The 60,299-nt window shown below is 45.0% G+C and overlaps 3 protein-coding genes across 5 annotated transcripts; 1 reads left to right on the forward strand and 2 right to left on the reverse strand.

Annotated features, from left to right (window-relative positions):
• Positions 1-10,805: 10,805 nt before the first annotated feature.
• On the reverse strand, positions 10,806-24,170 carry LOC109904201 (calmodulin). The gene is made up of 6 exons (XM_020501410.2): positions 23,999-24,170; positions 18,065-18,095; positions 15,545-15,688; positions 12,848-12,954; positions 12,509-12,644; positions 10,806-11,955 (listed from the first exon to the last, which is right to left on the reverse strand). Exons 1-6 carry the CDS (start codon positions 23,999-24,001, stop codon positions 11,927-11,929), a joined length of 450 nt encoding a protein of 149 aa, XP_020356999.1. The 5' UTR covers positions 24,002-24,170; the 3' UTR covers positions 10,806-11,926.
• Positions 24,171-26,351: 2,181 nt separating this feature from the next.
• On the forward strand, positions 26,352-45,016 carry nrde2 (NRDE-2, necessary for RNA interference, domain containing). Of its 3 annotated transcripts, XM_020501407.2 has the most exons (15): positions 26,352-26,471; positions 26,973-27,089; positions 27,685-27,787; positions 28,104-28,304; positions 29,262-29,399; positions 32,879-33,368; positions 33,554-33,962; positions 37,233-37,366; positions 38,841-38,964; positions 41,862-42,034; positions 42,158-42,547; positions 42,786-43,759; positions 43,925-44,066; positions 44,356-44,427; positions 44,551-45,016. In XM_020501407.2, exons 2-15 carry the CDS (start codon positions 26,984-26,986, stop codon positions 44,674-44,676), a joined length of 3,582 nt encoding a protein of 1,193 aa, XP_020356996.1. In that variant the 5' UTR covers positions 26,352-26,471; positions 26,973-26,983; the 3' UTR covers positions 44,677-45,016. The 3 variants fall into 3 exon arrangements, with proteins under 3 accessions (XP_020356996.1, XP_031643861.1, XP_031643860.1); XM_031788001.1 differs by having other exon boundaries at positions 26,423-27,089; positions 28,107-28,304; XM_031788000.1 differs by having other exon boundaries at positions 26,426-27,089.
• Positions 45,017-48,293: 3,277 nt separating this feature from the next.
• Positions 48,294-53,569, reverse strand: LOC109904197 (26S proteasome regulatory subunit 4). The gene is made up of 11 exons (XM_020501404.2): positions 53,344-53,569; positions 52,992-53,045; positions 52,724-52,820; positions 52,409-52,533; positions 51,798-51,983; positions 51,284-51,412; positions 50,816-50,912; positions 50,392-50,581; positions 49,461-49,612; positions 49,142-49,296; positions 48,294-48,694 (listed from the first exon to the last, which is right to left on the reverse strand). The coding sequence occupies exons 1-11, from the start codon at positions 53,344-53,346 to the stop codon at positions 48,560-48,562; spliced, it is 1,323 nt and encodes a 440-aa protein (XP_020356993.1). The 5' UTR covers positions 53,347-53,569; the 3' UTR covers positions 48,294-48,559.
• Between the last annotated feature and the right edge of the window lie 6,730 nt (positions 53,570-60,299).

Raw genomic sequence — 60,299 nt, forward strand, 5'->3', positions numbered from 1 at the left:
GGATCCCTTTAATTTCCCATGAGCCTCTTCAATCCTTCTTATTGTTAGAAATTAAATAATGTATCTGCTGCTCTCCACTGAGGATCACTAATTTAACGTACTCTGCAACCCCAGCAAACTCATGCCCCCTCTCAAGTCGGCACAGAGTAGCTCATTTGTTAATCAAATACATCATTCAGTATGAGGGAGACTGATGAACTAGAGAGTTTACGAGATAGAAAAGGAGAATGACTTTACCCATTTTGCCCCTCGCAGCTCGGCTCAGGCTAACTACATGCAATTTGTTAATCAGAGATGCAGGAAGGAAGACTTGAGTGTACCCTGTTTGTCCTAGTTTTCATGGTGTTAATAATGGATGATACAGTTAGGCCTGGTGTATGGCCCTAAGGAATGGGTTTCTGCATGTAAAACTCAAGAGGTTTTGTTCTACCACGTGTTGATAGCTTGCACTTATTATGTGGTCAACATATGAACTGAAGTTGCTCAGTAAATGTGCTGTGTCTATAAAATAGCTTGCAGTTGTTTTAGCCACTGCATGTGTGCAGTAAAGGTCCTGTATAGAACAGCCTGCAGGTGTTTTGTTGCAATATGTACAGTAAAATCTTGCTGTGTTTTGCGGTGTTAAATATTTGTCCGACAGCTGGCATTTTGTGTCTTTGGTGTGAGTGTGGCTGTGTGTTGTAGCTCTTATAACATCTCCTGCAGCTGTGATACAAAAAGAATCCCTGACTGTAATCTGATTACAAAAAAAACTGTAACAGTAATCAGTTCCGTAACCAGGATTACAGATACTTTTGAAAAACTAGATTATTTATAGGACGTTTGCAAAAAAACACATTATGGCAACTTTCTGTATTCTCAATTACATTAAATTCAGCATTGATAAAAGGCTCAAATGTAGGTTTGTTCCACCTGAGCGAGTCTGACCACAAGTCAGAGAGCACTATGATGACACACCAAATGCGTTTGATGGATCCTTTTTGTCTTCTTCTAATGCATGTTAAGTGGAAAGTAATCCAAAAGTAACAGAAAGTAATCAGATTACGTTTCTGAGTTTTGGTCATTCCAAAAAATGTGGACAGGTTACTAGTAACTGAAACGGATTACATTTCGAAAGTCCCCTACCCAACCCTGTATGGCAGCCAGGTCACTCGAGATCCAAGACGCTATTCATCGTTCATCCAGGTCCCCAGGACGTCGGGAAATGCATTCAAGGGGCAATGTTGAGCGCTATTACCTGTCAAGTAGGCCCTGTCGGCTTGCTAGGGTGTTGTGGATGGGTGTAAACCACAAGCTCCAGCTCCAAGGGTTGTGTGTTCAATTCCTGTGTTAGGCACTTGTTTATATTTTGGGTGGTTTTAACCCTATCCAGAACAAATAACCCTTACCTTAACCACTCAGAATGAATGCCTAAACTTAACCATCGAAATTTGACATTTATCCCCCCACCACCAGACAAACGTTGAATACTGAAGTCAAACCGTGAGATCTTGTTGACTATGCACTGCTGCTCACACACACCTCTTCCCTTACTGCCCCCACTCCACTGTGCACCTCTACCCTACATGTAAAATATCTCTCCACCAGGCTTAATTTAACCCTGGGAGGGAGGTGGGCTGTCACTCATCCAACAGGCCCCTCCTCCTTCCACTGGAATCTAAGCAGCAGCCTTTCCTGGACTGACTGACTGACTGACTGACTACACGTAACTCCAAGAAATTGACAGGTTACTGGCCAGCTGAATTATATAGAACCTCTAAATACTCTGTCTCTGTTGGTCCTAATTACTTGGCTGTCGCTGTGTGTTTGTGCACTACACAACAACCATTGTTTTCCACTTCCCAGCTTGGCCATATAGTGGGAACCAAGTGGCTGGCTCTCTGCCACACAAGATTTATCCTTGTTTCTATGAATAATCCAGGGAGGGTTTGTCAAAACATGGAAGAGTCGGTTAGGATGTTCCTTAAGCAATCTAAACTGCCCGATTCCTATAGGTTATAGAGTCACAGACTCCTTGAGAAATTATTATAAAGGGCAGCCCAATCTGATGAGTAAAGTATTTCGCAAAACTTTTTAACGCAAACGTTTTGACCCCGGACCCCTAAAAAGGAGTGGTACAAAGCTTGAGACCCTGCGTACTCACATGCACAAACGCAAACATGCACGCAGCCATAAATGGTCATGCATTTACAAAATGCAAGATAGGCTACAGAAATAAACTGTGTTTTACACCTGGATTTGGAGCTGAAAGTCATTAATGTTAGCAGCCAATATCAACTAGCGATATATCATGTCACTTCTCTGGAGTCCAGAGGAAGCTCAATCATGTGGCCTAATTGTAGCAGAGGTTGCAGGATCGGAGGGAAGGATGTTCTGTCTGCACCTCACCATCATTTGGGAGGGCAGTGTGCCTTCATAGATGCTTGTTGCCAGCGGGGTAGCCCTGTTCTCTCATACAAATATATAAATAAATTTGCCAGAATATGTTACATCTTCATCCCATAAAATTGAAGTCAGTGTGATGTTACAGCTACTTATATTTTTAGAAATATATCCAGTAGGCACCCAAATTAGGCCTATCTGAAATGATGACAAGGATCAATCAAATCACCAGGTTGCCTATTGTTCTAGCTAAGATGAGTCAGCAGTAGAATACTAAACTGTATATGGATGATAAACGTAGCCCTACTCTGTTATTACCAGGCGAAACTGAAGGAGATGAAACAAGTTATTTCTGGTCACTAATCTGGATTTGCGCGCCAACGCTGATGACTGGTCATTGGTCAACGATCAAGACGCACAACTTCTGGCCCTGAAGCAGAACCCACAGGCAGCGGGTTCAGAACAATCACGACCAATGGGGGGGGGGGGGGGGGGGGGGGGGGGGGGGTGATACTACCAGCAAAAAGGGCACTTTGGAGACTGGAAGGGCAAAGGAATAGCTACCATTTTACAGCTCCTGACCAATTCTGCAATTTGTCTGTTTTTTTGCTCTGACTTAAACTTGTTTTTGGTACATTATGTTTCCGACATCATTTCCTATTATCGAAAAGAGCTTCTGGGCATCATAACAGCGATCACTAACCTTGATTTGGATGAAGATTTCTAGTTCAATGAGGTGGTGCACAGGGCATAGTGCTCACCCCAGAACAGCGCAGGACAATCTGCTCACCCCAGAACAGCGCAGGGCATAGTGCTCACCCAAGAACAGTGCAGGACAATCTGCTCACCCCAGAACAGCGCAGGGCATAGTGCTCACCCCAGAACAGCGCAGGGCATAGTGCTCACCCCAGAACAGCGCAGGGCATAGTGCTCACCCCAGAACAGCGCAGGGCATAGTGCTCACCCCAGAACAGCGCAGGGCATAGTGCTCACCCCAGAACAGCGCAGGGCATAGTGCTCACCCCAGAACAGCGCAGGGCATAGTGCTCACCCAAGAACAGCGCAGGGCATAGTGCTCACCCAAGAACAGTGCAGGACAATCTGCTCACCCCAGGACAGCGCAGGACAATCTGCTCACCCCAGAACAGCGCAGGACAATCTGCTCACCCAAGAACAGCGCAGGGCATAGTGCTCACCCAAGAACAGTGCAGGACAATCTGCTCACCCCAGGACAGCGCAGGACAATCTGCTCACCCCAGAACAGCGCAGGACAATCTGCTCACCCCAGAACAGCGCAGGACAATCTGCTCACCCCAGAACAGCGCAGGACAATCTGCTCACCCCGGAACAGCGCAGGACAATCTGGTCACCCCGGAACAGCGCAGGACAATCTGCTCACCCCAGAACAGCGCAGGACAATCTGCTCACCCCAGAACAGCGCAGGACAATCTGCTCACCCCAGAACAGCGCAGGACAATCTGCTCACCCCAGAACAGCGCAGGACAATCTGCTCCCCCCTGAACAGCGCAGGACAATCTGCTCCCCCCTGAACAGCGCAGGACAATCTGCTCCCCCCTGAACAGCGCAGGACAATCTGCTCCCCCCTGAACAGCGCAGGACAATCTGCTCCCCCCTGAACAGCGCAGGACAATCTGCTCCCCCCTGAACAGCGCAGGACAATCTGCTCCCCCCTGAACAGCGCAGGACAATCTGCTCACCCCAGAACAGCGCAGGACAATCTGCTCACCCCAGAACAGCGCAGGGTATATTGCTCACCCCAAACCAGGTCCTATCCCTGACTCTTGGAAGAGAAAGAGATAGCACTATAGAGGCCGAAGTGCGTGTACCCCGATTAAACTATAGTGGCGAGTAAATAAACTGCCTCTACCCTCTGTTCTATTGGTGAATGAACAATCACTGGAGAACAAATTGGACTAGCTCCATTCGAGATCTTATCAACGGGACCTGAAGAACTGTTATGTACTATGTTTCTCAGAAACTTGTCTGAATAAGGATATGGATAATATTCTAGCTTGTTTTTCTATGTGACTGCAGGACAGAACAGGCAGCTTTGGTTAAGCTCCTGGGGGGTGGTGTGTGTCTCTTTAATAACAACAGCTGGTGCGCAGACTCTAATATTAAGTCTCTAAGTTCTGCTCACCTGTGTTAGAATACCTCATGATAAGCTGTAGACCATACTATTTACAAACAATTCTCAGCTATATTTTTCGTTGCTATCTATTTACCACCACAAACCGAGGCTGGCACTAAGAACGCACTCAATGAGCTGTACAGGGCCATAAGCAAACAGGAAAGTGCTCATTCAGAGGCAGCGCTCCTAGTGGCCGGTGATTTAAATGCAGGAAAACGGAAATCCATTTTACCTCATTTCTACCAGCATGTCACCTGTGCAACTAGAGGCAAAAAAAACTCTAGATCACTTTTACTCCTCAAACAGAGACACAAAGGCTAGAGCTGCCGCTTTCAAGGAGGACACTAACCCAGACGCTTATAAGAAATCCCACTATACCCTCCGAACAACCATCAAACAGGCACAGCGTCAAAACATGACTAAGATCGAATCTCACTACATCGGCTCTGACACTCGTCAGATGTGGCAGGGCTTGCAAACTATAACGGATTACAAAGGGAAACCCAGCCACGAGCTGCCCAATGACTTGAGGCTACCAGATGAGCTAAATGCCTTCTATTCTCGTTTCGAGGCAAGCAACACTGAACAATGCATAAGAGCACCAACTGTTCCGGATGACTGTGTGATCACGCTCTCCGTAGCCGATGTGAGTAAGACCTTTAAACAGGTTAACATTCACAAGGCCGCAGGGCCAGACGGATTACCAGGACGTGTACTCAGAGCATGTGCTAACCAGCTGGCAAGTGTCTTCACTGATATTTTCAACTTCTGCCTGACCCAGTCTGTAATATCTACATGTTTCAAGCAGACTAGCAAAGTCTCTGTGCCCAAGAACTCCATGGTAACATGTCTAAATGACTATCGCCCCGTAGCACTCACATCTGTAGCCATGAAATGCTATGAAAGGCTGGTCATAGCTCACATCAACACCATCATTACAGGCACACTCCAATTCGCATACTGACCGAACAGATCCACAGATGATGCAATCTCTATTTCACTCCACACTGCCCTTTTGCACTTGAACAAAAGGAACACCTATGTGAGAATGCTGTTCATTCCTCTGCAACTGGATCCTGGACTTCCTGACGGGACAACCCCAGATGTGTGGGTAGGCAACAACACATCTGCCACACTGACCCTGAACACCGGGGCCCTCTGGAGTGTGTCCCCTCTTGTGCTCCCTGTTCACCCACGACTGCATGGCCAAGCACAACTCCAACACCATCATTAAGTTTCCTAACGACGCGATGGTGGTTGGCCTGATCCCCGACGACGAGGAGGCTGCCTACAGGGAGGAAGTCAGAGCTCTGGCAGTGTGGTGCCCGGACAACAACCTCTTGCTCAAAGTCAGCAAGACAATGGAGCTGATCGTGGACTACAGGAAACGGAGGGCAGAGCACATCCCCATTCACATCAACGGGGCTGTAGTGGATCGGGTCGAGAGCTTCAAGTTCTTCAGTGTCCACACCACTAAGGATCTATCATGGTCCAAAGACTCCCAGGAGGCTGAAAAGATTTGGCTTGGGCCCTCAGATCCTCAAAAAGTTATACAGCTGCACCATTGAGAGCATCTTGACTGGCTGCATCAACACTTGGTATGGCAACTACTTGGCATCCATACATCACTGGGGCTGAGCTCCCTGCCACCCAGGACCTTTATACCAGGCGGTGTCAGAGGAAGGCCCTAAAACTTGTCAGAGACTCCAGCCACCCAAGTCATAGACTGTTATCTCTGCTACCACATGGCAAGAAGTACAGATGCAACAAGTCTGGAACCAACAGGACCCTGATCAGCTTCTACTCCCAAGCCAAAAGACTGCTAAATAGTAAAATAGTTAACCAAATAGCTACCCAGACTATCTGCATTGACCCCTGCATTGGTACTTTTTTGATTCATCACATATGCAGCTATTGTTTACGTTCTGTCACTTTATTATACATGTCTACCTCAATTACCTTTGACCCCTGCACATCGACTCGCTACTGTTATCCCTTGCATATAGCAATAGTTCTAGTTACTCATTGTGTATTTATTATTACTTTTATTAAGTGTTTTACTTTTGTATTATTTCTCTATTTTCTTTCTCTCTGCATTGTTGGGAAGGGCCCATAAGTAAGCATTCCACTATTAGTTCACACCTGTTGTTTACGAAGCATGTGACAAACACATTTTATTTTATTTGAAAATAAACCCTCCTACCACAAGCACTCATACACACTGCATATACAGTATAGGCCTAGTCTATATACTGTATGTATCGTCATTAGCAGAATTGGCAAGGTGTAAAGCGGCAGAGAGATGGTTATTCAATCCCCCACCATGCACCATGTTCTTCCGCTCCGATGGACACCAACACACAGAGATCTTTACATAATGATTTAGCATGGGCCACTGCCTGCGCCTCGCCTCACATCCAGGAGAGAGGAGATAGAAAAGAGAACAACAGAGAGAGGGAGACATAGACAAAGAGAGAGAGAGAGCTTTAATTGTCCAGTGCGCTCCATCGGCTCGGATATGAGAGGGGTGTTAAGGGATCGCAACCTTCAATCATTTATGAATTAAATAGGCCCTCGAAGCACACTGTCACACGCACACACACAGAGTTCATTCAGGAGCCAATTGTATCAAGTGCCATATTTCAGCATTGTGGTGTTAGGGAGAGAAACAGTGACAGGGTCATTCACCCATAACCACCGAGGTGACACACCCAGGAGCTGCATCCCAAATGGCACCTTATTCCCTTTATAGTGTGTTACTTTTCACCAGGGCTCTGGTAAACATTACTTCTCTTTATAGGGATTAGGGTGCCATTTAAGTCACTGCCCACATCTTAGGGAGGTCTGGTCAACAATAAGCTTCCCTACCTCTACCAGGCCAGAACAAGAACTAAACCCTCTCAAACATTTCATTTCTCTGACTGCATCATTCACTGTGTTTGGTGCCTATTTTTTTTTTTTTTTTAAACAAAGCGCCTCTGTCATTGTGGATGAAGGTGTCATCTCCTTGGCTGGGTTAATGCAGAGGGGGGGGGGGGGGTGAAAGGATGGAGAGAGGCAGCAAAGAGAGAGAGAGGGAACAGATGAGGGAGGCAGTAGTCCGTGAAGTCTCCTCCAGCGCTGAAAGCCAACTCGGGCGCATCTGATTGGTGCAATCACAGTCAGTCTCAGCTAGGCTCAGCTCCAGGTTCTGCTGTCTGCTGAGCATGCTGTCACCCAAGCACCATACACTGGCTGGGTATAGGGGATGAGATCATGTGGGGGGTGGGATTGAGTTGGAAGATAGAAGTGGGAGGCCTACAGGTCCCGTGAAATGGGGCAGTTCCCTTCCTAGCTCCCAGTAAATTAAATGTCCCCTTTAACCCTTTAGGGTTACCTTTGGGTCAAAACCTTGCACAAATAACTACGGGAGCATATCTGCTTGTCAGTTCTGAATTCGTTCCCTGGGTTTGGTTTGTGAGTGCTAGTGTGCCTTAAAACAGGGAAGCTGAAATTATCAGTTGATACATACACACAGCGGGCAACGTGTAGCTTGTCTGCCAGCGAGGCGTGGGCTGCTGGCACACCACGCTACGCTGAGCCTCTCTCCTCCCCTCTCTTCTTCCCACGCGCCTGTCACTGCGCTCTGTTCCCCACCACTCTACAGCACAGCTACAGTGAACACACGCACGGCAGAGAAATGCTCATCCATGGTTGTCTACAGCTTCCCTAATTGTCCAACCGTGTGTAGCCATCTTGAAGCTTTTGCAGCATGTTGAGGAATGATGACTGGGGTTTAGCATATTAAAACAAGTCCCATTGCATAAGCATCACTTCTGAAAAGGAGGAAGTCAAGTCGGTCTGACTCTACAACACTAGAAGCTGAAACACACCTCCCTACATCACTTTGAGGGGGTGGGGTGAGAAATCAACTGATGCTGTGGCTTTGTGAGCGGAGGGCCCTGCAGAACAGCAGATAGATATTCTCCCGCTCCCTTTACCTCCCGTCATTCCAGCATGCGGTTGCATGGCAACCCGTCGCTCTGTGAAAGCAGACATTCGACGACCAATCGCTCAGCTTGTGAGAGAAGTCCTCATGAAACATAACACACATAATCACATTGAGTAACACGGTTCCCAAAAAAGACATGTTGCTATGGTGATCCTAGTCTCTCTGCTGTAAGTGGTTCCTAGAGTGCAGGCAGCAGTGGGCGGTAGAGAGGGTTGGCCAGGAAGGGAAGCATGCTCCACTCAGGATCGTTGGGTTGACTGCGAAGGGAAGCATGCTCCACTCAGGATCGTTGGGTTGACTGCGAAGGGAAGCATGCTCCACTCAGGATCGTTGGGTTGACTGCGAAGGGAAGCATGCTCCACTCAGGATCGTTGGGTTGACTGCGAAGGGAAGCATGCTCCACTCAGGATCGTTGGGTTGACTGCGAAGGGAAGCATGCTCCACTCAGGATCGTTGGGTTGACTGCGAAGGGAAGCATGCTCCACTCAGGATCGTTGGGTTGACTGCGAAGGGAAGCATGCTCCACTCAGGATCGTTGGGTTGACTGCGAAGGGAAGCATGCTCCACTCAGGATCGTTGGGTTGACTGCGAAGGGAAGCATGCTCCACTCAGGATCGTTGGGTTGACTGCGAAGGGAAGCATGCTCCACTCAGGATCGTTGGGTTGACTGCGAAGGGAAGCATGCTCCACTCAGGATCGTTGGGTTGACTGCGAAGGGAAGCATGCTCCGCTCAGGATCGTTGGGTTGACTGCGAAGGGAAGCATGCTCCGCTCAGGATCGTTGGGTTGACTGCGAAGGGAAGCATGCTCCGCTCAGGATCGTTGGGTTGACTGCGAAAGGGAAGCATGCTCCGCTCAGGATCGTTGGGTTGACTGCGAAAGGGAAGCATGCTCCGCTCAGGATCGTTGGGTTGACTGAGAAAGGGAAGCATGCTCCGCTCAGGATCGTTGGGTTGACTGGAAAGGGAAGCATGCTCCGCTCAGGATCGTTGGGTGACTGGAAAGGGAAGCATGCTCCGCTCAGGATCGTTGGGTTGACTGGAAAGGGAAGCATGCTCCGCTCAGGATCGTTGGGTTGACTGGAAAGGGAAGCATGCTCCGCTCAGGATCGTTGCTAGACTTTGAGGACAGCCATTACTTTCAAGCTAACGTGTCACCATCTGGTATAGGATGGAGGGGGTTCACACCAATCCATTCAGCCACTGTTAACTGCCTGGATAGTGATCTCCTTCTGGTGTAACACGATGGGCTGTATATTTTGTATCTAAAATGAGATGAGTCATCAAATCATAGGCCTGGCAATTATCCGAATGGGGTAATTAAATGTCAGTGAATAGGCAGGGTGAGGGTGTGCATTAATCCCGAGTGGTTCAGCGTTCTAAGGCACTGCATCTCAATGCTAGAGGAGTCACTACAGACCCTGGTTTGATCTCGGGCTGTATCACACCTGGCCATGATCAGGAGTCGCATAGGGCGGCGCACAATTCGCCCAGCGTCGTCTGGGTTAGGGGAGGGTTTGGCAGTCATCGTAAAATAAGAATTTGTTCTTAACGGACTTGCCTAGTTAAATAAAAGGTTCAATAAAAATAAATCCCAAAGAGTCTAAGTAACATATACAAAAAATCTGCAGTTTAAGCTAGAGATGTTTTTTGTTGCATCTCAATCCACCGCATCTGCCCATGTCGGCCTTCCGCATCTGCAGTGGAAGGTGGCCGAGCGGTCCCACTGGACTCGTCTGAAGTCCGTAACGCTGATGTACCAACTGTCTGTAGCATCCGAATCGTTTGGGCTACAAACTAATATCACCCCACTCAGTTTCTCTTCGACCCCCACAAGTGTCACGGGACTCACCTGAAGGTAACCGATACAAAACGAATGGAATAATGGAGGTAGGTTTGTCCCAACAAAAATAAGGGTTAAATAGGTGTCAAACAAAAAATTCTTATATCGCCTAGATATAGGCCAGATACCTCAAAACCTTGATACATTTTTGACATTTAAGAATCTGTTATTCAATGCGTTTCTATGGGCTATAGTAGTAATGGCCAAATTCAATATTTTAGCTTGGGTCCTAAAATTCCAAATTAAATAGCTAAATGATCCCTGGTATGACAATCTTAAAACAATTCATGGTTTAAGACTGAGGTTAATAAGTTAAAGGACAGAATCTTCAAGGAGAGACATTTGGGTTATCAAACCTGTCCTATTCTAATGTAATACAAGATCACTCAGTGTCACAACCAACAGATGTGCACAAAGGAAAGGGTGGGAGAGTTAAGGTTAAAGTTCATGGTATTTTATTGAAAAAAAAATTATAATCAAAGACTAGCATGTACAACTTGGAATGAAGGTAAACTGAACTCAAGATGGACAGTCTAGAGAAGACTCTGGTCTTGAAGACCCTATGATGCGCTGTAGGTCACTCAAAACCCACACGCAACCATGGTCAGAGTCGAGAAACAGAAGGTAGAAACATTGACGGTACATCCGCATTCCCTTGCCAAAATAAACAAAGACTTCCCCTAGCAGGTAAAAAGATCTCCAGCCCACCTCCTACCCTTGAATCCTACCCTAAGTTTCACACACAACAAGGAAACAGAACTCCAAATATTCCCAACATGCCAAACATAGTTCTAAATGTATTTATTTTGTAAATGTTCATCATCTTAAAAATATTAATTTTTGTAATGAATTAAGCAAACTGCAAAAGGTCCCATTAATTCCATCTCTATGTGAGTTTAGTACAGTGGAGGCTGCTGAGGGGAGGACAGCCCATAATGGCTGGAATGGAGTGAATGGAATGGCATCAAAGACATGGAAACCATGCGTTTGAGCCATTTGATACCATTCACCACATCCCGGTCCAGCCATTATCACAAGCCCATCCTCCCCAATTAAGGTGCACCAACCTCCGGTGGTTTAGTAGGACTCCCCATCCCCATCTCGTGAGCTCGTCTCTCAATATAGACTGCACCAAAACCCACCAACGGTACCCATGGCACCGCTGTGGAATCAGAGTGAGCCCATTGGCCAGACTGCAGCACCAGTCTCAAGCTGCATGCATAAAGAACAGAAACAGATATAAAACGGTCAGCCCAAACATTACCACTAGCAACTGGAACCAATAGGCAGTTCACCAAGTGCTTTCTTTAGGTATTATTTTATCTTATTACTGATGTCTAAACTCATCTTTGGGGACAGGACCACTAACCAGTACATGCAGATAATTTATTTTTGCTTAATTTTTTAAACTTATTTTATGTGGACAGATTTGTCATTTTTCAACATTCAGTTATGTTTTCTATACAGAAACAGTATGATTTTTGCAAGAGGTAAGTAAAACATGTGACTGATTTTTTTTTTTTGTCTTCTAAGGAGGCCAGGAGAAGGGTAGGAGAGCTTCATTTTGCTGTCATCATTTGTACAAATTCTGTGGACAAAAGAGCAAAGCAAAAACAAAGACATGAGAACAAACAGAAACCAACCAACCACTGATCAAACCAGCAATTACACTTCACAGATCCAGACATAATTAAATAAAACATGTCCGTCACAGACAAATCAAGACATACAGCTTATAAAACAAATTAAACTGTTATCGGTCATCGTCATAGAGACTGTTTACATAAGTCCAATATCCCATTACAGAGAGATGGACCAATTATATAAGAAAGAACAGGGGGCTCAGTATGGTAGAAAGGGATGAGAGAAGAGAGGGATGAGAGTGGTAGAGAGTGAAGAGGGGGATCGGGCAGTACAAAGGGATGAGAGAAGAGGGGGATTAGAGCTGTAGAGAAGGGATGCGGGGAGCAGTAGAAACAAAAGACTGGCTCTACTGTACAGTAGCATGGTGAAGATGACTGAGTGGGTGACAGCTGTCCTGACTCAAGGCCCCCCATAGGGACACTGCTGAGAACTACTGTACACTCCCTCGCAGCAGAACAAGATAAGGAGAGAGAAAAGTTCCATTGTCCTCTTCTTACCTTCATAGTTGACCTGTCCGTCTCCGTCGATGTCGGCTTCTCTGATCATCTCATCGACCTCCTCGTCTGTTAACTTCTCTCCCAGGTTTGTCATGACATGACGGAGCTCTGCTGCACTAATGTAACCATTCCCATCCTGCAGGGGAGACGATGTGAGGAGTGTGTGACCTCACAGTAAACACACCTGCCTTTTACAAAGGCACTTTAACATACCAATGTAATTTATGTATGCAGTAAGAGCAACCATACAGGATATCACTGACCATATACTGCTTGACAAACAAAGGCAATGTATACATGAGGTGAATAAATAAAATCAGTCACACAAACAATTCTTACCTTGTCGAATACCCGGAACGCCTCGCGAATCTCCTCCTCGCTGTCTGTGTCCTTCATTTTCCTGGCCATCATTGTAAGGAACTCTGGGAAATCAATGGTTCCATTGCCTGGGAGATGGAGAGAGGGAGAGAGGAAGTGGAGAGAGAGTTTGGCTTGCTTTTTGTAGACCGTTGGAAAGGGGGAGACCAGTAGAAGTGGATAGGCAGAATTGATAGTTACTTATCTGGGATTAAAACCCCAGTTGCAACAGGCCATGCGTTGTCTAGAGTGGGCTGTGTACGGTAGACCACGACAGTGTAATAGGAGGTACAGGTACAAGGGGGGGGACTTAGGAAGGTTTTTTTTATTGATCAAAAAGGGGCTTAGGTGGTGGGTGTGGCAGGGGGCATGCCAATGGGCACAGTCAGCGCAGCCAAATTTGAGAGAACATTTGAGGCCCCCCATCTTGGTAGTGTAGACATTTAGCCATGTTTAACCAAATTTCATGCAATTCTATGCATTTTGCCATGGCTAATGCAGTGTTATTTTGCTCAAACAAAAATCAATACTTTAAATTAATAGTTTTTGAAATGTTTCAAATTCTCACTGATTCTAGATTTTATTGAAGTGATTTAAAGGTTCTATTATAAAAAACTATAAGTCCATTATCTTTTCTACATACTTTATATCTGGTTTTAGCCGTTTACATTGAAAACGTTTTCTACCCTACATTGTTTCGACTTAAGCGGCCCCAAAACAAAACTAAAAATTAGGCCCAAGTATTTAAATGGCTGAAAAATTCCAGCAGCCCTCAGCTGTTTAAGTGTGTGATCATGTGTGATTCCTGGGGAAGACTGTTCTCCTGAGCACACAGCTGTCCCCTCCCCTGGTGGTACATGGCTGACATACAGTACCCCAGTGAATCAATGCACATCTGTTCTCCACTCTGCATGTCCCTAGTGTGTGTGTGTGTGAGAGATAGAGATAGAGATATATACACACACACGTGTGTGACTGTTCCATGACATATACAGGACAGTAGGCTTGGGCGGTGTAAATACCCCAGTATACGCTATTTACACATACCGACAGTGATTTTCAATATCATAAAAATAACTTAAAAAAACGATAATAATTTGAGTTGGGGGGGGGGGGGGGGCTCCCTCGCCTTGTGGAGGCTGCGGGATGCGTGCGAAGCCACTGCTTATAACGCTAAGTTAACTATCTTAAGATGTGCCAAATAACATACTCAGCTCAGGGCACTAGCTGTGCAGTTGGTTTGCTAACTTGGCAAGATCAAGCTTCTTAGTTACAGCAGTGACAGTTTCCCTCTTGCGTCGAGATCCATGCTGCCTAAATTGTTTTGTGTGAATCCCCCCCCCCCCCCACGTGTGTATTTCCAGAGTCTGGCTAAACCCTTTGGAGAAGAAACTCACACTGATCATAATTAACCTGGATTAGTCTGGGCTAGTCAGGAGTGTGTGTGTGTGTGTGTGTGTAACAGATGTCTCCAGGTACAGCCCTCAGCTGTTTAAGTGTGTGATCATGTGTGATTCCTGGGAAAGACTGTTCTGAGCACACAGCTGTCCCCTCCCCTGGTGGTACATGGCTGACATACAGTTCCCCAGTGAATCAATGCACATCTGTTCTCCACAGCTGATGTGAACTATTTCCCTGGGCCGTGGGGCCTCAGAGAATGTACAGCCCAGCAGAGCAGAGCGGATTATGTCATGGATTTCACTAGGCCATTATTACCTACTGCGGTTATTTAACTGGCTTTGTTGCAGCCAGTCGCTCGGTCTGCCTGACCTAGATAGTGACAGACAGTCAGAGAGAAGACATGGTGCTCAATGAGAACACCTCCAGTCCAAGCACTAACACAAGTTAGGACGTGGATGAACGCATCAAGAACTCTATCAATAACTGGTCAATAAGAATCACTACTCATCACCATCAGATTGACTTCCAGAAGGGAGATTAGTATAGAGAGCAATAGTAATGGTGACTTTTTGTATGCACCAACTCCATGTTTCATTGGATAAAACCTATGGGAAAGTTTAGTTTTTGGATACACTGCAAAAATAAAGTGTGTGTTAAATCACAGGTTTAGGAGAGCTTATAAAATTTGATCAATGAGACAATCTTCATCGGCTAACGTAATGTAGTGAATTATGAAAGATTTATATCATTTTAAAAAGCCCATAAAAAGGTCTCATTATTCATAAAAAGGTCATGTTGACTGATATTATCTCAGAACAAAACAAATAAGATCTAAGCCTGTGTTTACCTCATACCTTATTTTCAGCGTTTATCCCAAAACCCTATTCTTTCACCATAGGAATGGCTGAACGAACCAGAGGTTACGTTTTTTTTAGGACTACATGCTGGTTAACTCTAGTGACTGAACCGACACACACACAGCCCAAGGAAATAGAGTAGTACTTCTGCCACTCCTTACTTACATTCTCAGCTTCTCCAGAAATCCCAGTTGGAGGATTCGCACCCAATTCCAGGAATCCACCACCTAGGATTTCTGGAAAACCTGGAACTTTACAACCCTAGTTGGACACAATCCAGGGTGAAGTTTCCCCATAGCTACATACTTAAGATCAGCTCCCCCAATCCTAACCATTACAGGTGAAAATGATCAATTGAACCAAGATCAGCATCTGGGGCAACTTCACCCTACACTGTTGGACTCCAGCAGGCAGAACTCACCATCAGCATCGACCTCATTGATCATGTCCTGCAGCTCAGCCTCTGTGGGGTTCTGTCCCAGCGACCTCATCACAGTGCCCAGCTCTTTGGTTGTGATGGTGCCATCGCCGTCCTTATCGAACAAGGAGAATGCCTCCTTGAACTCTGCAGAAAATAAGATTTGTGTGTCCAAAATAAATACAAGGAAAAATATCACATCTGAGCTACAGTAAAAACTTGAGACAATTAGTCACCGACCCGTAGCACTCACGTCTGTAGCCATTGAAGAGCTTTGAAAGGCTGGTCATTGCTCACATCAACATCATTATCCCAGAAACCCTAGACCCACTACAATTTGCATACCGCCCCCAACAGATCCACAGATGATGCAATCTTTATTGCACTCCACACTGCCCTTTCCCACCTGGACAAAAGGAACACCTACGTGAGAATACTATTCATTGACTACAGCTCAGCGTTCAACACCATAGTGCCCTCAAAGCGCATCACTAAGCTAAGGACCCTGGGACTAAACACCTCCCACTGCTACTGGATCCTGGACTTCCTGTTGGGCCGCCCCCCGGTGGTAAGGGTAGGTAACAACACATCCACCACCCTGATCCTCAACACGAGGATCCCTCAGGGGTGCGTGCTCAGTCCCCTCATGACTGCACAGCCAGGCACGACTGCAACACCATCATTAAGTTGCCGATGACAACAGTGGTAGGCCTGATCACCGACGAGACAGCTTATAGGGAGGAGGTCAGCGACCTGGCTGTGTGGTGCCAGGACAAGCAGGACAACCTCTCCCTCGATGTGATCAAGACAAAGGAGATGATTGTGGACTACAGGAAAAGGAGGACTGCGCACACCCAATTCTCATCGACGGAGCTGTACTGGAGCAAGTTGAGAGCTTCAAGTTCCTTGGTGTCCACATCAACAAACTATCATGGTCCAAACACACCAAGACAGTCATGAAGAGGGCACGACAAAACCTATTCCCCTTTAGGAGACTGAAAAGACTTGGCATGAGTCACCAGATCCTCAAAAGGTTCTACAGCTGCACCATCGAGAGCATCCTAACTGGTTGCACCACTGCCTGGTATGGCAACTGCGAGGCACTACAGAGGGTAGTGGGTACGGCATCAAAACTTGGTATGGCAACTACTTGGCATCCATACATCACTGGGACTGAGCTCCCTGCCACCCAGGACATTTATATCATGCGGTGTCAGAGGAAGGCCCAAATAATTGTCAAAGACTCCGACCACCCTAGTTCTCTCTGCTACCGCACAGCAAGTGGTATCAGAGCTCCAAGTCTAGATCCAAAAGACTTCTTAACAGCCATAAGCCAACTAATCAAATGGCTACCCAGACTATTTGCATTGCTTGGCCCCCTCTTTTATGCTGCTGCTACTCTGTTTATCATCTATGCAGTCACTTTAAAGCTACCTACATGTACATATTATCTCAATTACCTTGACTAAACAGTGCCCAGCAGTATTTTACCGCTGCTCTTTAATCATGTTACTTTAAACTGCATTGTTGGTTAAGGGCTTGTAAGCAAGCATACCTGTTTATTTTGGCGCATATGACCAATACATTTTGTCTCAATTTTGGTAGATTAACTCATGTTTTGCTACTCTAGGAGTCAGCTAGAGTTGGTACCGAGACTAACGTGGGCAATCGTTCAAACAAAGAGACGCCTCCCTGGCTACCAGTGCATATTTCCAAAGTATGTTTGCATATAATAACAAAATCTCAATTATGCTGGTCTTTTGTCCATTATTAAATTGTTTATTATATTCTTAGCTAAAATTAATACTACATAAGTAGTAGCCATAATTCATAAATTTCACCATACAGGGTTCTGTATTCCAATTTTGGTTCAGTCAAGAAGAACCCATCGGGTTCCATGTATATACACTTTTAGGGGTTCCATAGATGAAAAAACCAGAACCCTTTTTGGTTCTATAAAGGAACATTATTTTTCTAAGAGTATAGGCTACTTAATTAAGTTAAGGTTTCAACCAGTAATCACACCTAAGCTTGACCTCCTAGGCTATGGAATGACTTGAAAAGATGACATTTGTTAATTGTAAAGGTGAGCGGATAAAAGTCTTGTCAACAACAGGTATGTCTGCTAGGTCTCAGTCTGCCATTGGTGAGGTATCTGCCCATTATTAGGGCCGTATAAAATCTGAGTTGAGAACGCGGCTGGAATCACGAAATCCAGACATTAAAACGCAATTCAACAATGTTCAAAAATGTATTCAACTTGGTAGGAAATTAACTAAATGTATTGAACTTCTTACCATACGACATGAACAAAATGCATAAGTGATTTGTATATTCCTTCAACCTTTTGAAGAGGCAACAGCACAGGAATGTCCCTCTGTGTGTGCGTGTTGGTCTACCACTTTGTGTAGCCGTTAGCGATGATGCTAATGTCATGTTTTCATCAGTGATCAGGAACTAGCAGACATACCTCACTCACATTAAATATTCATTCACAGCTCAAATGTGTGCTGAACTGCTTACCGGCAATCTGCTCCTCTGTTAGTTGGTCAGCCTGAGGACAGAGAGGAGAAAAAAAGATGAATGGCATTGTATTTTGGCTAACGACTCTGAACACAAGCAGCACTACAGAAAACTGCCCAATTTCTTCCCTTTCCATCCTAGCCCACCTCTGAGCAGCAGATATTAGCCAGTGATCTCTGAGCAAGAGATCAGATGTTATGTAGCCAAGGTAACGATCCAACTAAGGCAGAGCAGAGAATACAGTAACCTGGTGGAGAAGACACCCTGTCTGTCTGTCTGTTTGTGCTGTTAAGTTACAATGCCACGGAGGAGAGGCCAGGCCAGGCCAAGCCAATCATTGCACAGCAGTTTAACATGCATGATTGGTTCCTCTGCCGCTCTGCTCATCCCTAGAAAACGACCAAGGAGGTCAAGGAGGTCCATGGACAATACTTTATGCCGATAATAAATACCATTTTTACAATAACTTTTTCCAGAGAAAACCCATTTATGCAATAACAAATAAATTGTAAAATGATACAATGCATTTGACTTTATTTTTAACAAGTTAACAGTCATCTATTTAAAATGGTCAATCTCTTGATAAACTGAGTAAATCAAGGTGGGTCAGGTGAATTCATATTGAATGGGAGTGTATGCATGCATGGAGTTATTGAGCTTGTTTTGGCTGATTCCAGTGGTCTTTGGGGCAACACATGACAATCTGATTCCCTTTCATTTGGGTCCATGTTAGGCCTACTGAACATTATACCCTGATGAAGACTGCAAGGCGGTCGAAACGTTGGTTATTCAATTATTGCTTCTGAGCTCCTACAGTGTGCGGCTCTCCTTTTCAGGTGTTCTACTCCGCTAGCCAGCACCTCGCCTAAACAGGTGTGATTTGTTTCGCCTCCAGATAGGCGTACTTGCAGGAGTTATGAGAGAACAGTGCGCTCGCGCTATAATGGGGAAATCGTCCGTGTCGATATTATCAGTTGTTCTCTACGAGTCATCACACAGTGGATCTCATATTTACATTTCAGCAACACGGCTCATCTGCTGATGAGATATGAATACAATGATCACATTGGGATGAAACGCCTCCCTCTACGGAGGTATGCAGGACACACTTCCCACTTTAATATATGCCTACAGTAAACACACACAATGCATGAGGACAGTAAAGACAGTGGTAGTCACATTTAGAGAACACTTCACACTCAACCAGCCATGTTCCCCACAAAAGACACTCTACACGTCTACTAAAGAGAACTGTCCAAAATTAGAGCCTGTTCTACTATCTCCGTTCCCACCACCACTCATACAGTAACCGGAGCACACCACAGCAGCTACCCCATCAGATCAGTCATACAGTAACCGGAGCACACCACAGCAGCTACCCCATCAGATCAGTCATACAGTAACCGGAGCACACCACAGCAGCTACCCCATCAGATCAGTCATACAGTAACCGGAGCACACCACAGCAGCTACCCCATCAGATCAGTCATACAGTAACCGGAGCACACCACAGCAGCTACCCCATCAGATCACTCATACAGTAACCGGAGCACACCACAGCAGCTACCCCATCAGATCACTCATACAGTAACCGGAGCACACCACAGCAGCTACCCCATCAGATCACTCATACAGTAACCGGAGCACACCACAGCAGCTATCCCATCAGATCACTCATACAGTATTCAACCAATTTCAGCTTCCCCATCACTCAGAGAAGGCATAGCAGAGCGTTGGGACCTGAAACTTGTCAAAATGCAGGTCGGTCAGGTCGGCTACCAGCCTCTTTGCCTTAGGCTGGTCCTGCCAGGTATCTGCTATCCTCGTTTCTGGCTTGCAGTCCAGAAGTAGATTACCCTTCTTGGGCTTCCCATTGGACCCCCCGGCCTTGGAGGGGACGACATCCATGGCCTCTCGCACCATCACCAGCCCCTCGGCCAGGCACTCCACACGTTTGGTGTTTATGTTGCCCTGGCGCCTGATGTCCCCCAGCTCGGTCTTGGTGATCTGCAAGCCATTCTTCATGTCCTGTACCTCTTTGACCACGCTTTCGATGCGACTATTGGTAGAGTCCACCAGCATCTGCAGGAAGGACTTGTAGTTCCTCTCCTGCTGCTCAATCAACTCTTTATAGAAGAACTGCTGCTGGTCTAGAAGCTCATATACCATGGACAGAGAAACCAGGTCATCGTCCTGGTAGCAGGGTGCCTTCTTGGGCAACATGGTTCGCCTCGGGATCCTCAGCCTGCCTGTCTGGATGACTGGAGCTGTGCAGGTCAGGTCTCTGGCTGCTAGCCGTGGGGAGCTGTGTCAAGTCTCGGGGAGTGGGGCTCAGCTGGCTGAACTACGCACCAGACAGAGAGGAGGACTAGACTGATAAAGAAGTAGCGTTTACCTGACCTGAAGCCTGAGGTACTGTGGCAGTGATGGAGTGATGTGACTGACTGGCTACCTCCCCTGTACTGTAGCGGCAGCCTAACATTGTGGCTGCTGTCTGTATTGTATATCTTTGAGAATCCTAACTTACACATGGGACGTTTCAACAGAAGCACTGGGGTTAATGTATCGTGTTTTGCTTTTCGGCACCCCGCCGACCACAATCCGGACTGTCAGCGCAGTGATACAGTTACAAAAACCAACGAGGGGGTCTGAAGGATAATTTCCGTGATTAGGGCCTGGTCACATGATGCTTAGGGTCCCCTGCCAGGCTAGCTGGACAGACGACAGAGCTACAGCATCCAGGGTCAGAGAGGCTAGATGCTTAAGCTGACGGCTGTCTGCCACACAAGATGAACCCATCCGCCGCATCCCCCCTTTGATGTTGAAGAAAATCCTAGTGGAAACACCGTACCTCACTGTGATATAGGCTTTAATTTAGGGCTAGACTATACAATGGCTTTGTTTTTCTCTGAACCATCCTTAGGCCCTTAGCCTCTTTCTCTCTCCCTGAACAGGCCATCTTTACTTTTGGCATTATCGGTTTGTCTTTGCATGCATGTTTGTTTCTCTGGTGTTACCTACACCCCTCTCTGTTTGTACACTCTTTCCCAGTCCTGTACTGTCCTTTACTGGCTCCCTCCGTCTCTCTCCCTCTGTTGGGTTCCTTGAGCATTGGCAGCAGCAACATTCTCTGGCAGTGTGCCCAGAAGGGAGGTCCTACTCCTCACCCTACTGGATCCTCAGGGCCAGCCCACTGTAACCCCAGCCTATAGCATGAAACACTGCTGAACCCCAGCCAGGACCTCCCGCTCTCTGGCCCCTCAGGCAGGGAACGAGACCCCAACACACACCCCCAACACACATGGCTGCCAGAAATCTGGCCTGGATTTGCAAGAAATGCACAACCTAGGTATGAGAGAGCACTGCTTGCTGCCATAGCTGCAGCTATCCAATCCTTGCCCAGAGACCTAAAAACACCATAGCTGCAGCTATCCAATCCTTGCCCAGAGACCTAAAAACACCATAGCTGCAGCTATCCAATCCTTGCCCAGAGACCTAAAATCACCATAGCTGCAGCTATCCTATCCTGGCCCAGAGACCTAAAAACACCATAGCTGCAGCTATCCAATCCTTGCCCAGAGACCTAAAATCACCATAGCTGCAGCTATCCTATCCTGGCCCAGAGACCTAAAAACACCATAGCTGCTACAGCCTGGCATAGCCACTTTCACACCGACAAGTGGTCCCTGAGGGCCATGTGGTGGTGGTAGTGTAGTGACAGACAGAAGATTGGGAGTGAGGGCTTCCTGTCACTGCTATCTCCCATCTGTGTCTGTCCGCTCACATGACTGGAGCTCCACTTTTATTTAAGTTGATTAGAACAGGGACAATGTACAACATCTCAGAAATGAGAAGGGATGCTTTGCACCAGACGCCAACATAGAGCTACAGCAGAGGGATGGCGTTAATCAGACACTACCCCTACATATGAGCATGTAACATCACGTGCAGTGATAGACGATGACTAGGCACTATAGATTCATAGCCTCCACCCAACCTCGCTCATAAATCTCTTGCAGCAATATTCAGCACATCGACATCAATTGGTTATGCTGCTTATTGTTGAATTTGTAACTTGTTACAGAATGGTAGCCCTAGACAGAAGAGCACCCCCCCCTGGCACTGCCAAGGCTGTCAGGCACCCTGCATTTAGGTTGTGGCCATTCCATGCCAGTAAAGCGAGAATCACAAGAATCCAATCAGACAGTGCAATGGCCTTTTCTACATGGAGTCACCACACTAACTCTGATAGAGCAGATCAGCTCAATACACTGTGGCTGTCTTCTAGCACGTTCATTTCCTTGTTAGGGCACACAGCAGGATCCTGTGGCGTGACCAATACATTTGAAAATGTGATTTGATTTAGAGCGGGGCAGGGTCAATGTTCCCACAACTACAGCAGAGAGCCCACCCGTCTACTGAGGCATTACTACAGACGAGAGCAGGGGAGTGGAGTCGACACAACCTTTTAGTACACGCCTTCACAGCACAGCAACACACATCTAAAAAGATTCCTTCTTACGATTGTCCACCACAACCAATCAAACATTCGAGCGAGGGCCGAAACAGTGGACACACGGATTCAGAGACTACAATCCATAGCTTTGTAATCCCCACATTGGTGGAGACAGTACTTCCATGCTTTTGGAGAAACAATGTGTGCATTGAGCACAAGAACATGACTTACTTTGAGAATCATGTTTTAACACTGTTCTCCTGCTGCTATACAACCCAATCCCTCCCATGGAGACGGGCGATAGAAAAGTATCTTGGAGGTTGAACCTCCTGTGATAATAGTAATTACTAACTGAAAAACAACATGATATATGGAACAATGTAGATCTGTGTATAAAAAGTGGTAAGACCAAGGCATAAATGAAACATGCACGGTCATGTCAGAGATAGGGCAGCTACAGTTATTCCAAGAGTACCATATCACTTTCGGCCTGACAAATAGTATACAAGAATGTCACAGATTACATTTTTGATCAAATTGAAGCCATTGGTGTTTAGAAATCGTATAACAAGTATATCAATTATTTGTAATTACCATAGAAAAAAAGAACTGACTGACAGCATGTATCAAACTTAATATTGCAAAGACGTAGACTTTAATTCTTTAGATGGAGTATCACCCTAATGTCCCCTGAGGCAGAAAGATGAAACGATGCATTCTACATCATACAACAGTAATAGAAACTGAAAAAGACTGATCATAGTACACGATCTGGTGAACTGCTGGTTCATAGTGGCAAACGCAATATCTTGTCAAATTCCTAGAACATTTTATATCATTCTGAATTACAGTGATTTTATGGGGGCGGGTGTACGATAGGTACAGCGGTAGATCGTATGCACTGCTCCCTCGAACCGCATCAGATATTTGTTCGCGGCATTGAGAGGTCCGCTTGTGCATGTGGAAAATATAAAAATCTCAATGGTTGTTCAGCTTTATATCGATCATAATTGGATAGCCCACATTCTATATTACACATATATTATGTTACAGAACCTTAACACGTTCCATTACCGGATCAGTACACGGGTTTTGTTAAACATTAAAACCGTAAAATGCTACTGTTTCACGGGCGCATGGAGTCAGGTCTGGCTCGCTGACATGAAGTAATTGCCTCGATCATCAGACAAAAATATACTTTTGAGTTATCATTCGTCTTAAATATCGCTCCATCAAAAACACAATCAGCAATGCATAGGAATTGTAGGAAGGATCCTATAATCAATAATGTAACACCCAAAAATCTGACAAGCTAGCGTCGACGCACGATCACTCCGACCGTCACTCAACGGTTCACGCGAATCTTCCTCTGCAGGAAAAGCATGCATTCATGCAACGAGGAATCCTTACCATTGCTTGCTTAAATTATATTGAATTAAAAATAATATTTCCAACGCAGCACATGACATAATACTCACCATGTCTGTCGGCGCTGAATGTGTTAGTTTTCTAAAACTAGACTACGAGATTGACCAGTTCCCGGGACCTCTACTGATGGGTTGAAGGTGTGTATCTCTCGCGATCTCTGTCTATATAGCTTGGTGTATTCCTCCGCCGCTGAAAACCCTTCTCACTCACTTCCGCATTTTCCCACTGCAGGACAGGCAGCATGTATCCCTCCCTCCCTCCCTTCTCAGAAAACTTGCCTGACAGAGTTGTTATTTGTATATATTTTTAAAACCTTTATTTAACTACGCAAGTCAGTTAAGAACACATTCTTATTAACAATGACGGCCTACCAAAAGGCAAAAGGCTTCCTGCGGGGAATTGGGTGGGATTATTATTATTTTTTAAATCTATTAAGTGGAAAAATAGGACAAAACACACATCAAGACAAGAGAAACAACACAACACTACACAAAGAGATACCTAAGACAGCAACATAGCATGACACATGACAACACAGCATGAACGCAACACAATATGACAACAACATGGTAGCAACACACAACAAGGTACACACATTTTTTGGGCACAGACAACAGCACAAAGGGATACATCACACAAAGCAGCCACAACTGTCAGTAAGTGTGTCCATGATTGAGACTTTGAATGAAGAGATTGAGATAAAACTGTCCAGTTTGAGTGTTTTTTTGCAGCTCGTTCCAGTCGCTAGCTGCAGTGAACTGAAAAGACGAGCGACCCAGAGATGTGTGTGCTTTGGGGACCTTTAACAACCAGTGGGTCTTGCGGTGGGTACACAGAGATGGCCAGTTTACAGAGGAGTATAGAGGGTCATGATGTGTCCTACAAGGAGCATTGGTGGCAAATTTGATGGCCGAATGGTAAAGAACATCTAGCCGCTCGAGAGCACCCTTACCTGCCGATCTATAAATGATGTCTCCGTAATCTAGCATGGGTAAAATGGCAATATGAATCAGGGTTACTTCAGCTTTGATATGTGCTGAGAGAAGGACAGTGTACAGTGCAGTGGCACAAAAACCTAAAGCCACACACATAGAACAACACAGACCAGTGACCAATTTGCCTTTGGTGCCAGGAAGCCTAGCGGTAAGAGCATTGGGTCAGTAACCAAAGGGTCACTAGTTTGAATCCCAGAGCTGACAATGTGAGCAATCTGCCAAGGCACTTAACCCTAATTGCTCCAGAGTAGCTGTTGATATACTCTCCAAGAGTGTCTCAGGGGAGTTGGGATATACAAAAAAAAAAAAACATTTCCAATTCACATATGCATATAATAATCACTTGTGGCCTACATATGTGAAATAGGACAAATATAAGCACTCACCAAATGTGTTTATTTATTATTTCATACAGACAGTATCTGACACTTACTGGTACAAGTACTCCTACTCATATATTAATACATTTGGATTTGACCAGCCATTCCTTGAGTTATTGTTGCATTGGAGATAAGCAACACCAGACAGAGTATTAAAAAGAAAAAGTACACATAAGATGTTGTTGGTAGAATAGCTGGCATTCCATCATCACTTCATGATAATTGAAGCTATGAAATGTGCATTACATTATTACTTTAAAAACAACATAGGCCGATGGTGATAATCAGACAATAAGAGGTTTATTTAGGCTAGCCTATTTGTCATATTGAATTAATATTCATTACCCAATATCAGTCATTGACAAAATGACAAATCATGTAGTTTTATAGTTGGCCTGTTTGGCTATAACTGATGAAAATGATATATTTATTTCCAATGTTTTTGCAAACTCAGAATCAACTTGTTTTCAGCATTTGTCATGAAATCCGAAATATATAATTTCTTCTAAAAATGAAATTACAAGGAGCATGCCTTCAGGGGATCACTACTCAATATCTATAGCCTATATTTTATTACTCTCAAATAAAGTGAACAGCATATATTCAGTTCATGCATTTGTAAATTGATCAGGGTATGAAAATAATTGCTAGGTTGATTATCCAAATCCTGCATGCTGTTTTGTGATTATAAAAAAACTAAAACCTAATAAGGTGTCATATTTACAACCAAAACAGTAAATACAAAAATCTGTAAATGATTGACATACATAGGCACAAAATAAATTGTGACATTGGCTTTGGTCATGTGGCCAACAGTGCAGCTGTAGTATAATTCGACAGATTCCGGTCTGTCCAGTGACTCCTCACTGCATCCCGTGCCTATGAATATACAGGTTTCTGATGCGCTCGAGCTGGAACATGGCGCTCTACTTTATTCTGTTTTATCTCTGCGGAAGAATACTCAAAAACAGTGGCCAGTGTCTGTTGACGCTGGAGAAATTGCAGTTATTTTTGAGACGGCGCTTCTCATTGGATACAGTGGACCTGCAATATTCTGCCCAATGTACGGGAGCCCACGATTGGCTACGTTGGATCTGCAATGCGTCAAACAATGGCGCCTAATATTACCTGAGTAGTTTAGGAAAACGGTATGGCCGGACAGTCTACTTTGTATCACAGAGCATTTTGTAATACTATAGTTATTGCTGTCGACAAGACGTTTCTTTCAGTCTGTCTAGTTCCTCAAAATCATACATCCTGATCTGGCAGGGGCTCGATTGGAGTTTTTTGGGAGGAATGGTGGGGATCGGCGATTGGTCACCGCAAGCATACACGGAACTATTTACTTTTAGTCGCGGAATTGAAAATGACAGGTGTATCAATCAGGGAATATACAATTAAAATATTAGAAATCCTGTGCTGATTGAGTCTATTTTGTGAATTAAACTACTACATTCAAACCAAGATTTACTTTTAGGCAATAATCTCGCAGTCTGCAACAATATGTCCCAGGCATAATCACGGTTTAATCAGTCTATGGAAGTGTGTTTGTGTGCTCATGCTCAATCATACAATTTGCATTCAAGAGAACAGGATTTTAGCAGCCTAAAATTATGCGATTCCTAAAATACCTCTCCAACAAACCACAGGCGCGTTCGAGATGACGTCACATTCATGCGACTGTTTACACGCAGAGGCTATCAACATGGCCCTATTTCCAGCTTTTGCAGGATTATCAAATACAAAAGCTGAGATTGCACCTAAAGGTAAGACCCACAAATTTTTATTTATGTTTAGTGGATGTGTTAGCCACCGTTCTGTGACGGCTTTTCAAAGAGAGATCTAGTGAAATTAAACGTAAGTGCAACGTTCCTGCTTGAAAGTGTCAGTGTCCTAGTTTTACTTGCTTGTTAGCTTCATTGGTCACAACACAATTATTCAACAGCTAGCTAAGTGTCTCTGCTCGTAACATAACATCCCCCAAAATATGCATCCATAGCTATAATTTGATAAACATTAACGTTAGTTACTCAGTGGTGTGGCCAGGTGAATAAGCATGATAAACAATTTACCTACACTCACTTACTGTAGGTCAGCAGTGCATTGGCCCATCGGGCCCTCACCATAACCTTAATCTAACCAAAAAGGTGTACTATATCATGTCCTTATAAAATTTAACTCTAAACCCATTGGCACAATGCGATATGACAACCCTTTGACATATAACTATCTTTAGTGCATTTACTGTATCAGTGGGCTTCCTTCTGAAAAAAGCTGTTGCCAAACCTGATGAATTCTTGTGCTTAAAAGCCCTAGAGAACTGATTGCGATTGATTTGACATTCCTCTTCTCTCTCCTCAGAACTAGAATGGCTGAGCAATCAAAGTTTCCGCACTGATGACGCTCTCTCTCTTCACCAACGAGCCACTGAGAAAGCCAACGAAACACAATCGGCAGAAACAAGGTGTTATTATCATAAGTGTTTAATCGTTATTCAATTATTTCCCTTTCACTGTGACTCAATAGTATTACATGCTCCATTGTACAGGAGACAGGATAAGGCATTCTGCCCGTTTGAGAAGCAATGGAGGTTTTATTGAGTAGCTTTGAATTTTACTACACAATCTTGTTTTTATTACACAATTATAAGAAGTTTACCTCCAAATATCTTATACTTTTGTGGGAGGATATGATCTCAGCATTGACGTGGTGGTAGTTTCACCCCAAAATCAACAGCTTGTGATATTTGTACTTAAATATATACTACTAACATTTCTCAGCAGACACGTTATACCAGAGAGGGAGGATAAGAATGATGTCCAATCCAACAAGAAGAAAAAGAAGGAGAAGAAGAAGAAGAAGAAGAAAAAGAAGAAGCACAAGAAGAAGAGTGGAGAACCCTCTCCAGCAAGCAGTGGCTCAGATTCGGATACTATCTACCCCAGTGACCTCCTAAAAAAGGCTGAGAGCACTCCTCCCAGGTATGACCTCACTCATTTTGTTCCCAGTGAGACCCAGGATACATGCTCTAATAGGAATATATATGATCAGTTTTGCAATTTATGTCATAATGAATGAGTATTTAGACAGGGGGAGGGGGGGGGGGAGTTGATCCTAGACCAGCACTCCTACCGTAAGATGCTTTTTGAATACTTGCCCATGGCTGGTATTACTGTAGTAGTTGTTCTGTTTCAGGATTGAAGTGTTTCCAGGTAGGAGGGAGATTCATTGTCCGTGGCTCAGTGCGTTAGGGGAGGTATACTCTGGGGGTCTTGGCTGACTGCCAGTTGGAGTAGCTCTTCTTGACTCAGACTCTGAATTTAACAAGCCTGGTGGTCTCTGAGCTGCCAATGAAATTACCCCCCACCCGTACTCTTACCCTAACCCTAACTTTAACCCTAAAACGAACCCTTAACATAATCCTAACACTAATTCTAACCTTAACCCTAAACCCCCTAGAAATAGTATTTGACCTCGTGGGGACTAACAAAATGTCCCCAGTTGGTCAAATTTTTGTTCGGCTTACTATTCTTGTGGAGACTTCTGGTCCCCACAAGAATAGTTAAACACGTCCACACACACACACCTGTCTCTCTTTCTCTCAATTCAAGGACTGGCTCCTCCACAGGAGACTTGTGTAACTTATCCTTCAAGCTACAGTCAAATTATCCTAATGTTGCCATTCTTTTTTATCTGTACTGTACTGGCAATATTTAACGACTAATCTGTTACTGTACTGTCAATGTTTAACGGTTATGTCTGTTTTATGAAAAGCTTTCTTATCAATTTCCATTATGGCATCATGTTTGTGATGTAGCACCACTAACCCTATATTGTCTTTTGTGCCAATCATGAAAACGCTGACTCGCTACGTCACCCACCCCTCTTTAGAGGTGTGGCCTATACTCTTCATTGATCCGGACTATTTCTGTCTGTAGTGAGAAGTTTCAGGTGGAGGGGTCTTTTGTGTGGTTGGATGACCTACAGACCCCCACCGATCAGCCCTTCTGCGTGGACAGGAGAGCAGACCGTGCCAACTGGGAGTACAAATCACTTTACAGAGGAGATATCGCTAGGTAGGTAACCTTCCTTCCCCCTCCGCTGCACCACCTTCCACCCTCTGCCTCCCCACTCTAACACCCCTCACCTCTGCACCACCACCATTACTGCCAGCTCAGCTCAGGTGTAGCTGTCCGTCAGCCATCATCAACCCACTCTTACCCTGTCCACACCACTGAGCTGGACAGAGCTGAGCTATACCTCACTGGCCTGGCTGCGCATCCATCACTGTCGCTGGACTCGCACTGGAAAGGACAATGCGAAAATAACCGTACGGTTCAGGTTGGCACGATAGTGTTGCAAGGGTATCTGTTGGCCAGCAGTGTTTAGTTTACCCCCCTGCCTGGTTCTGCTCCCAACGCAAGGTCAATCAGAGAGGGAGTCAGTCAGCTCCATTACAGTACACATCATCACACGTGAGCTTGGGTGGCCAGAGGGTGGAGTTGGGGGGGTGATAATAAAAGCTGCACAGAGTTTTGTGTCTGTAGCGCTGCAGTAATCCATCTCTCACAGATGGTTTTACTACTTCAGCCCTCTGACTGCCCTCAGCCTGCAGTCACAGTCAGGGTGCTGAAATCAAAGCTTTTAACTGCTATAAATTCCTTCCTTCCTGTCAGAGCGCACTCTATGCCCTACATACTTAGTGAATTTAATAATTACATGCCTAGGATGTACGCTCACTGTGGGGTATATATTGTTGCCATACGTACAGTGCATTCGGGAAAGCATTCAGACCCCTTTTCCACATTTTGTTACATTACAGCCTTATTCTAAAATTGATTAAATTGTTTTTCCACACAAATCCCCACAAATTATTTTGTGCAAATGTATTATAAAACCCCCCCTGGAAATATCACATTTCCATAAGTATTCAGACCCTTTGTTTGAAGCACCTTTGGCAGCGATTACAGCCTTGAGTCTTCTTGGGTATGATACTACAAGCTTGGCACACCTGTATATGTGGAGTTTCTCCCATTCTTCTCTGCAGATCTTCTCAAGCTTTGTCAGGTTGGATGGGGAGCATCGCTGCACAGCTATTTTCAGTTTGCTCTGGCTGGGACCACTCAAGGACATTTAAAGACTTGTCACGAAGCCACTCCTGCATTGTCTTGTTTGTGTGCTTAGGGTCGTTGTCTTGTTGGAAGGTGAATCTTCACCCCAGTCTGAGGTCCTGATCACTCTGGAGCAGGTTTTCATCAAGGATCTCTCTGTACTTTGCTCCGTTCAACTTTCCCTCGATCCTGACAAGTCTCCCAGTCCCTGCCGCTGAAAAACATCCCCACAGCATGATGATGCTGCCACCACCATGCTTCACCATAGGGATGGTGCCAAGTTTCCTCTAGATGTGACACTTGGCATTCAGGCCAAAGAGTTGAATCTTAGTTTCATCAGACCAGAGAATCTGGTTTCTCATGGTCTGAGAGTCCTTAAGGTGCCTTTTGCTAAACTCCAAGCAGCCTGTGACGGGCCTTTTACTGAGGAGTGTGTCTTCTGTCTGGCCACTGTACCATAAAGGCCTGATTGGTGGAGTGCTGCAGAGATGGTTGTCTTTCTGGAAGTTTCTCCCATCTCCAGAGAAGAACTCTGGAGCTCCATCAGAGTGATCATCGGGTTCAAGGCCCTTCTTCCCCGATTGCTCAGTTTGGCCAGGTGGCCAGCTCTCGGGAGAGTCTTGGTGGTTCCAAAGTTCTTCCATTTAAGAATGATGGAGGCCACTGTGTTCTTGGGAAACTTCAATGCTGCAGACATTTTTTTTGGTACCGTTCCTCAGATCTTTGCCTCAACACAATCCTGTCTTGGGAGCTCTACGGACAATTCATTCGACCTCATGGCTTGGTTTTTGCTCTGACATGCACTGTCATTTTTAGAATAATGCCTGAATAAGGTCTGAATACTTTCCGAATGCACTGTACACTATATGGACACCCCTTCATATTAGAGGATTTGGCTATTTCAGCCACACCAGGTGTATAAGTCCAGCACACAGCCATGCAATCTCCATAAACAAACATTGGCAGTAGAATGGCCTCACTGAAGAGCTCAGTGACTTTCAACGTGGCACTGTCATAGGATGCCACCTTTTCCAACAAGTCAGTCAAATTTCTGCTCTGCTAGAGCTGTCCCGGTCACCTGTAAGTGCTATTATTGTGAAATGGAAAAGTCTAGTAGCAAACACAGCTCAGCCGCAAAGTAGTAGGCCACACAAGCTCACAGAACGGCACAGGCGAGTGCTTAAGCGCGTAGCGTTTAAAAATTGTCTGTCCTCAGTTGCAACACTCACTACCGAGTTCGAAACTGCCTCTGGAAGCAACGTCAGCACAATAACTGTTTGTCGGAAGCTTGATGAAATGGGTTTCCATGGGCGAGCAGCCCAAGCGTCGGGTGGAGTGGTGTAAAGCTCGCAGCCATTGGACTCTGGAGCAGAGGAAGCGCGCTCTCTGGACTGATGAATCACGTTTCACCACGTGCCAGTCCGACTGACGAATCTGGGTTTGGAGGATGCCAGGAGAACGCAACCTGCCGACTGCATAGTGAATAATGGTTTGGGGCTGTTTTTCATGGTTCAGCCTAGGCCCCTTAGTTCCAGTGAAGGGAAATCTTGACTCTTCAGCATACATGACATTCTTGACAATTCTGTGCTTCCAATTTTGTGGCAATAGTTGGGGAAATGCCCTTTCCTGTTTCAGCATAACAATGCCCTGTGCACAAAGCGAGGTCCGTACAGAGATGGTTTGTCGAGATCGGTGTGGAAGAACTTGACTGGCCTGCACAGAGCCCTGACCTCAAGCCCATCTAACACCTTTGGAATGAATTGGAACGCCGACTACAAGCCAGGCCTAGTCGCCCAACATCAGTGCCGACCTCCCTATTGCTCTTATGGCTGAATGGAAGCAAGACCCTGCAGCAATGTTCCAACATCTAGTGGAAAGCCTTCCCAGAAGAGTGGAGGCTGTTATAGCAGCATATGGGGACCAACTCCATATTAACGCCCATGAGTTTGGAATGAGATGTTCAACGAGGAGGTGTCCACATACCTTTGGTCATGTAGTGTCTTCTTTTAACTCAGTTTGCTTCTGAGTATGGTTGTCTTCATTAGCATATTTCTAAGTGTGTGTCTATATACGTATGCATGTCCACAGAAGCGGTGTAGTAGGACCCACTGATCTTTTTATTAACTGCACAAGGGCAACAAATTAAGTTTCAGATGATGTCGGGTTTAATGTGTAGTCAATACACACACACCACAGCAAGTTAAGTGAAATGTGATCAATATAGCCATGATTTGACAGGTACTTGGTGTATTGCTGCAGAGGGACTTCCTTTTTGGAGGAGGTCAGGTGACGCAGACAATTCTGTTTATTTCTACTTTTTTCTCTCTTTCTCACCCTGCCCTTCCTTACTGAGTCGCACCCCAGTTCAAAACACTCTCAATACATTGCTATTTCTCTTTACAGGGATTCTACATATGACTGTAATGATTGTAATGTCTTTAAAGGTACAAAAGGAAAGGCTCTTCCTCTCTGGGTTTGAACCTGCGGTCTCAGGCCGTGAGCTGGGCTGAGTCTGGCCCAGAGAAGAAGAGAGTGGACAGGAGACAGAGACCCAACCGCTACTTCTCCCCCACCGTCCGCCAGCTGCTGATGTCTGATGGCAAACCCACGCTGCCCAGACCTCCACCAGAGGACACCACAACCACCACCTTACCCTTCATCCCTGTGCCCTCCTGTCTGGAAGGTGAGGCAGAGGGGGGTGGCTCTGCCAAAGGCCAGGGCTCCTGGGTCAACCCCCTGGGGGTGTATGACTCCTCCACGTCCCTGTGGCTCCAGGGGAAGGGGAAGGCGGAGCATGGCAAGGCAGAGGAACAACCTTCTACTCCCAGGGACAATGCTGCCGTCATGCTGGCTGAACGGGTGGAGGACTTCAATAGGAGGCTGAGGGAAACCCCCACAGACACACACACCTGGCTTCAGTTTGTCCTCTTCCAGGTACACTACTCGATGTTAAAACCCCATAATTACACATCACACCAATCAGTCCATTCAAATCACATGAAATTTTACTAGGGCCAAGAGTATTTCCGGGACATTTCAACATGTCAGGAAAAATTCTAGTCCCTGGCCTGTATCTTGATACAACAAATCACATAATAACTTCCAGAACTGTATTACAGGACGAGGTAGCTGGGGCGCCTGGGGTGTTTGCTGACATCTCTGAGAACGAGAGCGAGCGGCGGAAGAGGTCAGTGCGGGCCACGCTGGAGAAGAAGGTAGCCATTTTGGATCGAGCAGTGGAGAATAACCCGAGCTGCGTGGAACTGAAGCTGGAGCGACTGCGGCTCTGTAGGGAGCTGTGGGAGCCGGCAGCCCTGCTGAAGGAGTGGAAAAAGCTGGTGTTCCTGCACCCCAACAGCGCCCCCCTGTGGAGGAAGTACCTGCTGTTCATGCAGAGCCACTTCAGTACCTTCTCCGTGTCAAAGGTCAACACGGTATACGGGAAGTGTCTGAGCACGCTGGCGGCGGTGCAGGATGGGAGCATGGTTTCTCACCAGATGCTGCCGGGCACTGATGAACACATGCTGGGTAATGGTCCAAGCCCCATACTATATACTTTATATATAATAATGTTTGTATTAATAACGTATTAAGAACGAGATAGCTTCTACATTATAGACAGTACACATTTCAGTAATCCTCTAACTCACAAACTTGTTCTGTTTGGTTGTGATGGAAAGTCATTGGTTTTTGCTTTCTCGTCTTTTATTCACTGGCACATGGCTGTACTGCAGAGGGGCTGAAACTTGAGAAGCATTAGCCAATGTAAATATTTGTAGAGGCGAGCAGGTTTCCCCTTGTCATTGTGTCCTGTCCTGCTGCTGTATTGAACTGTATGTGGTTCATTGTGTATGTTTGGACTGTGTCTGTGACCATGAGAGTTGAAGAGTGGATTAGTTGTCATTCTATTGGAAGTGAAAGCTGCTGTTCTCTCTGCTGGAGTGTGTGCGTGTTTATGTACAGTGTTGTGAAAAAGTATTTGCCCCATTTCTGATTTTCCCTATTTTTGCATATTTTTCAAACTGAAATATCAGATCTTTAACCAAAACCTAATATTAGATAAAGGGAACCTGAGTTTGCAAATAACAAAAAAAGTGCTACTTATTTTATGTATCACATAACAAAGTTATGCAACACCCAATTCCCTGTGTGAAACAGTAATTGCCCCTTTACACCCAAAAAGTTACACTATTGAATCATCTGTCCATAAAATATTCTTCCAAGAGTCTTGATGATTATTCAGGTGCTTCCAGGTGTTTTTTGGCAAACTTAATTCAACATTTTGGATGAGATGGGTCCCATTGAGTCTGACGAAAACCAAACACTGCATTCCACAGTATGAACCTCATACCAACGGACAAGCATGGTGGTGGTAGTGTGATGGTTTGGGGATGCTTTGCTGCCTCAGGATCTGGACGACTTGCCTAATAGAAGGAACCATGAATTCTGCTCTGTATCAGAGAATTCTACAGGAGAATGTCAGGCAATCCGTCTGTGAGCTGAAGTGCAGCTGGGTGATGCAGCAAGACAATGATCTAAAAACACAAACTTAAGTCTACATGAAAATGGTTAAAAAGCAACAAATTTGAAGTTTTGGAATGGCCTAGTCAAAGTCCCGACCTAATCCCAATTGAGATGTTGTGGCAGGATTTGAAACGAATAGTTCATGCTTGAAAACTCACAGATGTCACTGAGTTACTGCAGTTCTGCATGCAAGAATGGGCCAAAATTCCTCCACAGCAATGAGAGAGACTGATGAACAACTACAGGAAGCATTTGGTTGCAGTCATTGCAGCTAAAGGTGGCACAACCCGTTATTGAGTGTAAGGTGGCAATTACCTTTTCACACAGGGGAATTGGGTGTTGCATAATATTGTTAATTAAATAAATAAAATAAGTACTTTTTTGGGGGTGTTATTTGTAAACTCGGTTCCCTTTTTCTAATATTAGGTTTTGTTTGAAGATAGTATTCAGTATAAAAAATATAGAAAATCAGAAAGGGGACCATACTTTTTCACGGCACTGTATCTCCTTTAAACTCCTTTCAGAAGTCTTTGGTATGGATTTGATGTGGTTATAATCTGTCATGACAGACTACATTTAATTAATGTGTATCATGATGTCATTGCCGGATGTCTGTGGATGTGGCACAGGGCCTCGTTCAGTAGACAAATGTGGAATTGTGCAGCTAGAAATGTCATAAATAGAACTGACAAGATTCCTTTTTCCCAATGACTGACAATTATATCTGTTTTATACAGTACACATCTATCTGCAATGTTCTATAACATTCTCCTGAACAGACCCCTAAACAGGTTTGTGCTGCGTAATGTTTCTGACCACTGACAGGAGATGAGGAACAGATGCACTAGGGGAGAAGGAGGGTGAGAAAGGGAGAGAGGATCATGGATGTCCACTCCAGTGTCCATGCTGCTGAGCCATGATATGAGTACTACAGTCCTGGACTAGCCTCCTGGCCCTCTGGCATCTGCCCCTCAATTAGCCTAATGAAACTATCATCTAGTTAGACTAGCTGTCCAGTGGTCAGTCTGGGCTGGACATGGAACTGTCTTGTCAGGGCTTTAGCCTGCTGAACAATGATAAGGATGGGATGCACTCCAGGAGCATTTCATGTACAGCCTTAATTTAATGAAAAATAATGACAAGGTAATGATAAGGTTTAAACAATCAGAAACAGAAGCGAGTGCCTCACATTCTTTAGCCCAGGGTTTCCCAAACTTGGTCCCAGGACCGAGTTTGGGAAACCTTGATTTAGCCCACTCAAACAGTCCTATCTGTTGACTACAGCTAACTGTTATGTAAGGGTAGAAAGCATGTTATGGATTTGATGTTATCCAGTGATGCTTCGCTTATTGAAATCACCTGGAATTGTATTGAACATAGTGGAACTATTTAGGTTTATAGATCAGCTACTGCAACTCATGGAAGACAGGCTAGCTGTTTCAGGTTCAACCATAAAAATAGGCTAGCTGTTTCAGGTTCAACCAATGTATGTCATCACTCATGACATCTTTGGTATTCTCAACTCGACCTAATAGATACAGAAGCTCTTCAATTGTTTTACTGTTATAAGATGATGGTCCCAGACTCCCTCTTGTGGTTGAATAGTACATATTCTAGCATATCTGAAGCTACACTGTGGACGGATCAAACAGTGTGGGAGATGTACGCCGTATGTACTAAAATTCGACCATAGCCTCTGCTTACATTGCAGTGTTTGGCATATATCTCCACCTGACCTCTGAGGGAGACTCTTTTTGACTGTTTGGTTCCTTTACGAAAATACAGGTGGTCTCTGTACTGGCAGTACAAGGCAGGTAGCCTGGTCCCAGATCTGTTTGTGCTGTCTTGCCAACTCCTATGGCCATTGACAGCACAAACAGATCTGGGACCAGGTTACAAGTCAGGGCAATGTAACCCCAACTTAAAGGGAATATCTGCAGGAGATGGCTGCATTAATTATAACTTGATAATTATTCAGAATAATGAAGACTACTGTGAGGGGCAATAAAAAGATTTTGAGAAGCTGACCTATCATGTGACCTCAGGGATGTGCAGATTTAATTTGCCTGCTGAATTTTTCATTCAGGGAAGATTATCTATCTGTTATTACTTACAACAACAAAAATATTTGAATTCAATGAATTCATCTTTAAGAGCTCATACTAAACTAATGCACATGTGCTGGTTCTAATAGGTGTAACTGAACTGGGTGATCTGTGTGAGGAATTATAATTAATGATGTGGTATTGTATGCTCTCTCCTCTCTCTCTGCAGCCATCTTCCTCCAGCAGTGTCATTTCCTCAGGCAGGCTGGTCACTCAGAGAAAGCTGTGTGTCTGTTCCAGGGCCTACTGGACTTCACCTTCTTCAAGCCAGACACTGTCAAGGACCTACCCACCAGACAACAGGTACACACACACACACAGTCATTCCCCAAGTTCCTCTGCAAAGAACACACATGTTCCAACACATGTACTCATATACAGCTGGTATCTCCCTCCAGAATAGACTGATGATGAATTGGTGTTACTGTATTTGCTGTTTATCCAAAGCCAGTGCACCAATGCTGTTTGTTTTTTGTCACTGGCATTAAAGCAGTGCTGGGGCCCTCTCCACAGAGTGCCCTTCAGACTGGTCTGGGCCTTGTCACTTTACACACTACATGGCAACTTTGCTAAGGGGGTTGTTTTAAAATGCATGACCAGGTTTTAATAGAGACCTTTTTCCAGCAGTGGGGCATTCTAATTTGAGAGAACACATAATGGCCTGTTTGCTCTTCTGTCAGAACTGCTGCAGTGGCTCACAGCTCACGGTCCTCCCAGCACCAGCAACATTACATAACGGAGACATAATTCTGAATGTATAATCCTCAAATGAAGCAAGGGCATGTTGCTATGTGTGTGTCCACATGGTAAACACAGCATTAGCTTTTATGAACTGTTTTAATTGATCAGGGTTGTATTTGTTGATGAGAGACCGTCCCTTAACACTACGTCTCTGTTCCAAGGCCTATACTAGCGTAGCACTATAATGAAGCAATATGTATTGGCTATGCATTTCAAGTGGTATGGGTAGTGTGGCTATTGGAAAATAGTCTAGGTCAATTGAGCTTTGTATTGTTAAGATATCACACCATATAGGATTTCTCTACGGAATTTGGAAGTACTCATGCCCAAAGCCCCATGTTCAGAGCCTATCTGTCTTTGGTCTCAGAGACGGTGATATTTAATAAGAATGTAAATGGGTTGGATCCCAACGCTGCCACTAAATCTAACATTACTATATGGATATATAAAATCCTTCAGCTTCTGGATTCGTCACCAAGTAATTAGAAGATCTCCTTTTCAGGCTAAATAAATTCATCTTAATGACGACAAGAGCGAGTGACTCCATGTGGCTGTACTCTGTAATCATCTGATTATTAGAAAATGATCCAAGCAATGTGTCCTCCAGAAACGAATGCAGTATTAAACAGGACCACATTTTATTCCACACTCTAATGTGTTTCTGCTGTTCTCCATGGAGGTCTGGTCTGCTGATCACTGCAGCACTGTGTTGACGGCAGAGAGAGGCATGCACTACCATGGAGGGACTAATTAATTCCATCTAGTTATTGTCCTGCAGGCTTGTCCTGCAGTTCAGTCTGTTGTTCTTCTTGTCAGGAGAACTGCTGACCTCAGCGCAGATGGAGACGACTGCCCATCAACCCATGAATCATGATATGTTTACAAATGATTACATTGTTGAAATACCCAACATTCCCTCTCCTCCACCCTCTGTGTGATTGTACAGTATTTATTACTGTAGTATTGAGGGATTGATATAAATATCTGTGTTGTATTAAACCCTCCCTTTGGCCTTTGCCCCTTTGTGGTCCTCCAGGTGGAGTTCTTTGAGCCATTCTGGGACAGTGGGGAGCCCCGTGTCGGGGAGAGAGGGGCCAGTGGATGGAGAGCCTGGATGACCCAGCAGGAGAGAGGGGGCTGGCTCCAACCCAGTGAACAAGGTTAACAACTTTATAGCCTTGCCTGTACTGTAACGGCTCTCTTCTATCTCCTCCTCTGACGAAGAGGTAGAACAAGGATCGGACCAAAATGCAGCGTGATGACGATTCATGATTTATTTAAATGAAGGAAAACCCTATACATACAGAAACTACAAAAATAACGAAAACCGAAACAGCCCTATCTGGTGCAAACACAAAGACAGGAACAATCACCCACGAAAACACTCACAGAATATGGCTGCCTAAATATGGTTCCCAATCAGAGAAAACGATAATCACCTGACTCTGATTGAGAACCGCCTCAGGCAGCCATAGACTACGTAGACACCCCACAAAACCCCTAAGACAAAAACACACCACAATAACCCATGTCACACCCTGGCCTGACCAAATAATTAAAGAAAACACAAAATACTAAGACCAAGGCGTGACAGAACCCCCCCCCTAAGGTGCGGACTCCTGAACGCACCTCAAAACCATAGGGAGGGTCCGGGTGGGCGTCTGTCCATGGTGGCGGCTCCGGCTCGGGACGTGGACCCCACTCCATAAATGTCATAGTTCCTCCCCTTCGCGTCCTGGGATAATCCACCCTCGCCGCCGACCATGGCCTAATAGTCCTCACCCAGAACCCCACTGGACTGAGGGGCAGCTCGGGACTGAGGCAGCTCGGGACTGAGGGGTAGCTCGGGACTGAAGGGAAGCTCGGGACTGAGGGGAAGCTCGGGACTGAGGGGAAGCTCGGGACTGAGGGGCAGCTCGGGACTGAGGGGCAGCTCAGCACTGAGGGGAAGCCCAGCACTGAGGGGAAGCCCAGCACTGAGAGGAAGCCCAGCACTGAGAGGAAGCTCAGGCAGGTAGTTGGCTTTGGCAGATCCTGGCTGGCTGGCGGATCTGGAAGAGTCTGGTTGACTGGCAGATCTGGAAGAGTCTGGTTGACTGGCAGATCTGGAAGAGTCTGGTTGACTGGCAGATCTGGAAGAGTCTGGTTGACTGGCAGATCTGGAAGAGTCTGGTTGACTGGCAGATCTGGAAGAGTCTGGTTGACTGGCAGATCTGGAAGAGTCTGGTTGACTGGCAGATCTGGAAGAGTCTGGTTGACTGGCAGATCTGGAAGAGTCTGGTTGACTGGCAGATCTGGAAGAGTCTGGCTGACTGGCGGATCTAGCTTCTCTGGCTGCTCCATGCAGACTGGCAGCTCTGGCTGCTCCATGCAGACTGGCAGCTCTGGCTGCTCTATGCAGACTGACAGCTCTGGCTGCACTATGCAGACTGGCAGCTCCATGCAGACTGGCCGCTCTGGCTGCTCTATGCAGACTGGCAGTTCTGGCTGCTCCATGCAACCTGACAGCTCTGGCTGCTCCATGCAGACTGACAGCTCTGGCTTCTCCATGCAGACTGGCAGCTCTGGCTGCGTTGAACAGGCAGGAGGCTCCGGCAGCGCTGTAGAGGAGGAAGGCTCTGGAAGCGCTGAACAGGCGGGAGACTCCGACAGCGCAGGAGAGGAGGAAAACGCTGGCTGCGCTGAACAGGCGGGAGGCTCCGGCAGCGCTGTAGAGGAGGAAGGCTCTGGAAGCGCTGAACAGGCGGGAGACTCCGACAGCGCAAGAGAGGAGGAAAACGCTGGCTGCGCTGAACAGGCGGGAGGCTCCGACAGCGCTAGAGAGAAGGATGGCTCTGGCTGTGCTGAACAGGCGAGGCGCACTGAAGGCCTGGTGCGTGGTGCTGGAACTGGTGGTACTGGATCGAGGACACGCACAGGAAGCCTGGTGCGGGGAGCTGCCACCGGAGGACTGGTGTGTGGAGGTGGCTCTGGATAGACCGGACCGTGCAGGCGCACTGGAGCTCTTGAGCACCAAGCCTGCCCAACTTTACCTGGCTCGATGCCCACTCTAGCCCGGGCCAATACGAAGAGCTGGTATGTACCGCACCGGGCTATGCACCCGCACTGGAGACACCGTGCGCTCCATAGCATAACACGGTGCCTGCCCGGTCTCTCTAGCCCCCTGGTAAGCACAGGGAGTTTGCGCAGGTCTCCTACCTGGCATCGCCATACTCCCTGTGAGCCCCCCCCCAATACATTTTTGGGGCTGACCTTCGGGTTTCTTTCTGCGCCGCCGTGTCTTTCTCTTCGACTCCATTCTCCTATAGCCCTCTTCGCACTGCTCCAGCGAATCCCAGGCGGGCTCCGGCACTCTCTCTGGGTCGACCGCCCACCTGTCTATTTCCTCCCAAGTCGTATACTCCATACTCCTGCTGTCCATAACGTCCTCCCATGTCCATTCCTCCTTTCGCTGCTCCTGCTGTCGCTGCCTGTTACCACGCCGCTCGGTCCGGGTGTGGTGGGTGATTCTGTAACGACTCTCTTCTATCTCCTCCTCTGACGAAGAGGTAGAACAAGGATCGGACCAAAATGCAGCGTGATGATGATTCATGATATATTTTAATGAAGGAAAACCTATACATACAGAAACTACAAAAATAACGAAATGAAATAACGAAAACCGAAACAGCCCTATCTGGTGCAAACACAAAGACAGGAACAATCACCCACGAAAACACTTACAGAATATGGCTGCCTAAATATGGTTCCCAATCAGAGACAACGATAATCACCTGACTCTGATTGAGAACTGCCTCAGGCAGCCATAGACTACGTAGACACCCCACAAAACCCCTAAGACAAAAACACACCACAATAACCCATGTCACACCCTGGCCTGACCAAATAATTAAAGAAAACACAAAATACTAAGACCAAGGCGTGACATGTACTAAAACCTGTGCTAATACTTTACATGATCGCTCTTATTTCTGTGTTATAACACTGTAATTACACTAGTAGCACGTTAGGACGTTTTGGTGTTGTAATGTTAACCTTTGGAACCTCTGTGTGACAGATGATGGAGATGAAGAAGATCAGGAGGAATTGGAGGTGAAGGATAAAACCTGGCCCAAGTGGAGGATCTGGTTGGATGTGGAGACGTCACGCGAGGCCATCCATTGGCTGCCATGGAGGCCGGACAAAACCAAGGGCCAATCGGTGGAGGACTGTGAGGACCCGGACCGACAGGTATTGGCTGTGATTACTGGTAATAGTGGTGCCAAAACTGGGATATATCTACCATTAAAAACTGGGTTCCTACTGTTGCTATTTATGTCTTACCACTTGCCTGCATGTGTGTGTTCTATGTAGGTGCTGTTTGATGACATTGGGCCGTCTATGATCCGGCTGGTCCACCCAGACCTCCAGCTATGTCTTCTTCTGTCCTTCCTGCACTTCCTGGGTCTGCCTGCTGACACTTCCTGTTACAGCACCCCCTCCTGTAGCCTGCTGCTGGATGACCAGGCTCTACTGGGGGATGTTCACCACCCTGACTCACCACTGACCTCTTATGCCCTCCCTGTTCCTGGGGTCAGCCCCGTGGGTCACATGACCTCCCTGCAGGGTGCCAGGAGGGGGGTGGGGCTGTGTAAGCCAGGGGAGGAGTTTGTAGACAACATGTTCCAGATGGTTCTGCCTCTGTTCTCTGCTCAGGAGAGAGCTGTCCTCTCACTACACTGGATCCAGTATGAGAAGCTCAAGGTAAACCCAGGTTACCCCAGCTATAAGCTTTAGACCCAGGCAAGCATATGCTCAGCCAAGTTCAATTACTTTGGTAATCGTGAAGGAATTTTAAGTTCATTGTAGTCAGGATGAAATGTACGTATTTTCATTCCATTTTAATGCTGAACTTTGTGTCCTTCCCCCTCTCATTCTCCATTGAGATTCTCCCACTAATGCTCATGTCTCTCCTGTCTTCCACTCTGTATGTAACATTAAGGTGCTGAGGTGCGTGCGCGGCAGGAACAAGAAGCGTGTGAAATCCCAGGGGAAGAGGAGCAAGCGCCTGGCCAAGCGCCTGCTGAAGGAGCCAGAGAACCGGGGCCGCCTCAGCCTGTGGAGGGAGTACGCCCACCTGGAGTGGCTGCTAGGGAATTTGGACGAGGCCCACAAGGTGTTCGACACAGCCCTGGGACTGGGCGTGGCAGGAGGGCTGGCAGACCCTGCCCTGTGTGACCTCTGCCTGCTCTACGCCCAGCTGGAGGTGGAGGAGGCCTGGCGAAGGGATACGGGCGGGGCAGGGACGACTGTTACGACCGCCATGTCTTCACCAGCGGTCTATATCCTCACCAAGCTAGCAGAGGGTAGTTCGTATGCCCCCTTCTTGGGACAGTTGGCTCCAGTGGCTGTGCTGAAGGCCAGGAAGGCCTATGAGCAGGCTGTGGTGAGCTCCCTGCCTGGGCAGGAGGAGGGGGCCGCGGGGCAGGGGCAATCCAAGTCCAGGCAGGTCAAAGGTCTGGTGGGGTGTTACGCCCTATTCCAGTACCTGACTGTGGGGGTTGATGCTGCTGATGCTGTCTACAACCTGGCCAGGAAGAGGCTGGAGCAACACTCCAGTATGTCAGCCCAGGAGTCAGCTAGCAGTGAAGTTATGTGTGACATACAGACACTGAGCTCTGTCTCAGAGTGTGAGGCCCTGGCTGTCCAGCAGGTGGCGCTGCTGCGCTACCACACCAGCACCAACGTGTACCCACTTAGCCATATCAGACTGGCGCTGACCTCGGCCCTGGCCCACTTTGCCTCCAGCACTTCTCTGTGGCAGTTGTATGTGCAGGTGGAGAACCGCTACCATAGCGCTGGCAGGGCTCGCCGCTTCTTCCACAGCGTGACCAAGGCTAGTGCCAGTGTCGTGCCACGCCTGTTCGCCATCAGCGCAGAGCAGCAAAGGAAGCAACTAGTGGACTCTGTTCAGAGGTGAGAACACTGAAGATGAAGGCTCTAATCAGTATCACTTAATCTAATAATGTCAATAACAGGACACACAAACACAAAAAAGGAATAGAACTACTGTAGTAGCTCACATTTAGATTCATTTCCTGGATATTTTTTCATGAGTTGTTATTGTTTTCTTCTTGGCAGGTCTGATTGCTATGGTGACACCGTCTCCAGCCTGCCAGAGAACGGCCTGAGCAACCGTATCCGCTCGCTGTTTGAGAATGCCATAGCAACAGAGCACGGGGTCCACTGTCCGTTGCTGTGGAGGATGTACATGAACTTCCTGGTAAAAAAGACGCCTCTTTAAAACATGAACTTCCTGTTAAGACACCTCTTTAAAACACCCTTAAATCATTGCAGTTATCAGAACCTCAGGTTTGTTCCAACAGCCGAGGGATGAAGGAGACTTGGAAGTATTGCTGAAGCTGGTGTTTGGTGTTTTGTTGTGTTGTAGCTAACGTCAGGTGTTTTATTGTGTGTTGTAGCTGACATCTGGTGTGTTGTTGTGTGTTGTAGCTGACGTCTGGTGTTTTGTGTGTTGTAGCTGACGTCTGGTGTTTTGTTGTGTGCTGTAGGTGTCAGAGGGGAAGGTGGAAAAGGGAAGAGGTATCTTCTACAAGGCTCTACAGGACGTCCCATGGGCAAAGGTGGGCACAGTGACCGATGAAATTATTAAACAGTGATACTTAGTTAGCTCTTTGGTGTGTTTTGGTCACAATATATGACATGGTTTCTGACGTGTGTGTGTACTCACGTGTGTCCATCCAAAGGGTTTATACATGGACGCTGTGCAACTCTTCCCTGAGCACGTGCAGGAGTTCCTGGACCTGATGACCGAGAAGGAGCTCAGACTGAGGGTTCCCATGGAGGAGGTGGACATACTGCTGGAAGACTGAGGCTCTAAAACCCTTCCCACAGTGCACTGTGGCCTGGCTTCCTCAGACACTCCACTGTGGATACCCGAAGTTGTGCACTGACCAATAGAACAACCAAGTGTCCTCATGAAGAAGACCATTTTACTTTTCAAACAGACGTGTGAATAAATGATGTTACACTTATTAGTGTTAATTCAATATTTTGATGGATTGCAAATCCATATTTTTATATTTCCAGCTTTTTATGGATTCTTAATCCATATTTTGATTAACATAATATCCTATTTTTCTGTCAAAGATTTGTTTAGATTAGTTTTTTTGTGTGTTTTTTATGGACTGAAATAAATGTTTTGTTTCCTAATATTGGCCTATCAACCTTTATTTAAGAATGAGCTCTGAGCTTTCAGCCAATGTGAACCCTGAGGGATGCTTGTGTGCATTTCCTGCGTGGATAACGACATCATCACAGCTTAACAGTGTGGAAAGGAGCACACCTGAGTGTACACTTCAGAGCCCGGAAGAAGAGAGGAAACACACGAGGGTAGAGAAGCTTTGTATAGTCTTTTTAATGATTGTCCTTCAGAGTAGTAGAGCATCTACTCTGGCTGTCTCGGGTGAGCGATGCTTCTGATGACCTTGAACCTATGATGATGTTCCGCTGTCAGTTTACTGGATTGGCCTCGATCTACTACATACTACTCAGGCTATGATGTAATATTTCATTAGTGAAATATACAACGCCTTCGGAAAGTATTTAGACTCCTTGAATTTTCCCACATTTTGTTCGGTTACAGTCTTATTCTAAAATTGATTTAATTGTTTTTTTCCCTCATCAATTTACACACAATATCCCATAATGACAAAGCAAAAGCAGGCTTTAATAAATTTTGGCATATAAAAAACTGAAATCACATTTACATAAGTATTCAGACCCTTTACTCAGTACTTTGTTGAAGCACCTTTGGCTGCAATTACAGCCTCAAGTCTTAGGTATGACGCTACAAGCTTGGCACACCTGTATTTGGGGAGTTTCTCCCATTCTTATCTGCAGATCCTCTCAAGCTCTGTCTGGTTGGATGGGGAGTGTTGCTGCACAGCTATTTTCCGGTCTCTCCTGAGATGTTCGATCGGGTTCTAGTACAGGCTCTGGCTGGGCCACTCAAGGGAATTCAGAGACTTATCCTGAAGCCACTCCTGCATTGGTTGTGTGCTTAGTGTCGTTGTCCTGTTGGAAGGTGAACCTTCGCCCCAGTCTGAGGTCCTGAGCAGGTTTTCATCAAGGAGCTCTGCTTTGTTCAGTTCATCTTTGCCTCCATCTTGACTTGTCTCCCAGTCCCTGCCGCTGAAAAACATCCCCACAGTATGATGCTGCCACAACCATGCTACACCGTAGGGATGGTGCCAGGTTACTCCAGAACTGACACTTGGCATTCAGGCCAAAGAGTTCAATCTTGGTTTCATCAGACCAGAGAATCTTGTTTCTCATGGTCTGAGAGTCCTTTAGATGCCTTTTGGCAAACTCCAAGCGGGCTGTCATGTGCCTTTTACTGAGGAGTGGCTTCCGTCTGGCCGCTACCATACAAGGTCTGATTGGTAGAGTGCTGCAGAGATGGTTGTTCTCCTGGAAGGTTCCCCAATCTCCACAGAGGAACTCTGGTGCTCTGTCAGAGTGACCTTCGGGTTCTTGGTCACCTCCCTGACCAAGGCCCTTCTTCCCCGACTGCTGACTTTGGCCGGGCAGCAAGCTCTCGGAAGAGTCTTGATGGTTCCAAACTTTTTCCATTTAAGAATGATGGAGGCCGCTGTCTTCTTGGGAACCTTCAATACTGCACAATCTTGTCTTGGAACTCTACGGACAATTCCTTCGACCTCATTGCTTGGTTTTGGCTCTGACGTGCACTGCCAACTGTGGGACCTTATGTAGACAGTTGTGTGCCTTTCCAAATCATGTCCAATCAATTGAATTTACCACAGGTGGACTCCAATCAAGTTGTAGAAACATCTCAAGGATGATCAATGGAAACAGGATGCACCTGAGCTAATTTTTGAATCTCATAGCAAAGGGTCTGAATTCTTACAGTACCAGTCAAAAGTTTTAGAAAACCTGCGCATTCAATGGTTTTTCTATTTTCACTATTTTCTACATTGTAAAATAAATAGCGAAGACACAACTCTGAAATAACATATGGAATCATGTAGTTACCAAAAAAGTATTAAACACATTATATATTTGAGATTCTTCAAAATAGCCACCCTTTGCCTTGATGACAGCTTTGCACACACTTGGCAATCTCTCAACCAGCTTCACCGGGAATGCTTTTCCAACAGTCTTGAAAGAGTTCCCACATATGGTAAGCACTTGTTGGCTGCTTTTCCTTCACTCTGCGGTCAAACACATCCCAAACCATCTCAATTGTGGAGGCCACGTCATCTGATGCATCACTCTACTTCTTGATCAAATAGCCCTTACACAGCCTGGAGGTGTGTTTCATCATAACGCTTGATGGTTTTGCGATTGCACTTGAAACTTTCTGTATTGACTGACCTTCATGTCTTAAAGTAATGATGGACTGTCATTTATCTTTGCTAATTTGAACTGTTCTTGCCATAATATGGATTTTTACCAAATAGGGCTGTCTTCTATATACCACCCCTACCTTGTCACAACACAACTGATTGGCTCAAATGCATTAAGAAGGCACACCTGTTAATTGAACTACATTCCAGGTGACTACGTCATGAAGCTGGTTGAGAGAATGCCAAGAGTTTGGAAAGCTGTCATCAAGGCAACGGGTGGGTACTTTGAAGAAGATATTTTCCTTTAACTACGCTGTGAAATGTAACCATGTTGCCATCCCTTCTATTTGAAAAGCAAAACATTTGGGCTCGAGATGGATGGTCGGAGACTAGAGGTGGCGAGGGACTCCAAGGTACTATTCTTTCACTATGAGCACCCACACATGGACATGAAGACCATCAATCCAGGCTTTGTTGCCCTCATCCTCTCTGGCCATTATTATTGGTGTTTCTGTGTGTCTAAACGCATGAAAGCAAAACTCCTTTTACACTAGATTCAGTACAATATCACTGCTACCCTCTCATCATAACTTTCCCCTATCTCTTGGTCCATCACTATTGCTAGGTGGTGGTATGAAAGAAAGCTCAGCTGGAGAAAAGGAGATTCCAGATTGAAGTCATTGAGGCAGTTGGTGGGAAGAAACTGACTGATACAGTAAATCTGACCTCTTATAATGTAATGTCCTCTATGGTACTCTCATTTTTTTAAATGCAGGTTCAAGGGCAGGACAACCACCTGGAACAGCAAGAAGCTACCATGACACACTTTGTGGCATTGTACTTTAATTGTTTTGTTGGTTGTAGTAGTTTTGTTAATTGTCTAAGTGTTTATTAGTTATCGCTCAGTTTATTTACATGCAAAGTTGTTATCCACTTATCTCCTTCCTCCCTGATTGAAACAGCTGTCAGCTGCACATTATGGAAATATTCTAACATGAATTAACATGAATAACATGAATTCTAACTGGTTCCTTCAATCAAATACTAAAACAAGAATTTACCATGGTTAACAAAAAAAAAATCAATATATACTTTACTTCAAATAAAAATCTGAAATTCCAAACAGTTTCCCAAATGGTTGATTTATTATTATTGTACTTCAAGAGGTAATACTTAGGTTATGGTAACAGACCAGAATACAGTTTGTTCATTTGTTCAGAAATCCAACTTTTATTTAATAGCTGCAGAATTGACTACCAAACAGCTGACTACATCTAGACCCAACGATACAATGAACACATCAGGAAAGGTTTTACTAGGCGATAATAACAGTTTCGCAGCAGTAAGTGAAAGACTAGAATGTTGCCGAGGTGAGTTCTGTCCATGTTTAGAGGTACAAGCCCTCTGGTGTCCCTTCCTGTTTCTTGTACAGCACGTTCTCCTTTGACTTCTTAAAGTCCTCATTAGTCACCTTCATCCTGCGCTCTCTCAGAGCCATCAGCCCTGCCTCTGTACAAATGGCCTGAGAGAGAGAGAGACAAAGTTACAAACACTAACAGTGAAAATGCATTGAGGTGCCACAGGATGACAGCAAAACCAGAAGGTGAAAGTAAAATAAAGATGGGTTTATGCAAAGAGAACAAATCATAGTTATGCTGAGAAGTAGATGTTCATTCTTCCCTGTCCTCAGTGATTCTCCACAGAACAAAGAGACAGGATGTAATTTAAAACCCCCAATGCAGTGCCTTAGACCACTGCGCCACTCAGGAGGCCCCTACACAGATTCTAACCAGATGTTGGAACTGAAAAGCAACTATTTCCATTGATCATTAATTCCCTACTGACCCCTAGTCCTCTGCGTTGTGTATTATCTTAACATTTCCAGAAAGAGGTATATACAGTAGGCTGCATTTTTACAATTAGTCTAATTACTATGCCCCAGCTGGTTGCTGTAACGTCAGTATTGCACCTTGATGTCAGCTCCGGAGAGGTCATCCTTGGCTAGGATCAGGTCGTCCAGGATCACATCGTCTGCCACAGTCATCCTGCTGGTGTGGATCTGGAAGATCCTTCGCTTGGTCTTCTCATCCGGCAAGGGGAACTCTATCTTTCGGTCAATACGGCCTGAGGAGTGGGGGACACACACACAAAGATATATCAAATCAGAGGAGCTGCTACACCGGGCAATCACATAAGATCTCTCCAATCATTACTTCATTTAGGTGGGCATAGCCAGTATTGTATTTTCTTTTGAAGATTCATAGCCATATGATCATGTTATTGTGTACCTGGTCTGATGAGTGCAGGGTCCAGGGTCTCTATCCTGTTGGTGGCCATAATGACCTTAACATCTCCTCTGGAGTCAAAGCCATCCAGCTGGTTGAGAAGCTCCAGCAAAGTCCTTTGGATCTCCCGCTCCCCTCCTGAGTTAGAGTCATATCTGCAGAGGACACAGCACTCAGCACAGCCTCAACCACTGAGACACACCATACTATTGTAGAGATGTCCTATACATGGAAGTTCATCGAAGTATACAAAACATACTGTAATCACAGTGTTCACTGTACTGCTAATTTAATCACTAAGCAAGAGTGAAGCTAGTAAGCCTTGCCCAAGCCAGAAGTGCCATTAGGAGACAGGCAACGTGATTTCAGCCTACCAGTACACCCCCTGGACAGGACCCTTACCCCCCAATCCAACAATGCTGAGTTCCATACAGAGAGGCATTGGAGTCTTTGGTATGACTCGACCGGGGATTGAACCCCCAACCTGCCAATATCAAGGCGGACACTAATGAGTTTGTGCAATAGCATTGTTTTCTTATTTTGACATAGGTTGCGTTTAGACAGGAAGTCAAATTTGGATATTTTCCACTAAACTGGTCTTTTGACCAATCACATCAGATCTTTTAGTGAAAAAAAATATCAGAATTGGGCTGCCTGTCTAAACGCAGCCATAACCTCAAGATAATGTAAAACACTGACTGACAACTGTTGTATTGGAGGGGATGGCATGGCGGTTGGAAAGTGGGTTAGTGTGTAATTGTTTGTACTTTCTCCCTATGTGCAATAATGTAGCAAAGTAGTCTATAGATGTTTTTTGCATGAAATGAGCCTACTGTATTTTTTTCACTATAACTAATTTACTCCTCATCAACAAATTACACACACTCTGCACACCTCAATGACCACGGCCTGACTAAAGAACAGCTAGCCTTGCCTCTTAGTCCCGATAGCGTCGATCTCGTCGATGAAGACGATGGAGGGTGCGTGTTCCTCAGCCACCCTAAACAGCTCTCGGACCAGCTTGGGCCCATCCCCTAGGTACTTCTGAATCAACTCAGAGCCCACCACACGCAGGAAAGTCGCCGAAGTCTGGTTGGCCACTGCTTTCGCCAATAGGGTCTTCCCTATCACACCATAGGAACAGTGTCAATCTATGACACCTTTAGAGGCGGTTTCTCTAATTAGTTTTGGACTACAAAGCAAGCTCAATGGAAAATCTCCATTGAAAATGCTTTTCAGTCCAGGATTAAGCTTAATCTGTGCATGGGAAACCACCCCTTTGAGTACTACCAGAGAAAATAAAGATATCCTAATTCTGTTCTGTCTTTATTTTTGTCCATCATTGTTTGTTGTCTTACCTGTCCCTGGTGCTCCATACAGAATGACTCCTTTAGGAGGCTTGATGCCCATCTCTTCATAGTACTCTGGATGGGTCAGAGGGAGCTCCACAGACTCCTGAGAGGGACATAGGGAACCACAAGTACAGTTGTCAATCAGTAGAAATGGTTACCATGTGTTGGATATCGTTCCAATCCAGCCATTCCAGTCTTCCGATTTAAATGGATAGTTTGAGATTTTGTCAATTAACTAGCATTAGTGCTATAACTGGAAGTCTACAGGAGCAGATAGCAAAATCTCTCTCAATCAGTGACACCAGCCTCCACTGACCCAGCTGTATCCATTTACATTAACATTGTGCATACAGAACAGTTAGTTTGGAAAGATTTTGGGAGTCTCACGCAATAAAACGATGTGCTTAAGTATAGCATTAACAAAGTTTGCCGTGTATTCTACTTCTCTACGATCTCTATGTCTGAAAATGTCACCTTAATTTCCTGGATCTGCTGGTCCAGTCCACCAATGTCAGCATATGTTTCCTGTGGAGCCTTCTCCACCTTCATCACGGTCACCAGAGGATCGGTGTCATCCATCAGGACCCCAATGACGGCATGGACCTGTGAACACACGCACGTTACGTTCTTCTATCCTTGTGTGAACCTAAAATGTCTTCCCATTAAAAATCCTATTTTCCCTAACCTAACCATAATTGTAACCGTAACCCCTATGCCTAAAATAGCCTTTGTCCTCATGGGGATGTGGGAAATGTCCCCACGAGGGAGAATTTTCCTTGTGGGGACTTTTGGAGATTTTAGAACCAAACCACGCATGCACACACACACACACACACGTCCCTCAATGGCATTGCACAGTAAAGATGAGCTCTTCAATTAATGCTAATGACAGTAAGGCAACAACTAAACACAGCAAATTCACTTGCTGAAACACGATCGGTCAATGAACTGAGGATTCAATTCCCTTAATGGCAGACTCAGTCAGTACTTTGTGGTTGAGAAGGACGGAACAGCCCGGCTCCAGCAGATCTTTGTCTACGAAGGAGAGGATGCTGACATAGTGCTCAGAGCCCACAGACGTGGAAACGATGGCGTGGTTGTCATCAATGATCTCCTCCAGGTTCCCCACTGACATGGGAGTCCCTCTCAGATCATCTACCTTAGACCTCTCCTCCTGCAGGACAACAGAAGGCAGAGCGGATGGGTGAATTAATTAATATTTAGATGAAAAGGTGCAGTGTGAAGGTTTTATAGTGCTAAGTGATGCAAAGATATCGACTGATATATTATATTTTACTGATAGTATACAAACTGTTCATATAGCCTATAGTCCTGTGTTTATTTTTATGTTTCCTTACATTTACATTTGAGTCATTCAGCAGACGCTCTTATCCAGAGTGACTTACAGCAGTGAGCGGGTATATTTTTCATACTTTTTTCAGTACTGGGAATCGAACCCACAACCCTGGCGTTGCAAGCGCCAAGCTCTACCGACTGTGCCACACAGGACTTACGCTGCCTCCACATGAAGTGTCCTTCGGGAAACAATAAATATCTAGGCATTTTAATTGATTTTCTTTTCTGTCACGTGATGAGTACCTCCTGTTTCTCCTCCAGGGGTTTCATCTGTTCCTGGTTCCTGATAAACTCCTCCTCCATCAGCAAGTAGTCTTTGATCCTCTCCTGCTTCAGCAGTTTCAGCCTGCAGTGTGTGTGGGGAGTTACTGAGAGAGAAAGATAGAGAGAGTTAGAGCAGTCCGTTCTATGCAATGGGTAACTGTCCAGGAAAAACAGCAGTTGTAAAATTGTAAACAACTTTCTGTCATGGTTTACAATTCAACATCAGTAGATAGAAAGGAACTCTGCCATGACATAGTGAAAAGTCTAAGGTTAATAGTAGCCAACTAAACTTACCAAGAGGTAGCTTGCTGGCAGCATCAGGTCCCTTGCTCTTCTTCTTCCTCTTCCCAACCCTGGTGGGGATAGGTGGTTCATATTTCTTTTTCTTATCCTGGAAAGTGCAGCAAAAGTTACAGAACAGTGTGATCACCTATCCCAACAGGAAGGGTCGGTGTGTACCAAACTGGTAAGATGAATATTCAAGTTTTCAGAAGGTTAGTATTATTAACTAGCAACATTAGCTACTATACTTGAGACAGAGTAGCTAGTATAGATTGTTTACCTTGTCGTCTTTCTTTCCTCCTCCGGGTCCATGTCCTCCACTCTGACTTTGACCCTGTCAAATAAATCACGTCGGGCAGACAGTGATGATACACTTAAAGGCATTTGGTAACAGTAACTTGATTGGAGTCCAAAACAATAACAATTTACTAGACATCAAGCTAGTTAGCAGTGCTAACACGCTAGCTAACAGCTTTCCACTGGCTACAAATGGCAGATTGTAGTTGAAATGCAGTAAACACGTTCAACAAAATACGACAGTCCGTAATATAATCATCAATTAAGGTTAAATAGTCATTAAATCCTTTAAAATTATAGAAATATTGATTTAGATAAACTGCTGCCTCACTTACCATAGCTGCTTGCTATCAGACAGTCTATCAGCGTCGCTCACGTAATACGTCACAGTACAGCAAGTGAAGCGTTTCAAAATGAAGAAAAACGCAGATGAAAACCCTGTTGTGGCTGTTCTGTGAGAACCAAATCATTGGTGAAGGCACTATAACCAGGACAAATGAAGCTATCAATAAGTTGTTCTTCATGGAGATTCATTTACATTTTACACCAATTTCAACACATCCAACTAGCTCTGTAAAACTGTTTAGGTGCTACATTCAATCAGCTCATGAAGCCTATCATAGGATTAGGAATTTTAGAAAGGACATGAAAGGTCTGACAGAATAAAAGGTCAGTCATTTTGGCCAGGGAGTTAGTCAACCTTGGTCAGCCAGTGTGCTGTGATAAGATGCATTTGAAGATTATCTTCACAGTACATTAGCTAGCCAGCCAGTTTGTGTAATGTTACCCGTAATGGTCCCCTGATGTTTGTGTCCAGTTTTCCGTTAGTTATGGAAACATTCTATGTATGTATGTTAGCAAAAACCTCCTAAGAACATATTCAGAATACTTTGTCATTAGATAACATTCCTTTAATGTCAAACAGAACTCACCATGTTCTCAGAATTGACACGTTTCATTGAAAGAACATTCACGTGTCCAGTTTTCTGAGGGTTAGGAGAATATTCTATCAACGTCACACCAAACATACATAGAACATGGTTTCCATGTTCTCAGAATATAGCCTAAGATATTAATGTTCTATAAAACGTCAAGGGAACGTTGCAAGAACATTCATGTGTCCAGTTTTCTGATGGTTAGGCGAATATTTCATCAACGTCACACCAAACATACACAGAACATGGTTCTCAGAATATAAGATGTTGATGTTCTAGACACGTTTCATTGGAACAGTAGAGTATATACTATGATGCTCCTACCCCGTGTCAAAAACAATAGATATGCCTGGGCCAATGGTACTGGTTCACCTTATGCGGATATCAGCTTTAAATATGTGGGTTATAGCCCAATCAGTGTCAACCCTGTAGTCTGCAAGTGCAAGTTCATTCAAATATGAAGGGTATCTCTATGCTCATGGCACATGTACTTATTTTTTATCTCTCAATACAAGTGCCTCTCCACCTTGTGAAACTGGGAGATTTGTTGAAAGCATTAGCATTTCATAATGAGAGACTGTCAGTGAGACACGGCAGCATCACATTTATCTTTTCAAAAGCCTTAAGGGACATAAAACCTAATAATGCTCTACGATACGGTAAGTAGGTACACCTCCAAACTGATGAAATATGGAAATGCCTTGTTTGTTCAGTGAGGTCTGCGTTTGCTGCAGACATTTCCCAACATTAAGCCACTGTAAGCCTATTCATCTGAGGGACATTTAAAATGAAAACTTCTGTGAAAGATAAATAAGCTTCTTGGGAGTCATTTTTCTTTTATGAGGACATATGGATGTTGATCTATGTTATCCAACCATAAATTATAAAAGACCATGTACAGGCTAGGGGGAGAATTGGTCTGGACAGATGCACTTTGTCATATTCTCATTAGGAAGTAAGTAATTAACTGGAAACATTTTCACACCTGTTCTTCTGCTGTCTTGTCCTGCAGCTTGGAGCAAAGTACAGAGGGATGAGAAAATATGTAGAGAGCTTCTTTTAAACAATGTAATCATCTGAGAATTGAGGTCGGCAACAGGGGAGATGATTCTATAAAAGTCCTGGTTTGGTTTGTACATCTCACTCCAGCGTCATACACAGATTAGATGTGAGGAACTAACATGTTGTGCTAAATAATTTCTCCAGTAGATGGGGATGTGTTACTGTAAAAATATTAATAATATGCCCATCTATACACGTGACGTTGCTAGGACTGCTCAGTGGTATTTTTCCATTCTCTAACACAGCATTCCAAGGCCAGACAACATTCTGAAGGTCAGACAGTTCCCTGAACACTTACCCCATAACTGCACATGACGATAACAAAGATACCTGGAAATACCTAACAGCTCCCATATGCCTTTATCCTCTGACTCGGAGAGGGTTTAGCAAGCCATGGCAAGACCTGTGATATCACAACTAGCTATGTGGTAATGTTTGCATAGTCTTCGCTGACAGATAAATTACAATTGGCAATTATGTGCTGTCTTTCATTGAGACTCCATTGCTGATCACATTTGTGATGAGGCCTTATGGCATTCTACCCATTGTTCACCAGTTTAATGACCCACCATTGCAATCAACACTGTATCACAGTATCTCCCAGTAACATTAAAATACTTTGATTGGTGCATCTGATAGGGCATGCATGCTCACAGTTTTATAGCATTTAAAGAAAATAACCTTTTCATGACTGTCAGAGGATCGTTTTTGTTTCTCTGACAGCCCTTTTGTGTCTGGTGGTCCTGATGCCAGCAGGGACCGGAGGGCAGAAGATAAGGCATTAGCACTTTTGACACAGTATACCTTCCCAACCTCAGCCCCATCCCCATCACCTGCAGATTTGGGCATTTCACTAGCCTTTGCCAAGTCAGCCTCTAAAAACGCAGACTACTTGGACGGTGGTGTTCCTTTCAGAATAGAGTCATTCTCTGCATTGAAAAGGGTTTATTTATTGAGCGTGCCAAGAATGGGAATGAGCGGAGTTCACGTAGTTGGCTGGCACTGGAATTACACTTAGGTTTACATGCACCTATATACTCTTCTTTGGATATTATGATTGTGCATTCACATGGGAATTTTTAATATATGCATCATCAATTAAGTAACTAGATAGTATATACAGGTACTGTAGCAGGTGTGTAGCAGCTTTCCCAACCTTTTAGAGTTGGTCTCCAGTCCATCATTATGTATCTAAGATTCTATTAATTAAAGCAGTGAATCAGCAACCTAGGATCCTAGACAACAGTACTTCCATTCTAAACCAGACTTTGGGGGAGAAACCTGGAGAGATCATGTAAGATGTATGAGGCTCTTCACCTCTGTCACCCTACTCTGCAATTACTGAGGATCCCATGCCTCAACCCCTCAAATAGAAGGGCAGAGTGGGCCTGACTTGTCCTATTAAAAACTAGTGCACCTCAGACAGATTAATAACCATTTGGATATCCCCATCAACTCAATTATTCACATGAATCTAGTTACTCTCACTCTGTAGAGATGTATGGAGGACGCACTTGCCACCAAGCTTGCTTTAGCATGGGCAACACCATTGAATGCTAGGTGTTTTTCTTCTTTCCATCTCTATGTCTTGCTCGCTGTGTCTGTCGTTGGACGTCCACCATGTACTGTCAGGAGCTGGAGAGATTTGTGTAGTTGAACTTCCGTTGCCAATGACAGCTGAACTAGCTGAGATCTATCTTTGATGTGAGGAAGCTGGGCTCTATCAGGTTATTAGAGTCATCAAAGCAACGGGTTATGTGTAATACGGTGGACCTGGCAGTCAGGGGAAATAGAGCCACTCTCCTTCATCAAGTCCTTATATGCTGTACGATAGTACAGTAAGATTGGCTATTTGTAGAACATGGTTTGAAATGTATACTGGAAATGCACACAGCATATTGTTTTCCATGTTGACTTTCTTAGAGAAGCGTTAAATAGTTGATCATGGATGCTCAGTATTTATCATTCATTTCCCCAAAGATAAACATGCAATATTTCCAGCTGAAAATGCCACTCTAAAACCATGTACACTGAAAACATTGAGGTTATATTGTAATGTTTTTCAACATAGTTTTCCTTAATGAAAATCCACAGAGGCAGAATAAAAAATAATTATGAAAAAAAAACACTGTAAAAGTCAGTAACAGCTTTGTCGACGCTGGTAGAGACGAGAAGCAGGTACAGGGAGTGAACTTTTAATGGCGCCGGACGTGGACCAGGACAGCGTCTGGCCGTGAACACATAACAACATTAATGCTGACATAGGGAACAAATGGCGGAGCAGAGAGTTATAGACGGGGCAATCAACAAAGGGAAGGAGTCCAGGTGAGTCCAATGAACGCTGCTGTGCGTAATAACAGGTGTGCGTAATGACAGGTTTGCGTAATGACAGGTGTGCGTAATGAAGGGCAGCCTGGCGCCCTCAAGCACCAGAGAGGGAGAGCGGGAGCAAGCGTGACACACAAATATAATCAACACGTTTTTTAGCAGCCCTGTATAAAACTTTACACTTAAAAAAAAAAAATCACTGCAATTACTTTGTTAATTCACAGTTTGTACTACACATCCAGAGGTAGAGCTGAAAAGAGTGTCAGAACAATATCTCTAAACTTAAATTTAGTTGGGCTACCTCCCTCTCACCCCCATTTAACAGCTGATTGGTTGACATACTGTCACACCCTGATCTGTTTCAGCTATTCCTGTGATTGTCTCCACCCCCTCCAGGTGTCGCTTATTTTCCCCAGTGTATTTATACCTGTGTTTCCTGTCTCTCTGCGCCAGTTAGTCTTGCATGTTAGTCAAGTCAACCAGCATGTTTTAACCGGTCTCCTTTTGCTATTCTCTTTTTGTTAGTCTTCCCGGTTTTGAACTCTGCCTGCCCTTCGGTACCTTTTGGACTCTGAACTGGTTTGGATGTTTTTGCCTGTCCACGATCATTCTCTTGCCTTACCCTATTGGCTTAATAAATATTGTAAGACTCCAACCATCTGCCTCCTGTGTCTGCATCTGGGTCTCGCCTTGTGTCATGATACATACATTTTCTTGGCTAATTCTATGTGGGACAGGAAGTCATTGCTTTGGTAGATCCATCGTCTCATATTCATCAATTACATCGTCAGCCTAATTTGTTGCATGTTATTTCACTTGGTGCACTTCATCTTCATTAAAGGGAAACTAACAGGGCATTGGGAAAGAAGCTACAGCTTCTTTAAGATTATAAACTGGAAACATTTTAAAATTAGGCTTGGAGGATCTTAACTGTCAATCTAAGTTTGGTATAGAGCTAATATAAATATCAGTCCATGTATTAATAGGCATATATTGTTTCAACTCTTGCCATGTAAGTTTGAAAAGTTAAAAAAGTTATTACATTTACATTTTAGAGTAATTTCTTCATAAATACCTGGTCATTTCGGTAGAATAAAGTGCCATCTGTCTAGTATGTCTGACGGTCATTGAAGTGCATTAGACTTTACAGAGTGAAGGGTAGAGCACCTCCTGAGCTCTCTCTTCCTCTGGGATTACCCCTACAGAAAATCACATGATTTGACATATATGTTATCACATTAACTTCACATTAGATCACATAAAAAAAAATGTTTGTGATCATATATGAAATGTATGTGGTTTTTCTGCAAGGGCAGATGGGTAATGCTGGCAGTATCCGGTCAGTGGTGCCAAGAAGCTGACTGTGCCACCTGTCCTGTGCTTTTCTCTCCTCACCCACGCATCAGTAGATCCCTGTACCCTGGGAGGGGTTGTGATGAGAGGGAATTGGATCAGTCAGCCAGGAAGGATGACCAGAGAACGGAGGGCAATCTGACAGAGCTATGACAAGGGAGAGAACAGTGAACTTTGGAAATGGCCACAGCTTTGGCCTGAACACCTGTGTGCAACCATAAATCCATTGCATCTTCTCAGTCAATAGGAATTACTCCCTCTATTACCCCCAATATTGCCATTCCTATGACCCTCCCCTGCTCCATTTTTAATATGTGTATGTGATCCCTGCGGTATTTGAACCCATGTCCTTGGCTCTGCTAACGTCGCTCTCCCTTTCTGAGCCACATGGATCATCCTGTATGAGCTGTATGGATCATCCTGTATGAGCTGTATGGATCATCCTGAATGAGCTGTATGGATCATCCTGTATGAGCTGTATGGATCATCATGTATGAGCTGTATGGATCATCCTGTATGAGCTGTATGGATCATCATGTATGAGCTGTATGGATCATCCTGTATGAGCTGTATGGATCATCCTTGTGAGTAGTAGCACTGTTTTCCTGTATTGTACGTGGCATCATCATGTTCAGGGGATTGGGGCTGCAGTGCTGCTTTAATTACTGGATCCATTACAGTTGAAGCGTTACCTTGTGGAAAGCAGGAGGCTCTAATAGTCTAATTCCAGATGTACATTGGGAACAGGGGGCTCAGTCAGAACACAACCTGCTGAACCCATTAATATCCAAATATGAAGAGAGAAAATGATTGGTTGGAAGTCTGTAGGCTGTTGATACTGAACAAAGACAGTACATGGGGATGTATTACTTTGGTTAGTTCAGAATGGTGGTCGTTGGAATGAGAATTGGTGAAATGAAAAGGTGGTTGTTAAAAGGAGAATCGTTGTACTGACTTGCATTTTATATATCCATTTTTGAAATTTAGAAGACACTCTTATCCAGTATGACTTACAGTCAGCATTTCATGGTAATAGTCTATAGTGAGTGGATCCCTGGCGTTCAACCTACATCCAGCATTATATTTTTTTGTATATAATACCAGAGAGCTAGAACATCTCAGTATTAAGACCTCCAACGGTAACACACACACACTGTGTTAGACATGTACATTGCTATAAACTGTCCACAGGTTTTGATTTAAAATCAGTTATTATAGTCTTCATTGTCCTCTCTTTGTCCATTCTTGCTTCCATCTCTGTCTCCACCTCAATCAGTTATTTGGATTCCACTGTGGCAATGATGAGTGTGTTAGGCCTGTTTTTTCCTCAATATCAATGACTATTTCATCCCTGTGTTCTTAGGCTGTTGAATAAGCAATCGTGATTTATAATTTTCGTGGGGAGTTGCACGGTCACGTGTCAAGGCCAGAATGTAATTATTATAATAGACAGCTGGCAATCCAGTCCTTTTGTGTTAGGTGAACCCGAGAGCCACACATTACAAAAGCCAAGGTGATTTCTTCTGCATGTCCTCATCTATTTTACCAGATGAAAATGGCACATGACGAAGAACGAGAGAGATAGAAAGGAAGAGAGAGAATGAGAGAGAAAA

This window comes from Oncorhynchus kisutch, linkage group LG14, assembly GCF_002021735.2.
Source record: "Oncorhynchus kisutch isolate 150728-3 linkage group LG14, Okis_V2, whole genome shotgun sequence".
NCBI classification, from domain to species: Eukaryota; Metazoa; Chordata; class Actinopteri; order Salmoniformes; family Salmonidae; genus Oncorhynchus; species Oncorhynchus kisutch.

Bases quoted from the DNA above. Each gene is read 5' to 3' on its own strand.
- LOC109904201 (XM_020501410.2), bottom strand. The intron at 12,645-12,847 runs GTAAGAATTGTT...TCTCCCCTGCAG, and splicing joins CGTTCCGGGTATTCGACAAG to GATGGGAATGGTTACATTAG. The intron at 11,956-12,508 runs GTAAGAAGAGGA...TTTTGTCCACAG, and splicing joins CGGACAGGTCAACTATGAAG to AATTTGTACAAATGATGACA.
- nrde2 (XM_020501407.2), top strand. From the start codon at position 26,984: ATGACGTCACATTCATGCGACTGTTTACACGCAGAGGCTATCAACATG. The intron at 27,090-27,684 runs GTAAGACCCACA...CTCTCTCCTCAG, and splicing joins AGCTGAGATTGCACCTAAAG to AACTAGAATGGCTGAGCAAT. The intron at 27,788-28,103 runs GTGTTATTATCA...AACATTTCTCAG, and splicing joins ACACAATCGGCAGAAACAAG to CAGACACGTTATACCAGAGA.
- LOC109904197 (XM_020501404.2), bottom strand. The intron at 52,821-52,991 runs GTAAACAATCTA...TGCACTTTCCAG, and splicing joins GAGGAAAGAAAGACGACAAG to GATAAGAAAAAGAAATATGA. The intron at 49,297-49,460 runs GTACACAATAAC...CCCACTCCTCAG, and splicing joins CCCTGCACTCATCAGACCAG to GCCGTATTGACCGAAAGATA.